The sequence below is a fragment of the Nycticebus coucang genome, chromosome 9, assembly GCF_027406575.1.
Source record: "Nycticebus coucang isolate mNycCou1 chromosome 9, mNycCou1.pri, whole genome shotgun sequence".
Classification (NCBI taxonomy): Eukaryota; Metazoa; Chordata; class Mammalia; order Primates; family Lorisidae; genus Nycticebus; species Nycticebus coucang.
In genome coordinates, this window is record NC_069788.1 from 115,156,929 (window position 1) to 115,229,017 (window position 72,089).

At 39.0% G+C, this 72,089-nt stretch overlaps 2 protein-coding genes across 2 annotated transcripts; both read left to right on the forward strand.

The window, feature by feature from the left end:
• The first annotated feature begins 16,990 nt into the window (after positions 1 to 16,990).
• Positions 16,991 to 36,980, forward strand: MED6 (mediator complex subunit 6). The gene is made up of 8 exons (XM_053601295.1): positions 16,991 to 17,102; positions 21,482 to 21,641; positions 22,522 to 22,613; positions 24,582 to 24,664; positions 24,909 to 25,017; positions 26,991 to 27,106; positions 35,827 to 35,854; positions 36,582 to 36,980. The coding sequence occupies exons 1-8, from the start codon at positions 17,081 to 17,083 to the stop codon at positions 36,710 to 36,712; spliced, it is 741 nt and encodes a 246-aa protein (XP_053457270.1). The 5' UTR covers positions 16,991 to 17,080; the 3' UTR covers positions 36,713 to 36,980.
• An 18,541-nt stretch (positions 36,981 to 55,521) lies between these two features.
• On the forward strand, positions 55,522 to 58,539 carry ADAM20 (ADAM metallopeptidase domain 20). Its single transcript, XM_053603653.1, has 2 exons — positions 55,522 to 57,725; positions 58,462 to 58,539. Exons 1-2 carry the CDS (start codon positions 55,668 to 55,670, stop codon positions 58,537 to 58,539), a joined length of 2,136 nt encoding a protein of 711 aa, XP_053459628.1. The 5' UTR covers positions 55,522 to 55,667.
• The last annotated feature ends 13,550 nt before the right edge of the window (positions 58,540 to 72,089 follow it).

Below are 72,089 nucleotides of genomic sequence, written 5' to 3' on the forward strand. Positions count from 1 at the left end.
TGTATGCTCAAGGCACAATATACTTGCTTCTCTTGGAACAAAATCCCTCTCACTCTTGTGACTCTGCAACAGCTACATTAATCCACCCCCAGCAACAGCAAAGTGCTCATTCCCTTTCCTCTACCAGGAAAGTCATACGCAACTTTCAGTATCTACTTCAAATTTCAGTTGTGTTAATATGCTAAAGGCAGAATGGTGAAATGGGAAAGAGCAAGGGTTCTGGACACTTGGGCTCCCCTGTTGACTATGTTTGTTAACTTTAATTTTTCTTTTAATGAAAAAGTGTCTTTGCCAGGCTCAATGGCTCATGCCAGTAATCCTAACTCTCTGGGAGGCCAAGGCAAGTGAATTGCTTGAGTTCAGGTGTTTGAGACCAGCCTGAGCAGAAGCCAGAACCTGTTTCTACTAAAAATAGAAAAATTAGCTGGGTGTTGTGGCAGGCGGCTATAGTCCCAGCTACTCAAGAGACTGAGGCTGGAGGATCGATTACTTGAACCCAGGAATTTGAGGTTGCTGTGAGCTAGGCTGATACCATGGCACTCTAGCCTGGGAAACAGAGTGAGACCCTGTCTCAAAAAAAAAAAAAAAAAAAAGAAAGAGTCTTTGTCTCTGTCACTAAGGATGGAGTACAGTAGTGTGATCACAGCTAACTATAACCTTGAAATCTTGGGCTTAAGCAATCCTCCTGCTTCAGCACACCAAAGTGTTGGGATTATAAGCATAAGCTCCTGTCCCTGGCCATGTTTGTAACCTTGAGTTGAGGTCTAACTTCCCTGAGCTTCTGTTTCCTCCTATGTAGGTTGGTGATTTAATTGTAATGCATCAGGTTGTTGGGAGGATTAAATGTGACAATCTTGCTAATGTGTTTAGGAATGAGCCTGGCATATTCTAACTACTTGATACAGTATGTAAATGTTAACTCTTACTGTATTTTTGCCAGCATTTCTCTCCAACTCAGTTGTACTTTAACTTTGTTATATTTTAGCTTAACTAGCTTTCATGCCTAGTTGCATATTAGCTTGGGTGAATTGAATGACCAAGTTAATGGCATTACCAACTATAGTTCTTTTAGTCCTTAACATTTACTACATCTGTTTCTTATAGAGCATGGGTGAACCAGTTATATTGAGCTGCCATGTGGCAGGGATATTTGTAAGTATAATTCTATCAAGAACTATTAAGCCAGGATCAATCTTTTGTATTCTGGGAATTCTTAGATTCCAGTAAGGTATTTTTAGTGCTTTGCTTTAATAATAAACAACATTAACATCACCAAATAATTTAAAGGCTCTACATTTGTAAAATCTCTCTATCTACGTTTGCTATTCCTGTATGGAGAAAAATACTTTTATTGAATTTATATATGAATACACAAGGCTAAACTTATTCATTCTAATTTCAAATTTGATATATTTCAATTTTATCTACATATCAAAGTCAAATTTATTTCCATTCTATTTTAAAATTTACAGATATCATTATCATTTCCAGTCTTTCATTTGAAGTCTGACACTCTTTTTTTTTTTTTTTTTTTATTGTTGGGGATTCATTGAGGGTACAATAAGTCAGTTACACTGATTGCAATTGTTAGGTAAAGTCCCTCTTGCAATCATGTCTTGCCCCCATAAAGTGTGACACACACTAAGGCCCCACCCTCCTCCCTCCATCCCTCTTTCTGCTTCCCCCCCCCATAAACTTAATTGTCATTAATTGTCCTCATATCAAGATTGAGTACATAGGATTCATGCTTCTCCATTCTTGTGATGCTTTACTAAGAATAATGTCTTCCACTTCCATCCAGGTTAATACGAAGGATGTAAAGTCTCCATTTTTTTTAATAGCTGAATAGTATTCCATGGTATACATATACCACAGCTTGTTAATCCATTCCTGGGTTGGTGGGCATTTAGGCTGTTTCCACATTTTGGCAATGGTAAATTGAGCTGCCATAAACAGTCTAGTACAAGTGTCCTTATGATAAAAGGATTTTTTTCCTTCTGGGTAGATGCCCAGTAATGGGATTGCAGGATCGAATGGGAGGTCTAGGTTGAGTGCTTTGAGGTTTCTCCATACTTCCTTCCAGAAAGGTTGTACTAGTTTGCAGTCCCACCAGCAGTGTAAAAGTGTTCCCTTCTCTCCACATCCACGCCAGCATCTACAGTTTTGAGATTTTGTGATGTGGGCCATTCTCACTGGGGTTAGATGATATCTGAGGGTTGTTTTGATTTGCATTTCTCTAATATATAGAGATGATGAACATTTTTTCATATGTTTGTTAGCCATTCGTCTGTCATCTTTAGAGAAAGTTCTATTCATGTCTCTTGCCCATTGATATAAGGGATTGTTGGCTTTTTTCATGTGGATTAATTTGAGTTCTCTATAGATCCTGGTTATCAAGCTTTTGTCTGATTGAAAATATGCAAATATCCTTTCCCATTGTGTAGGTTGTCTCTTTGCTTTGGTTATTGTGTCCTTAGCTGTACAGAAGCTTTTCAGTTTAATGAAGTCCCATTTGTTTATTTTTGATGTTGTTGCAATTGCCATGGCAGTCTTCTTCATGAAGTCTTCCCCCAGGCCAATATCTTCCAGTGTTTTTCCTATGCTTTCTTTGAGGATTTTTATTGTTTCATGCCTTAAATTTAAGTCCTTTATCCATCTTGAATCAATTTTTGTGAGTGGGGAAAGGTGTGGGTCCAGTTTCAGTCTTTTACATGTAGACATCCAGTTCTCCCAACACCATTTATTGAATAGGGAGTCTTTCCCCCAAGGTAAGTTCTTGTTTGGTTTATCAAAGATTAGGTGGTTGTAAGATGTTAGTTTCATTTCTTGGTGTTCAATTCGATTCCAAGTGTCTATGTCTCTGTTTTTGTGCCAGTACCATGCTGTCTTGAGCACTATGGCTTTGTAGTACAGACTAAAATCTGGTATGCTGACGCCCCCAGCTTTATTTTTGTTACTAAGAACTGCCTTAGCTATACGGGGTTTTTTCCGGTTCCATACAAAACGCAGAATCATTTTTTCCAAATCTTGAAAGTACGATGTAGGTACTTTGATAGGAATGGCATTGAATAGGTAGATAGCTTTGGGAAGTATAGACATTTTAACAATGTTGATTCTTCCCATCCATGAGCATGGTATGTTCTTCCATTTGTTAATATCCTCTGCTATTTCCTTTCTGAGGATTTCATAGTTTTCTTTATAGAGGTCCTTCACCTCCTTCGTTAGGTATATTCCTAGGTATTTCATTTTCTTTGAAACTATGGTGAAGGGAGTTGTGTCCTTAATTAGCTTCTCATCTTGACTGTTATTGGTGTATACAAAGGCTACTGACTTGTGGACATTGATTTTATATCCTGAAACATTACTGTATTTTTTGATGACTTCTAGGAGTCTTGTGGTTGAGTCTTTGGGGTTCTCTAAGTATAAGATCATGTCGTCAGCAAAGAGGGAGAGTTTGACCTCCTCTGCACCCATTTGGATTCCCTTTATTTCCTTGTCTTGCCTAATTGTATTGGCTAGAACTTCCAGCACTACGTTGAATAGTAAAGGTGACAGAGGACAACCTTGTCTGGTTCCAGTTCTAAGAGGAAAAGCTTTCAGTTTTACTCCATTCAGTAAAATATTGGCTGTGGGTTTGTCATAGATAGCTTCAATCAGTTTTAGAAATGTGCCACCTATGCCTATACTCTTCAGAGTTCTAATTAGAAAAGGATGCTGGATTTTATCAAATGCTTTTTCTGCATCTATTGAGAGGATCATGTGATCTTTATTTTTGCCTCTGTTAATATGGTGGATAACGTTTATAGACTTGCGTATGTTAAACCAGCCTTGCATCCCTGGGATGAAGCCTACTTGATCTTGATGAATGACTTTTTTGATGATAAGCTGTAATCTATTGGCTAGGATTTTGTTGAGAATTTTTGCGTCTATGTTCATGAGTGAGATTGGTCTGAAATTCTCCTTTTTGTTTGGGTCTTTTCCTGGTTTTGGTATCAGGGTGATGTTTGCTTCATAGAATGTGTTGGGGAAGATTCCTTCTTCCTCAGTTTTTTGGAATAATTTCTGCAGTACAGGAATAAGCTCTTCCTTGAAGGTTTGATAGAATTCTGGAGTGAAGCCATCTGGACCAGGGCATTTTTTAGTTGGAAGCTTTTTTATTGTTTCTTTGATCTCAGTGCTTGAAATTGGTCTGTTCAGGAGGTCTATTTCTTCCTGGCTAAGTCTAGGGAGAGGGTGTGATTCCAGATATTGATCCATTTCCTTCACATTGTCAAATTTCTGGGCATAGAGTTTCTGGTAGTATTCAGAGATGATCTCTTGTATCTCTGTGGGATCAGTTGTTATTTCCCCTTTATCGTTTCTGATTGAGGTTATTAGAGATTTTACTTTTCTATTTCTAGCTAGTCTGGCTAATGGTTTATCTATTTTATTTATTTTTTCAAAAAACCAACTCCTTGTTTCATTAATTTTCTGAATGATTCTTTTGTTTTCAATTTCATTGATCTCTGATTTGATTTTGGATATTTCTTTTCTTCTACTGAGTTTAGGCTTAGATTGTTCTTCTTTTTCCAATTCCATAAGATCTCTTGTGAGATTGTTGATGTGCTCTCTTTCTGTTTTTCGAATGTAGGCATCTAAAGCGATGAATTTTCCTCTCAAAACTGCTTTTGCAGTATCCCACAGGTTTTGGTAGCTTGTGTCTTCATTGTTGTTATGCTCAAGGAAGTTAATGATTTCCTGTTTTATTTCTTCCTTCACCCATCTGTTATTCAACAGAAGATTGTTTAATTTCCATGCCTTTGGGTGGGCTTGAGCATTTTTGTTAGAGTTGAGTTCCACCTTTAGTGCCTTATGGTCTGAAAAGATACAAGGTAAAATTTCAATTCTTCTGATTCTGTTGATATTTGTTTTGTGTCCCAGGATATGATCAATTTTGGAGAATGTTCCATGGGGTGATGAGAAGAATGTATATTCTTTATCTTTGGGGTGGAGTGTTCTATATGCATCTATCAAGCATAGTTGTTCTAGGGTCTCATTTAAATCTCTTACATCTTTGTTTAATTTCTGTTTAGAGGATCTGTCCAGCTCTGTAAGAGGTGTGTTAAAGTCCCCTGTTATGATGGTATTATCAGATATCATATTGCTCAGACTGAGTAAGGTCTGCATCAGGAATCTGGGAGCATTTAAATTGGGTGCATAAATATTTAGAATTGAAATGTCTTCTTGTTGTAGTTTTCCCTTGACCAATATAAAGTGACCATCTTTGTCTTTTTTGACTTTAGTTGCTTTAAATCCACATGTATCTGAAAATAAGATTGCAACTCCTCTTTTCTTCTGAATTCCGTTTGCCTGAAAAATTGTCTTCCAACCCTTGACTCAGAGCTTTAATTTGTCTTTTGAGGCCAGGTGTGTTTCTTGCAGACAGCAAATGGATGGCTTGTGTTTTTTAATCCAGTCAGCCAATCTATGTCTCTTCAGTGGGGAATTCAAGCCATTAACATTTATTGAGATAATTGATAAGTGTGGTAGTATTCTATTCGTCTTATTTGGTGAGAGTCCATTGCTTAATTTTATCTTTTGCATCAGTGTGGAGGTTAGGTTTTGTCCTTTGATTTCTGAGTTCTTACTTTGCTGCTGATCCATTGTGGTGGTCAGTGTGCAGAACAGGTTGAAGTATTTCCTGTAGAGCTGGTCTTGTTGTGGCGAATTTCCTCAATGTTTGTATATCCGTAAATGATTTGATTTCTCCGTCAATTCTGAAGCTTAGCTTAGCAGGGTACAGAATTCTGGGCTGAAAATTGTTCTGTTTAAGTAGATTAAAGGTAGATGACCATTGTCTTCTTGCTTGGAAAGTTTCATTAGAGAAGTCTGCGGTAACTCTGATGGATTTGCCCCTGTAGGTCAACTGGCGCTTACTCCTGGCAGCTTGCAGAATCTTTTCTTTTGTCTTGACTTTGGACAGGTTCATCACAATGTGTCTTGGAGAAGCTCGGTTAGAGTTGAGGCGACCTGGGGTTCGATATCCCTCTGAAAGCAGTGTGTCAGACTCTTTGGTGATGTTTGGGAAATTTTCTTTTATAATATTCTCTAGTATGGCTTCCATTCCTCTGGGGCATTCTTCTTCCCCTTCTGGAATTCCTATAACTCGTATGTTGGAACGCTTCATAAAGTCCCATAATTCTGACAGTGAACGTTCTGCTTTCTCTCTCTTCTTTTCTGCCTCTTTTACTGTCTGAGTTATCTCAAGAACTTTGTCTTCTACCTCTGAAATTCTTTCTTCTGCATGGTCTAACCTGTTGCTGATACTTTCCATTGTATCTTTAAGTTCCCTAATTGACTGTTTCAGTTCCTTCAGGTCTGGTATATCCTTTTTATATTCTTCATATCGTTCATCTCTTATTTGATTCTGTTTTTGGATTTCCTTTTGGTTATTTTCCACTTTATTAGCAATTTCCTTCATTGTTTCCATCATTTCTTTCATTGTTTTCAACATGTGTATTCTAAATTCCCTTTCTGTCATTCCTAACATTTCTATACTGGTGGAATCATCTGCAGTAGCTACCTCATGGTCCCTTGGTGGGGTTGTTCTAGACTGGTTCTTCATGTTGCCTGGAGTTTTCTGCTGATTCTTCCTCATGAGTGATTTCTTTTATCTGTTTCCTTGCCCTAATTTTCCTTTCACTTCCTCTTGCTCTTTAAGTTCTTATGCCTGTGGACTAAGGGTTATAGGACCAGAAGGGTGAGAAGGTTGAAGAGCAAAAAAAGGGGATGAAAGAAAGGAGGACCAAGTGATAAGAAAAAAAGAAAGATAGAGAAAGGAGAGGGGGTGGGTATAAGGAATATTGACAAAAAGAAGAGAGGCACAGAAAGAGGGAGACAGGGCAATATAGGTGTACAGTAGGGTACTTTGACACAACCTTAAAAAAACCCCAGCTTCTGGGGGTGCCCAGTTGCGTGGTTCCCTTGAGGTCAGCAGCTCTTTGCTAACCTGATCAGATACAGTACCCCACCTCCACCAAGTAGAGAGGAAAGACAAAAATGCTATAAATCAAACCAAAAGAAGCAAACAGAAAACTTTATGGGGATAAAATTGGGTGAAAAACCAAATTATATCGGTGGAAACACTAACAAAAATGAAGTTGAAGTTATTAAAAAAGGCAGCAATGGGAAATTATAATTAAACTAGGAAAATTGAGAAAGAAAAAGGGATCTGTGTGGAAAAGATTGAAATTAAAAAAACAAAAGAACATCAGCAACGTCAAAATAAACAAACAAAAAAAACAACCAAACCAAAAAAAAAAAAAGAAGAAAAAAATACACAACCAAAAACAAAGCAGTTTGTATATGTTTTTGAATATTGTCTGGGCAACACGTGGTCTTCTGGGGTATGAGATGTTAGTCACAGTTCTGATACGACTGGAGGCTGCTGATTTCTCAAACCCCAGCAGGTAGACACCCTAAATCTCTCTTCAGCCTACTTAAAAGGCACTTTGAACTTGTAAACTTGCTGAGCAGAAGCTTTCCCAGCTTTCTCGCTGGAATCGCTGCTGAAGTGGCTATGCACTTACTCAGTGTGCCAAAACCGATCTCACTCTGCCCCTGAGGGTTAGGGCTGCAAGGCGGCTCAGACCCCACCCTTAGGCTACTTGGTTGCTGGGTTACCAGCTCCCACCCATTTCTAGCTCTGCGACCCTGAGGGCAGAGCTTGCCGGGGCAGATCACTGACAATGGATCCGTGTGACCCACCGCCAAACACTATCAGCTCCGTCTGGCTCAGCGGCTCAGACTGGGGCCCTAGACAACGGCCAAAGTTCTCCGCACTCCCGCTCAGGCCTTCCCCAAGGCAGTTCAACTCAGTGCCAAGTCCAAGGACATCAAAACAGTTCACAGGTAAGGCCTTTCTGGTTTGCAGTCTCGCTGCTACTGAACTTACAGTTGTGGGGGGTTTAGACGGATTGAACACACGCGACCACTTGCCGGCTTTCCACTGTTTTAGTCCTCCTCTTGGGGTCCAGAAGTCTCTCGCTGACTCCCTGTATTTTCATAGGAGTGATGATAGGCAGTTCCCACCAGCCAGAGATGCCTGGAGTCCTATCTCCCCAGACTCACGGTGCCCAGATGCAAGGAAGCTGTTACTCGGCTGCCATCTTGCTCCGCCTCTCCTGACAAACTCTTACATGTAAATACAGTTTTTTGGTAAGAAGGGTGATGGATTTGCCACAAAAATTATGAATTACTTGTTTCATCTTTGTATATATGTGTACAAGTATGTCCTATTCATCTAAAAGTATAAGTTTAAGCATGGTAAGAATAGAAGGCTTTCTATCCTTAATCATCAGAGAAATGAAAATCAAAACTACTTTCAGATATCTTCTAACTCCAGTAAGATTAGCCCATGTCACAAAATCCCAAAACCAGAGATGTTGGCATGGATGTGGAGAAAAGGGAACACTTCTACACTGCTGGTGGGAATGCAAACTAATACGTTCCTTTTGGAAAGATGTTTGGAGAACACTTAGAGATCTAAAAATAGACCTGCCATTCGATCCTACAATTTCTGTACTCGGTATATATCCAGAAGACCAAAAATCACATTATAACAAAGATATTTGTACTAGAATATTTATTGCAGCCCAATTCATAATTGCTAAGTCATGGAAGAAGCCAAGTGCCCATCGACACATGAATGGATTAATAAATTGTGGTATATGTACACCATGGAATATTATGCAGCCTTAAAAAAGATGGAGATTTTTATCTCTTTCATGTTTAAATGGATGGAGCTGGAACATATTCTTCTTAGCAAAGTATCTCAAGAATGGAAGAAAAAGTATCCAATGTACTCAGCCCTCTACTATGAAACCAAGTTTCATATGAAAGCTATAACCCAATTATAGCCCAAGAATATGGGGACAGGGAAGAGGGAAGGGAGGGGAGGAGGGAGAATAAGTGGAGGGAGTGTAATTAGTGAGACCATACCTATGGTGCATCTTATAAGGGTACATGTGAAATTTACTAAATGTAGAATATAAATATCTTAACACAATAACTAAGAAAATACCGTGAAGGCTATGTTAACCAGTTAGATGAAAATATTTCAAATTGTATGTAAAACCAGCACATTATACCTCATGATTGCATTAATGTACACAGCCATGTTTTAATAATAAAAAAAGAATAGAAGCCTTTCCCCATTATTCCATACCTCCATAAGAGCTTTGCAGCTGATTAATCTCCCATAAACCTATAAATACTTATTGCATCATTTTTGTACTTTGTATTACAACATTGGTTTACATGGCCATTCTGTACCTACCCACAACAGATAGCTAAATGACTAAATAAATGAAGACTAAGAAGAGAAATTGTTTTTTGGACTGATCTGTACATGAATCAGATATTCTCAGGTCTGTAAATGGCATTTTTTAAAAAGCCCTGAATGCTAGCACATATACAATATAATTTTACATTGGTATACTATGTATCAAAAATTATATGCATTGATATTCTACATTTGCATATAATGGTAATAATTTATGGCATGGATTAGTGACATAAGAAAAGATTTATTATGAAGTATTATGAAATCCATCAGTCTCAAACCTTTTGTCTGTTATGAAAGTTTATTTGGCTACTATTGAACTTTTTTTTTTTATCTTCTTTTAATCCTGATCTGTGAAATAACACTGGATCTTACCCTTGACCACCCACCAAAAAGTAAAGAATTAGCTCACATTATACATTAGATTCACATAAAGCCATAAGCATAAGGGTCACTTTCATCTGGCAAGAAATAGAACATAAACCTAGAAATTAAAATTTTCCTATATAAATGTAAACTTCAGGAAAATTTAACAGGAGATAATTATTGGAAAATATGAAGAATATATTACTAAACAGCCAAACCTAGGATCAAGGTTACCAGGCAACCAATCCCAGGAGAAAGTAACATTAAGTGGATTGGGACATAAAGTCATCTAATCATCCAAATGCCTGGGCAATTAGGTGTCTGAGAAAAAATGAAATTGAACATGTTATTATTTTGCGGAAGCGTAAGAAAATTTCCTAACAAGTCAACAGAGAGAAGATGAAGACAAGCAAATTATTTGCTGACAGACATTATTTATATTTTCTGCCTTCTCCCTACCCACTGATTTTCCTCCAAGTAAAATCACATTGATCACTAATGATCAGCATCTACAGTGCAATAAACCTATTTTTATAAGTTCTTTTACACGAGTAGAATTTTCCAGGTAAGTGTGTGTGTGTGCGCACGCGCATGTGTGCTCATGCTTAAGATGGAAATGCTTAAGAAGGATTGAGCACATGTTCATATAAGACAAAGAAAATCTAAACATATATCAAAGAATAGATATTTTATAGAACATGTTCTCTTAGAATAGCGGTTCTCAACCTGTGGGTCGCGACCCCTTTATAACAGTGAAAATACATCATGGCATTAAGGAAGGCTGAGAACCACTGTCTTAGAACAATGCAATTAAATTAGAAGTTAAGAACAAAAAGATATGTTTAAAAATTTCATACATTTGAAAATTTAAAAAAATAAGTAACTCGTGGGTCAAAGAAAAAGTGAATCACAACTTAACAATTACTTAGAACTAAAGGATAATTAAGACATTATATATTACATATTAAAATCTAGGGTAATCAATGAAAGTGTTTGTCAAAGAAAATTTATGGCTGTAAGTGCTTATTTGAGAAATGAATAGAGACTGATGACTAATGAGCTAATGTTCACTCAATAAATTAGAAAAGGGATAACAGAATAAAGCCAATGAAAGTAGAAAGAAGAAAAGAATAAAAATAAGAGCAAAAATAAGTGAAATAGAAAAAAATACAATAGGTCACATTAATCATGATGAAGATCTATACTTTTAAAAATACGACCCCATTAGATAATCCTTTGGTGGCATTAATCATGAAAAAAGAGAATAAACAAATGATATAACTAAAGATGGACATATATGCAGATATAGTGCAGATTAAAAAGACAATTTAAGAATACTATGAACAATTTTGTTACAAGGAATTACTACTTTCTTCTCTATATTCTTCTTCAGGAAACTATTTAATCCTCTCTCCACAGGTCCCTAAGAGTAAAGAGACTCTTTTACTCTCTTGGAAGTACCAGCAGACTTCCAAGATATTGCCACAGCTATGCCCTGCTCAGGGTTTTGTGGCATTGTTACTTCAGACACAGTGGTTTGGCTTCGAGCCCCTACTTGCTGTATGAATAGGGAGTCAAGGATCTTCCTTGAGATATTCCCTTTGCTCCACTCCAGAATTAGCCAAGCATCTCAGGGATATACTCACCTCCAAGAGCTTGAGGTTGTTAGATAGCTTCTCATTTAGTTTGTTTTTGCTACTGCTTTTTGATGTCTTATGAAATCTTATTTAAAGTTTAGTGCCCTGCCATCTCATGGGCCCTGGACAATTGTCCTGAAATGAGAAGAAAACCCACAGAGGTTCTTTGAAGGAAAATGATTCTGTTTCTTCTGAGCTAAGCTTATCTGAGTGCTAATGTTTAGCATTAGGACTAAAGGTCCTAGTGGTCAGATTTTCTTTTTGGTTTATGATTGTAGTGCTTCCTAACAGCAGCTTTCCAAAGTACTGCCTCAGGTTAGGTTTTGGCATTTACCTTGCAGAGGCAATTAAAACACAATACATTTGGTACCATATCTGTCCCTGGACCACTGGTGCCACTCTAAGAGTTTCCAGAGTAACTTTTCAGGGATGTTTCCTCAGTAATTCTAATGCAATTTCCTGTCTTGCTCCTCACTAAATGTGAAGGAAAAATATCCCACACAAATTTAATATTTGCTAGAACACTTTTTTAAAAATTTTATTTCAGCAAGGTAGCATAAATAAAGTTTGTTTTGCACTGGAGAGACTTTAGGACAGTGGTTCTCAACTTGTGGGTCGTGACCCACAGGAACTGTATTAAAGGGTTGTGGCATTAGGAAGGTTGAGAACCACTGCTTTAGGAGTTTTCTTGTGATATAACTTCATATAAATCCATTTCCTTTTAACAATCTCCTGGATTCTAGAAGTTTATTATTGATGTGAAGATCTTTATATTATCCATTCATTTATACATGTATTTGTTCATTCAAGAAATATTTATTAATTTCAAAGACATCCTGCCAGAGACTAAGTAAATAATACCAAAAAATACAGATACAACCATATCCTCCTGGAGTTTACAGTCTAGAGAATTTTTTTTTTTTTTTTTTTAGAAAAGAGTCAGAATTCAGGTCCTGAAATTACAGGGTTATTCCTATAAGGAAGAACATATATTTCTATAGGTACAGAGTGGGATGACATGGCATGTGTAAAGTTAGAATACTGGAAAGAATGTTTGAGAAAACAAAGTAGTAATGAAGATCGTGGTGTCAAGTACTTAAAAGGAGCTTGGGTGAAGAAAAACTATTATTCTAGATCAGTGGTCCTTAACCTTCCTAATGCCACAATGTATTTTCATTGTTAAAAGGGGTCACGACTCACAGGTTGAGAACCGCTGTTCTAGATGATGATCCTATGGAGGAAGATGATTACCACACATTACCAATTATTCATGAGAATCACTTTAACCAATCAGATCATTCCCACCTCCGTTTTGAAGAGAATATTTTTCTTTTTCACTTGAACTCTCACACTTACATATTAAATTATGTAAGTCCCCAAATTACAGATCTTCAAAAGGTCACTGTATGTAGGAGAGGCAGGTACAAATTACATAAGAAAATATACCAGAATTACCGATTTTATGGAAGTGACACTATATTGCAAATTTTGTGTCTGGATGTATGTGTGTGTCATTTAACACAATAAAAACGTATTTGTTGCTTTTGGTTCAAGGTAGGTCAACAAGGTGGTTCAGCCCTGGTAGTTAGTCATCCAGAGACCCTGCTGAAAGAATGATTGGCTTTGGCAGTGAAATAACAGAAAAATCATTAACTCGTAATTTTCGGTAAAGGCTAAAAATCAATCTTTCTCTCTCTTTCTCTGCTAGCTAGCTGGTAGCCTCCCTACGGGGAGCTCTGTTTTCAAAACATCTAAAAGAAACCCAGTAGATAAAAAGGAAATGTAAATCTTTCTTTTTACATTCACCAGCTCACTACTTATGAAAACCTCTGTTTAATAGGCTTGGAGTTCCTGGACGAACAATATGGGGTGGGCCTTTTAGACCCTATCTCAAGTCATATCTCAGGGCAGAACCAACTACCGGACCAGAAAACACCTGTGATAAGTCTGTCTCCAATGGCAAGACAGCTGCTTATTCTCCAGACATTAAGAAGATAGAAGGAGCAGATAGAACAATTTCGCAGTACCCTGTGAACTGGGGTGCAATCACTTCTTTCTTTTTGCCCATCTTTAAATTCAGCAGCCACTTAGCCTTGCTGCTGGAATTTTTCCTTTCTTTCTTCAGGATGCCATTCTCTCTCTTTCCTCACTCTCTTTCACTATCCTCTCTCCTTCTAAGAAAATAAAATAAGTTTTATACTTTTATGTCCTAATTTTGGTCTGGAGAAATCGTTTCTCAACCCACCGAGCACCTACTGAGCTTCCACCCTAACACTTGCCCCCACCTATTGTCAGATGATGTCTTTGGCATTTAGCTGGTGGTGCAGAGAGAGAAAGCTGAGAAGGCACTGGTGCTTTTAACCACCTTGGCCTGGAGGTGACACTGTTGCTCCCATTCTCAGCCCTTTGAAAAGAACTGGCTATATAGCTCCATCTAGATGCAAGGACGGGTGGAAAATGTAGCTTTCTCCTCATTAAAAAAAAAAAGGATATAATATCTCCTGCCTCATAAAGTTGTTTTGAGAGAACAACTAGTTAATTCATCAAAGAGCTTGGCACAGTGCCTGATCCATAGTAAGGATATGACACAGCAAGTACTTTTGACATCTATAAAAAAATTTCCACTCAGAACTGATATCCTCATGGCATTCTTTTCCTTAAAATCTTTCAATAGCTTTGTATTTTCTTTTAATAAAAATTAAATTATTTACTGCTAGTCTCTTTTCTCGCAATTGCTCCTTCACTCCCACAATCCAGTCTGTAACTGTCCTGATGGTTCTCAGAACCATCTTTGTCCCACTGCAGGGCCTGTGGTTCCCTCCACTGCTATGATTGTGCCCCAGCACTTCACATGGGTGGTTGGGTGATTATTCTCATCCTCCAGGTCTTACCTGAGATATCACTTCCTCAGAGGGGCCTGTCTTGACCATCCTTTCAAAAGTGGCTTCCTCCATCGCACTTATTATTATTTTTATTATCACAATCTGTAATGCCCTTCTTTGTTTACTTGTTTATTGTCTTTCTTTTCCATCAGAACTCTTGGCTCCTGAGGGCCAGAGGCTTTGTCTGTTTGTCGCTCTTATTATTTTTGCAAGGAGAGCTGAGCAAAGCATGCAGTAGAGGTTAAATACTTGATGACTGATGAAAAGATGAATAAATTGAAGATAAAGTGGAGATCTTCTTTGTTGGACCTTTCACCTTTCCTAGCAACATATTCACACTTCTCTATTATTATTTCCATATCCCACTCTAGGTAGTGTTCTAGCTCTAGCTTTCCCTCTCAGCCACAGTCTGCACCCAATGCCACCTCCCTTCTTCACTCTTGCACATTTCTTTCTCTGGATTCTGCTCCTCTCTACCATCCCACAGAAACTATTACTGTTAGGGGCACCTTACCAAATCCAATGCCTACTTCTTAGTCTTTATTTTACCTCTCTTATCTGCTTGACATCACTAAGTACTCCTCTCTTCCTGAAACTCTTCTGCTTTAGCTTCATCTCCTTATAGACATCAGTGGTTCTCAAATGGGGACAGTTTTGTTGGGGGGAGAGGTGCCACTGGCATCTAGTGGGTAGAAGCCAGGGATGCTGTTAAACACCCTACAATGCACAGGACAGCTCCTCTACGCCTTTAGCAAAGAATGAGTTGTCCCAAAATGTAAAACCTAAGAAACCCTGGTCTACAGGATGTCCTATAAGACACTTCATGAACAACATGGCCATATTTAAAACTACATCATCATCTTCATTTTCTTGTTACTTGTTATCTTTAATCTGATTAAGGGCACTAGTCTTATAAATCAGTATCTTGGGAATCATTTTAAATTCCTCTCTCTCCCTCACCAGGCCCATCTGTTAGTCACTAATTCCTTTTTGATTTTATCACCTAAACATCTTTAATTCTTTCTTTCTCTTCAGCTACCCCTGCCTTTGTATTAGTGTAGACATCATTTAGTTTGCAATAATCTCCTAAAAGGATTTGCTGCTTTGAGTTTTACAGACATCTCTGTCTCAGGCTCTTCAGATAATCTTTCTAAACTGGAAGCCCAATCACATTTCTCCCATTGTCCACAAGACAAAAGATGAGCTCCAAGGTCTGGTTTACCATGCATACTATGTGTTTTTTAAACTGTAGATCCGTGTTCAGTCATTATTCTTTCTAATCTCCTTCTCTCCTAATAAAAACGTAAGCAAACAAAACCCCAGCAAAACAAGACAAAAAGCTTGATACTTCACACTTCCATTTATTGGACATGATGTTTGCCCTTTTTGGAAAGTCCTCCCTAGTAGACCCCTAACCAGGTCCTTCTGAAAATTTCTCCTGGAAAATTATGACTTTCAAAATTCTGTGCATGCACACACTTCTTTGGGACTTTTACATACTATACAGGCATAAAATCCTCAAATTGAAATGTCTGAGTAATAAATATTTTTTACACTTAGATTTAAAAATGTTGAATTTTCCATCGACAAGGTGGAAAAAAGATCCCAGTTTAATTCATGATCCTCCCCCCTTGCACCTGGGTTATAATTAAATTCTCTTGAGAATCTTTCACGGGATCATTCCCCGTCTGGAATCCTGCTACCCTGTTTTCCGAAGAATAAGACAGTGTCCTATATTAAGGTGTGCTCCCAAAGATGCTCTAGGTCTTATCTTTCCTGTGAGTAGGTCTTATTTTCGGAGGATGTCTTATTTTCGGGGAAACAGGGTATCTACTCCAGACCAGCTGAAATGCAGACATTAGGCCATCACTCTGTGATCCCGAAGTATTCCCTTTCTCTCTCTCTCTTTTTTTTTTTTTAGAGACATAGTCTCACTTTGTCACCCTCGGTAGAGTGCCGTGGCCTCACACAGCTCACAGCAACCTCCAATTCCTGGGCTTAGGCGATTCTCTTGCCTCAGCCGCCCGAGTAGCAGGGACTACAGGCACCCGCCACAATGCCCGGCTATTTTTTGGTTGCAGTTTGGCCGGGGCCAGATTTGAACCCGCCACCCTCGGTATATGGGGCGGGCGCCCTACTCACTGAGCCACAGGCACCACCCGTATTCCTTCTCTTAATCTTAACAATATTTTACTTCAGAAGCATTTTCTATGTTGTGAAATTTTTGTCTCAGAGTCATTTAATACTTTAATTTAGATTTTTAATGATTTTAGTCACAGAAAAGCCAATGTCTCAAATCTTTTAAGTCCTATCCCATCCCCATTCTTGAGGCAGGTGAAAAAAAGAGTGGCGAGAAACCCCTGAATGTAACAACTCATTGGATACATCTGAGGAGGTTTTAAAACTAAAGCTATTCCCACCCACAATTCTACAGCATCAGACTTTTTTTTTTTGGCGACCACAAAAGATCAAGATCGAATTTTTGAAACCCTCAATAGCTGGCTTGGGGCAGGACCCCACTAAATTTACCCGTTTGGCCTTCCCATCCTCCGCCTCCTTTGGCACAGCCCTCTCCCGTCCTCTTCCTGCTCAGCCCCACCAGCCTTTCCGCCTGCCGCGCCCCGCCCCGCCCCGCGCGCCGCTCCCCGCCCCACTCCGCCCCGCCTCGCCGCGCCCCGCCCCGCCCCGCTCCGCCCCGCTCTCCGCGCCTCACCCCACCCCACGCCGCTCTCCCCGCCCATCTTCCCTCGGCTCCGCCCCCCTCTTTCCTTCTTTGCGTCCCTCTTCACTTCAGCTCAACTTGCAGCTTCCGAGGTCTCAGTCGTTACGTTTACTTTGCGCCGGAAGGAGAGCCTGCGAACGCTTTTGGAGTTATGGCGGCGGTGGATATTCGAGGTACGTTGTGTTGCTATACTTTGATGATTGTGAACCAGTCTGGGGGTTTGTAGCCTGCGGGTTCAAGTTCAGGTTTTTTTGTGCGGCCCCTCAAGCTCTTCCGACTGGTTTCTGTAGACGACCTGGGGCTCTAATCTAGCGAAAAGTTGCCGAGTTTTTCCCAGTTTTGAGGGTGTCTCTTAGAAGCGTTGGAGGTTGGAAGCAGCTCTGGGCCCTGAACCCTTAGACCTGGAATGTTTTTCTATACACCTTTCTGCGGCAATATTGGGGCTTTTCTATCGAGGAGAAGGAACGGTCTTTGGGCAGAAAGGCGAAAAGGGTAATGAGACGACGTGATTCGACACATCTCTTGGGACTTGGCATGGAGCCTACCTGGTCCTTGAGATCGCGCCCTTCGGGTCCCTGCGCAAAAATCCCTAAGGCTTTCTATTGTAAGTTTTACGTTTGGGTCCATAATACAACCCATCGAGACCCTAACAATTACTAAGGGAAGGCGAGGGTCGTTACTTTTTCATGGCTAGACTGTAGAGGTGGCCAAATATAATATTTATTGAGTTCGTCAGGGAATAAATATATGGAGTTGCTACTCGTTAATTGCTCCTTGATCTTCGATAGCATGTAGGGTAGTTTTTGTTTGTATATGCAGTACTTGATTTTTAAGTGGAAGTGTGTGAGATGACTTTTTCTGTATTAACCCAATTGGAGTCTAGCTGTACTTGGCTTGTGTCAACATGTTGCCTTGCTACTGAATTAAAAGAGATGCACACTTAGTGTCTTTTTAGACTACTATTTTCAAATATTTAGCTGTGTTAATGTTTTACTGTTTATTTAGATTTGCTTAGGATCATAGCAAAGGCTCTAAGATGAGAGTGTGTCCATTGTGTTAAGGAACAGCAAGGAGGACAGTACGCTGGAGAGAGGATGTAGGAAGGAGATGAGGTCAGAGAGGCAGTGTAAGCCATGGGAAGGTCTTTGGCTTTTCCTTTGAGTAAAATGAAGAGCTGTTGGAGGGTTTTGACAAGAGGAATGATAAAATCTGACTTCAGTTTTTTAGGACCACATTGGCCGCTGAGAATATTGTGGGAGGGAAAGGAAAACTATGAAGGGAAACCAGATAGGAGGCCATTTTTATAATGCATGAAGAGATTTGGAGGTACCTTGGAGTAAGTTAGTAACAGCAGAGATGGTGAGAAGTGATTAGAATATACTTGACTTGGTTGTGTGGTCTCTTTATGGGGCTGTAGTCACAGGTAATCTTCAAGTAGGACAGATAATTATGTTCAATTTCACAGCCATAGACCATACTCTTAATTGCAGTTAACCGTTTTCTAGGGGAACATTCTTGAATACTGAAATCTGTGTAAATGGATTGGTAAAAATTAATGACTAACACAATATGCCATACTGGTCCTAATAAACATTTGCTAGTTATTATGAATCAGGTCCCGTGCTGGTTTTGATGAGTGAAGATACAGCTCCAGTTTTTTAAAAACTCTTGATTTAAGGACCACATTTGTATTTTTGAGTATGACATGATGATAAAATTATATAAAAATTACTATGAGGACATAGAGAAAGAAGCCACACCACCTTCGTAATGAAAATTTATTAGGTTATTACAGTATGCTAAGCATTTTACATAAATCTAATGTGTAAATACTATCATGATCCCCATTTTATAGAGGAGGAAACTAAGGCATGAGGAGATTAACTTGTCCGAAGTTCCATAATTCTAGCTGCTTTTCCTTGTGGCGTCCGTCCTCCTGTGTGACAGATAATTGGTGGTTAGTGAAGTGGGAAACTAACGGAGCTAGATCATGAAATGCTGTATTAAGGAATTTGGACCTTAATCTTCTAGACAGCAAGTGTGCACTGCCATTTTTTAAGTAAAAAGTGACATAATTAGATTTGCATTTTGCAAGTGCAGCATTATTAAAACTGAGTAGGATTGGGAGAATATGTGGAGGCAGAGAACCCCATTATGAGGCTGTTGCTCAGGTGGCACTTGGAATGGAGAAGAGAACATGTATTTGATGAGACTACATCCTCTCTAGGACAGCACTCTTTGTTCTGCAGGTGGTCTCAAAATTTGTAGTGTTATCTTGACTTCTTTCACAACAAGTTTTTAATATCTTTCTTTAGTGGGTATTTTGAGTTAGCACAGTGTAGAGAAATGTCAGTAGAGCTGGGCTGTCTGGATTCAGATCTCAACTCCACCATTTAATGATCTTGGACAAGTTACTTAAGCTTTCCCATGCATTAGATTCTTCATCTGTACGATAGTGATAATAGTAATTATAGTACCAATCTCTTTGAAATGGTCTGTGGCAGTGGTTCTCAACCTTCTTAATGCCATGAACCTTTAATACAGTCCAAAGGGGTTGCAACCCACAGGTTGAGAACCTGCTGGTCTATGGCAAAGTGGTTAGAACAATGCCAGATACAAAGTTAGTGTTCAGAAGTGGCAAATAGTATTATCTCCATTTTCATTGGTTTCACGTGTCATACATATCTCACTTTGACTAGGTTTACTAGGTGAGGAAATGTGATAGATACAACTGCTGATGGAGAAATTTGTAATTATGGAAATAGGTTGGTGAGGAAAATTATAGGGAGAATTTAATAAGTAGTCACTTGGAACAGATGACATTCATGATTCCTTCTAAGAGTCTGATTCCATTTTTATACTCAATATATCCAAACCAAATTCATTGTAATTACTTCCCTAAATGAGTTACTGATTCCTAGTTCTCTGAGATAGTATCTGATCATTCAGGATTTTTTTTTCCTAGAAATATCTCTTATGTCCTTTTCTTTCTGTGCATTGCTATTGCTTTCCACTGGATCCTCATCACTTTATGCGCATGTCTATTAACTCTCCATAGTTGTTGATAGGCAGGATCTTTAATTATATATTTATTTCTGTAACATTGTCTATCAGGAAATAACCTGTAATACTGTAACACTGTTATCAATAACTGATTGTGACACTAGACATAATTTTCTTGGGAAAAACAAACCAAAATTGTCCTTCTAGTAATATTTATATACAAAGCATCTCTAAGGAAATTTAAAAAGGAAATGTATAAGTAGTTTTGCTATAAATAAAATTACATTAATAATTGGCTTGTAGTATGGAAAGCCAAAAGTGATGATTGCCCTTCGTTATTTTTCATTACAAAGACTGTCTTTTTCTGAAAATGTTGTTTCCTCATCTCTTATATATTTGGTTGTTGGATGATCTAGTTATGATGAACCATATAAATAGTCTGTATTAATTGTTCATTAACTTTTCTCCTTTATTTTATAACATAAAAGTACATTTTACCTTTAAATAATTAATTTTTTTCATTTGATTCATTTCACTTAGAACTGCTTGTCACCTTCAGTTAGATTTGACTTTGAGAATGCCAGAAAAATTAATCACAGAATAGGAGAGATTGAAGTTTTTCAACCAGTATCATGTAGACATTTTGATGTTCATGACTTACACCCAAGTGGTATTTAGTATAGTCAGTGGTATGAAACATGATCACAGCCAGTAACTAGTAAAAGCACATTTATTCAAGGTATCTAGTTCTATTTGCCATGCTGTTTTTAAATTTAAGATTTAGTTCTACTCTAAAATATGAAATAATGTGGCTATATTAAAGATAATTTTATTTCCCTTTTGCTCCTTAATGTTTGCATCATTGTCATCTTATCTACTAATACAATAATAGCTTCCTAATTCATTTCTCTATCCCTAATTGAGAGATGTCAAATTGGTGGCTATGCATGTTTGTTTGGGGAGGGGAGCATACATGTTTGAAATATTTGAATTCATTGCCCACATGTAAAAACTCAGACTTGCCAATTTTTAAAAAGACCTTTCTAGATTTCACATCTTGTCACTTCTTAACCTATCAAATTATTCTCTAAACATGTAACATACTTTATATTTTTATGTCTCTGTATATGCATTTTCTCTGGCTGAGATTACTTTGTCTTTTTCTCAGTGGTGAGCCTCTATTCCTTTTTTTTTTATTTAAAAGAAAAAAGAATCAGTGCCATAGTATTCTATTTATTCTTTAACATACAGTGCTAAAATCCACTTCCTCACACCATGAAAAATCATTTCTGTTCCCCCAGGTAAAGTATTCTGTCCTCTCCTTTGTTGTACCTTTATTGTTCATACCTTTATTGTACCTTTTTTCTTATATTGTGTTATCATTGCTTTCTTGCATAGTTATATTTTTTGTTATACCATGAGAATATATGTAGGTTATTATCCATGACATCCTTTTATTCATAGTACCTGTGCAATTAGGGATGTAATAAATGTTTGTGGATTGGATTCTCTTTTTCTAATCCTTTATCATTTTGTTTCTTTCCTATAGATAATCTGCTGGGAATCTCTTGGGTTGACAGCTCTTGGATCCCCATTTTGAACAGTGGTAGTGTCCTGGATTACTTTTCAGAAAGAAGTAATCCTTTTTATGACAGGACATGTAATAATGAAGTGGTCAAAATGCAGAGGCTAACATTAGAACACTTGAAGTAAGTTATTATAAGAAGGTATCGTTATTGCCAACTAGAGATTTTACAATGAATCATTTTTCAAGCTATGGATTATGAAGGGCAGAGTAGAACTTGTGGAAGAAAAATTGGAGTTCAGTTTGGGTTTGTCCAAATTTGAAAATGAGGGAATTGTTAGTAGTCACTTGTAACTTAGAAGACTTTTGTGTAACCACATAATGTGTTTGAAATATAAATGAGGTTACATGTTGATCTCATGAATGATGTCAGCAATGCACTGCCTCCTCTATATCTACTTTATATTACAAAAGTATCTGAAATAACTTGATATAATTTTTCATTGTCAGCTAAATTTCAAGGGGGGTCTTGAAATTAAATATCTGTTGTGTTTTAAATGGCTTTTGTTACGGAGCAAATACAATTTTTCAGACAACTTATTTTTGCTTTTAAAGGTATCTTTCAGGTCAGATTTTCATTCAGATTTGTTGGGGGTAAGGATAAGATTTTCTGATGTTTCCTACTTTGGTAGAATACATAGTTGGTTCTTCACTTTAATTTTTATTTTTTCTATGTGGATTTATAAATCTTTTCAGTCAGGAAGCATCAGGGTGTTTTTTCTTTTTGACACAGACAGTCTCAGTGTACTTTGCTGGCTGAAAATACTTGAGTTCGCAAGGAATTTTTGTAGAGAAACTTAATTTGTTTTTAAAACAAAATCTTTCTGTATACCACCTATCTGGGAAAATAGGTGTTTTTATTCAGTGGCCAGATTTTAACACCAAACATAGGCCGTTTTAATGCATTTACATTGTTGTTACACTTGTATATAGTAATTTGAATGTCCAACAACATTATTTGTAGGGCATTTACAGATCTCTGGATGTCTGCATTCTGTTTTCAGTCAGATGGTTGGAGTCGAATACATCCTTTTACATGCTCAAGAGCCCATTCTTTTTATCATACGGAAGCAACAGCGGCAGTCCCCTGCACAAGGTACAATGTGTAAACTTTAGGTATTTTTTTTTCTCAAAATGTCATGATTGATTGACTTCCTGACCTCTCTGTGTGTGTATAATATATATAAAAGAGAGTGCCAAGGAGAAAAACTGTGAAAGGAAAAAAACTGTATGAAGTTTGTAATATTTGAGTCATGTTTGACTTCTGCAGTTACAAGATTATACCTCAGATGTGACTTGTATTCATCTTGTTATCAGTATATATTGAGTATTACAATTTTAATACAGTGCTTTCCATTCTTAAAATGTGTATACTTTTTTTGGCACTCTCTGTATATAGGTCTCAGCATATGGTTATACTTAAGGCTAGGATTTGTTATGGCAGCACAGTAAGGGTAAGCAGCCAGATTAGTAATGGAAGAAGATGTATCACATGGGGTCTGTAGGAAACCATATGCAAGTTTCCTGTGCTTTCCCTCTTGTGAGGGGCCATGCTGAGTGTACCCTCCTCCATCCAGTAGTGAAATGCAGCCATCCTCGTACAATATGTTTATGTTTGTTCAGGGGAGTACAGTTAAGACTTGCATCCAGGATTTTTTTATTGAGGACTGATTGTGCAGGCTTCCTCTGCCCACCTAAATTCCATACTTCAGAAGGAAATCACATATCCATGTAATCATATACTTTGTACAAATTGTCTGGGGCAGCTGGTATAATAGGCATAACTATCACCTTTTCAAAGCCATGTTTCTCTAAATGTGTGCTTAGACAACAGGACTCTTCCAGCATGTCCACGGACAACTCTTCAAGCTCTAGCAATCAGAGCAACTCACTCATCTCAAACCCACATCTTTCTGTAAGCACAGTTTGGCTTCCAACTAAACTTCAAGCGTCCCAAGCAATTTTTCTTCTCATCTTAGTTCACTGAGTTAATTCTACAAAGTACATGGTCCTGTCAAATTCATAGAGGATCAATTAAAGTTCCTCACTGATGCATTCAACCAAAAGCTTACCTGAGTTACACTACCAAACCAAAAAACATGCTTTATAAATACCACTGAAGAGTATAAAAGAATCTAGATTTGGTATCGAATCAAAGAGCTAGACAACTATTCTAGAGATGGCCAGAACTTGGAAGACACTTTAGAAACAAGCCAGGACCTTAGACAAAGTCACACTGAAGAGTCAAGGTAGAGAAGCCAGATAGTGTCATCCGAGCTCCATCTCAGGTAGATATTCTCATCAGCACATTTAGGAACAACCTTTACCTTCTACTAGCTTCAGAGAGTGACTTGGCAAAGAAGTTGTGATTCCAGAATCCAAACTTAGTTTCAAAATTGAAGATCTGGAGTCTGCCCAGAGAAAAAGAAAACTTCAGAACAGAGGCAAGACCAGGGATAGGATTTCCGTGGTAAGAGGATTCAAAGTATAGAAGCAACACAAGGTGGTACCAGCCTCACTAGCAGCTGTCTTTATTCCTTAGGTCCCAGACTGGGGCACATAGGTAAGTTTGGTACATGTGGTAACTTTACGCTGGGTCCCAAGTCTGGTTTGCCTTAAGGTTTACTTCCCAAAGTACGGTTGACTGACATTAACAATAGCATCTTTTGTGAACTTGTTAGAAATGTAGTATCCCTACTGAACAAAAATCTAATTTTAACAGGATCCTTAGGTGGTTCAGGTACATATTCAAGTTTGAGGAGAACTGCTACAGGGCAAGAACTACTTTTTCTGTGAAGGGCCAGTGAGTAAATACTTTGGGCAGCTTTGTGGGCCTCTTAGTTTCTATTATTGCTGAAGCAACCGTAGGTAATATGTAAATAATTTAGTGTGGCTGTTTTCTAGTACAACTTTATTTATAAAAATAGGAATCGCCAGACCCTGCCTTAAGGTCTAATATGGGAAAATGTCAATTTTTATGTGGGTAATTATTCTTTTTATGAAAATTTGTGGAGTAGCTCGTGTCCATAGCTGTATTCACAAACATTTTTCCCCATTGTTTTAGTTATCCCACTAGCTGATTATTATATCATTGCTGGAGTGATCTATCAGGCACCAGACTTGGGATCTGTTATAAATTCCAGAGTGGTAAGTGTCTTCACATTCTTTAAACACTAAAGAGAACTTTTAATTGAGCTGTTGCTCCCAAGAATTAACCAGGAACACTTCTGCCCTGTGAAAGTTACTATGAAGTGTTGACTATTAGAATGTCTTAAGCATTAGTTACTATGTGCTAAATAAGAAATTACTGTTTGTGCATATATAATATTTTGTGAATACTTTGGAAATTGTGACTCATTGACAAATTGAGAATTCATTTTCTTTTCACAAGCTCACTGCAGTGCATGGCATTCAGTCAGCTTTTGATGAAGCTATGTCATACTGTCGATACCATCCTTCCAAAGGGTATTGGTGGCACTTCAAAGACCATGAAGAGCAAGGTAGGCAGAGCATGTAGACCCTCCTAAAACACTTTTTAATCCTCTGAAAATGAAACTGTTTTCTTGAGGAAAATGACTATTGATATCTTATACATCATCCCAGCTGTTTCTAGTTTTTGTTTCACCATTTCCTGTTTCTAGGTTATGTTTCACCTTTTCATAGATGACTTTGTTGTAGCTGTGATTGATGTAACTACCCTGTTTCCCCGAAAATAAGACAGTGTCTTATTTTAAGGTGTGTTACCAAAGATGCGCTAGGTCTTATTTTCAGGGGATGTCTTATCTTTCCTGTAAGTAGGTCTTATTTTCGGAGGATGTCTTATTTTCGGGGAAACAGGGTAGATGTGGTCATAATAGCTTTCACAGAGGGACAGTTATAAGTTTAATCTGTTAGTTAACAGATAATCTTTGTTAGGGTGATTCAAGGTTTTAAACTATTTAGAACATAAAGAGGAGAAAATGATGAGGAAGGAGCAAAGATGATATTTCCTACTTACCTAACTATTGAATCATCTTGGAATCTGGACCCTTTTCTTCCTCCAGTCTTCAACATAGAGGAGATAAAGGATTACTTAGAGCCCTATCTCTAAGTGACAAGTCTATTTTCTGAACCTTCCATGTTATCACCTAGTATAGCATTAGATTTCTGGAGTTCCCATGGCTGCTAATCTACTACCCTGTTTCCCCGAAAATAAGACAGTTTCTTATATTAAGGTTTGCTCCCAAAGATGCACTAGGTCTTATTTTCAGGGGATGTCTTATCTTTCCAGTAAGTAGGTCTTATTTTCAGAGGATGTTATTTTCGGGGAAACAGGGTACTATCTTCATATTTTACCAATAAAACTACCTCCAGAAATGGATCGGTAACAGTATACCTACATTTTTTGTCTGAGAAATGAGCAACTCAGAATAAATTACTGGTGGAGAGATAGCCTTCTTATAGAATTCAGACCTGTGAAAAGTTCTTATAGTTATATTCATCCTTAATAGTAGGTGCATGCATTAACATTTGATGTAGCAAAGTTTTCCTTAGTTGAATAAAATTGCCCTAACAGCTGTTTTCCCCTATCCTAATGAAATGTTTGGAGTACCCTTTATGTAGAACCTTTCATTTAGAGACAGTTGCCCCGAATACCTTCCTCCCAAGAGCAAAATCTCACATATGATTAACTTTAGAATTTCTCTTTCAGGTTCTTTTCTTTCTTTTCTTTCTTTCTTTCCAGAATCTCAAGCTGTTGCTTGAGTACAGTGCCGTGGCATCACAGCTCACAGCAACCTCAAACTCTTGGGCATAAGCATTTCTCTTGCCTCAGCCTCCCAAGTAGCTTACAGGTGCCCGCCATGATGCCCGGCCATTTTTTGGTTGTAGTTTTCATTGTTGTTTGGCAGGCCCAGGCTGGATTCAAACCTGCCAGCTCTGGTGTATGCAGCTGGTGCCCTAGCTGCTGAGGTACAGGCGCCGAGCCAGGTTCTTTTCTTTCTTGTTTTCATGATCTTCTGTTTTGTTGTGTTTTTCAGTGAACTACTGTCTTAATAATTAAGCATGATAATTTGAATTTGTGAAAGCTGTATTTTTCCCTTTGCTCCTAGCAAGTTTCGTGGGAAAGACTATTTAATACATTTAAAGTATAGAAAAGATATTTTCACACTAAAAAGTTGGATTGTGATTTAGGTAATTGTGAAAAACTTGAACCTTAAAACTCTTATATCCATCCATGCTTACATACCAAAACTGAAGAATCTTTAAAAGACATATATATCAGCTTTTTAAATGTTAAAATGTGTAAGTGTTAAATGTTAAAATTTAAAGAGGGAGAGTATGCTGTATATATGCTATTTAGTTTAGTTGGGGAATTAGCTTTGGTACAGCAGCCAGATAATGAAATTTGGTTATGTTCATGGTGGGTAAAGATTTGTAAAATATAAGACATCAAATTAGGCAATGCTTTGATTTGGACTTCATATTTTAATAGATAAAGTTAAACCTAAAGCCAAAAGGAAAGAAGAACCAAGCTCTATTTTTCAGAGACAACGTGTGGATGCTTTACTTGTAGACCTCAGACAAAAATTTCCACCCAGATTTGTGCAGGTAATGAGAAGTGTGTGGTTAATTTTGATTTGATACCTTCTCCTGGCATATATATTCATTTTTAATTGAGAATGATTTTAGTTGTGACGTAAAAGTATTGGTTTTCCTCATTAGTTAAAAAATGATCTCTGAATCAGAGAAGTTTTGAAAGACTTGATGGAGGAAATGGAATGAACACTGTTCTTTGTTCCTTATTGAATCTTCACAAACTTTGAGGGCTGCATGTAGTAGACAATCATTCAAAAGGTGGCTAAAAGTATCACAGGTGGTAACAAAACTAGAATATGAAACTCATGCTCCTTTTACTGTGCATGCTCCCTTCTGGCATGATATAGTAGGTATAAAGATAGGAAAGTTAAAACATAACGGAAGAATAGAACATTTGACGTGATGTTTGGCATAAGTAACAGAGGAGGCAGGAGTAATAATAGAGTTATATCATATTGGTGTTAAGGGTGAGGGATTTCCAACAGCAGTAGCAAATCCATCTGCTGTTGAGGTTTAATGAATATGCTGTTCTTATGGTTAGTCTTAGTTCTTACAGACCTTTACAGGGCTGTGTATATATAAGATCATATTTACTGTTTTTCTTAGGAGGTCTGCAAGGATTTTCAAGGGCAGTTTTAAATTAAATGAGATTTGTCACACCTTGAGATGACTTTAGAACAGGCTACTACTTCCCTCTTCCCTAACTCTACTCTAGTGAGAAATATTTACTATTGGAATGGTGATGTGGTAGTGAACGGAGCAGAGGTCATAAGCAGGAACTCAAGACTAGAAAGCCCATTTAGAGAAATCTCATGAATTGCACTTGAAGATGGAACAGTCTGTTGTTTACTCAACAGTATGTTGAGTGAATGAATGAATAAATATATAAATAAATGAATTAGAGCTGTGTGTAGAATGATGGGTAACCACTGCAGAATGTAAGAGGTTAGGTGTTGTTGACCATTCACTGAGTACATAGTTTATACTAGATGTGCCAGGGGAGGAATACCTAGACTTGCACCGTTCAGTACAGTAGCCCCTGGGCACATGTGACTGTTGAGTATTTAACACAGGTAGTCTAGATTGAGTTGTGATGTAAATGCAGAATACATAGTGTATTTCAAAGACTTGTACAAGAAAGATTGTATGTAAAATACTTCTTTAATAATTAAAAAATATTGATTATATGTTGATAGAATATTTTAGATATATTTAACTAAATATATCTAAATACATTTGTCTATTCTTTTTAAAAGTGTCACTAGAAATACATAAATTTCAAATATAGCTTGCATTTGTGGCTCACATTTCTTTTGAACAATGCTGATTTAGAAAGTAGTAGTAGAACATTCAAAACTGGAAATGTGAAAGAGTTAGTAAACGTGTGTTCAGAAGCCAGAAAATATTCTGAGGGTTTGTGAAAGGGGAAGCATAATTGAAGATGAGACTTAAAGATAGATTAAGGTCAGATTGAGAAGGATTTTGTATGCTGTGCAAATGAGTTTGAATTTAATTCTGTAGGCCAGTGTTTCTTCACTATTTTAAACTTATAACCGATTACCACTCCCATAAACATAATAGGCTTCAGATGCTTTCAAAGTTATTTGAAGTTTTAAAGCAATAGCTATCATCACTAAAAATAAACCAAAGTATATTCTCACTGAAATACCCTCCACATCATCTTCAAGTGACTAAGTAAGAATTACTGCTGTGGCAGTAAGGATCCATTAGAGCAGCGGTTCTCAACCTGTGGGTTGCAACCCCTTTAGACTGAATTAAAGGTTCGCGGCATTAGGAAGCTTGAGAACCACTGCATTAAGAGGTTTAAAAGCAGTTACAGAGGAGTAATGCACTTACTTTGGTGTTTTAGAAAGATAACTAATAACAGAATAGGAGGATGCTTAGGAAAACATGAATTTGGAGCCAGGGAACTAAGATTGTGGAAAGCCTGAAAAAATTCTGTGGCAATAAGATAGAAAGGAGACTTATCCAGGAAATATTTCAGAGTTTGCAGTACCTAAATTTGGTGGTTGGATTTGGAGAGATTGGCATTAAGGGTGATTCTGGTATTTTAGGCTAAGAATAGACTTAGGTATTGATTGTTAACCGGAATTCAGAATGCAGGAAAAGAAACAGATTTTGGTTGAACTGAGCTGTTAAGAAAAGCTGTTCTGTTTTCATAAACAAACCTTCAGAACATTTATTAGCTTACTGCTGTATCTGGGTTCTAAGGTACCTTAGTAGATGCCCACTCCTTTTTTTTTCTTGTAGCCCATGTGTAATCCTATCCTGGTGAGCTAGCCTGGACATTGTAGAAAGCTCAAAGGCTCTCTTTTTTTTCTGAGACAGAGTCTCACTTTATCACCCTCCATAGAGTGCCTTTGTCACAGCTTAAACAACAACCTCAGACTCTTGGGCTTAAGTGATTCTCTTGCCTTAGTCTCCTGAATAGCTAGATCTACAGGCACCCGCCACAACACCCGGCTATTTTTAGAGACGAGGTCTTGCTCTGGCTCAGGCTGGTCTTGAACCCACTAGCTCAGGCAATCCACCCACCTCGGCCTCCCAGAGTGCTAGGATTACAGGCATGAGCCAGTACTCCTGGCCCTCAAAGTCTCTCTTGACTTTTAAAACAAAAACATTTACCTTATGGAAATTTATGCTATATAGCTTTTGCTATAATAACATATTTAGAAGTAGAGAGAATAATTAAAATTGAAACCTCTGTGTATTCATTACCCTGCTTCAACAATTAATACGGCCCCTTTTTTGTTTTATCTCCGCTTTTGCTTCTTCCTGATTATTTTTAAGTGGATTGCAGACTTACTATCATTTCAGTGAGTTTTTTATCTCTCCTTTTAAAGGTTTAGCTATAGTCATGCTTAACTTGTCGTGTTCCGGGACCCCTTGTTTCTTTTTAGTCACAGTTACACTTAAGTTGTCATATTCCTGAATTTCAAATTTTTTCTTTTAAGAGTCAAAAGCCTGGCTTGGTGCCTGTAGCACAGTGGTTATGGCGCCAGCCACATACACTGGGCTGGCGGGTTCAAAACTGGCCCGGACTAGCTAAACAGCAATGACAACTGCAACAAAAAATAGCCTGGCACTGTGGCGGGCGCCTGTAGTCCCAGGTCCTTGGGAGGCTGAGGCAAGAGAATCGCTTAAGACCAAGAGTTTGAGGTTGCTGTGAGCTGTGACACCACAGTACTCTCCTGAGGGCGACAACGCAAGACTCTGTCTCAAAAAAAAAAAAGAAGAAAAGAAGTCAAAAGCCCATTCCTAGAGTATTCCAGCTCTGTGTAACAGAACTAGGAAAAAGTTAGCTTTCTCTTAAACTATCAATATTTGTTTTTGCTTTTGCTGTCAAAAAAACTTTCCTCCTCAGACGTAGGGAAAAAGAGTCTACTTGAAGTGTCTCAGAACTCCATTTAGCTCATATTAACTCCTGTTAGGTTTCTGTCTTCCAGAAGCTTTTATAGCTCAGTATTTACTCCTACTTATCGTGTGTGTGTTTTATTGTTGGGGATTTATTGAGTTATCCATTGTATTTAATAGGTGAGCTTGTGGTACGTAGGGATGTTGCCCCTTTATGGGAATGCTCAGGAGAATATTAGAGAAGTCTTGTCTGCTTCTCTGAATCTCTTTTTTCCATATTTTAATTCTTGTTACTGCTGGAAGTTACGCTAATACACATACTAATGTGGTGGGAGTTGAGGCCCTCAGAATCTTTATAGTGACTCTTTTTATAGTGAATATCTTTTCAATGCAGTTTTAGAAGCTGTTATTAGGTTATTAAGTATGAAATATCTAATTTCTTTAAGTACTGTTTGACAGTTGATAATCTCTACATTTCATTTCGATACTTCTTTTATTATTTATTTTTTGAGACAGAGCCTCAAGCTGTCGCCCTGGGTAGGGTGCTGTGGCATCACAGCTCATAGCATCCTCCAACTCCTGTGCTCAAGCGATTCTCCTGCCTCCACCTCCCAAGTATCTGGGACTATAGGCGCCTGCCACAATGCCCAGCTTTTTTTTGGTTGCAGCCATCATTGTTGTTTGGCGGGGCTAAGCTGTATTCGAACCTGCCAGCTCAGGTGTATGTGGCTGGCACCTTAGTCACTTGAGCCACAGGCACCAAGCCACTTCTTTTGTTTTTTTATTATGAAATACATCCTCCTCCTTTCAAATACATGTTTTGCCTTGTGATTATCTTCATTTTTTTTTTTTTTAATTTTTTTGAGACAATCTCTTACCTGTTGCCTTGGGTAGTAGAGTGCTGTGGCATCATAGCTTACAGCAACCTCAAACTCTTGGGCTCAAATGATCCTCCTGCCTCAGCCTCCCAAGTAGCTGGGACTACTGGCATTCGCCATTTCACCCAGCTAACTAATTTTTCCTGTTTTTTAGTAGAGATAGTTTTTCAATTGTTAGTAGAGATGAGATCTTGCTCTTGTTCAGGCTGGTCTTAAACTCCTGAGCTTAGGGCATCCACCTGTCTTGGCCCCCAGAGTGCTATGATTACAGGTGAGAGCCACCACACTTGGCTTTCAAATTTTTTTAGAGCAATTTTTGTGAAACCATGGATAAGTCAAAAAAGTAGTTTTATTTTTGAATATGAGTTCTGTTGTGTAATGAGTAGCACAGACTACTTGAAATATCAATGAAATGTTTGGGAAGAATGGTGGCTGATGGACACACAGTAAGTTGATGGTTTGAGAAGTTCTGTTCTGGTGATTTTAATCTTGAAAGTGAGACCAAGGTGGATAATGATGAGCTGATAGTTGTAGTGCTTAACTACATCTTAACTTCCATGTGAATTAGCAGCAAGGTTTGATGTTCCTATTACAACAATATTGCACCATTTGAAACAAATCAGGAAAGTAAAGAGGGTGGATAGATGGATTCTGCCTGAATTAAATGAGCATCAGAAGAGAAATTGTCTTGAAACTTAGCTTTCTTTGATGTCACAACATAAAGACAAATTATTTCTACACCATATTATTATGTGTGATAAAAAATGGTTTCTTTTTGACAATTGCAAGTGTTTGGCACAAGGGTTAGATAAATATGAATTGTTGAAACATGGTCCAAAACTGAATGTTCATCAGAAAAAGCTAATAGTGTCTGTTTAGTGGGCCAGCTCTGGTATTGTCCATTACAGTTTCATGAAATCGGTCAGTCAGAGAGCAGATGTCTACTGCAGCCAGTTGGATGAAATGAGCATGCTTGTGATAAAGCAGCCAAGATTGGTAAATAGAGATAGGCCAGTTCTCTTGCAAGACAGCAGTTGACCCCATGTGGCACAAATAACACTGCTCAAACTATGAAAGCTGAACTTGGAAAACTCTGTCTTCTCCCATAGTCACCAGACCTTGCATCAGTCAACTGACTACCACTTCTTCCAGTGATTCTTTGAATCACTTCTTTTTTTTTTTTTTAGAGACAGTGTCACGTTGTTACCCTTGATAGGTGCCATGGTGTCACAGCTAACAGCAACTTCCAGCTCTTGGGCTTAACCAGGGGTTCTCAACCTGTGGGTCGCGACCCCTTTTTTAACAATGAAAATACATTGCAGCATTGGGATGTCTAAGAACCACTGGCTTAGGCGATTGTCTTGCCTCAGCCTCCTAAGTAGCTGGGACTACAGGCACCCGCCACAACGCCCGGCTATTTTTTTGTTGCTGTTTGGTCAGGGTCAGGTTTGAACATGCTACCCTTGGTATGTGGACTCACTGAGCCACAAGTGCTGCCCTGAATCACTTCTTGTAAGGAAAAATGTTTGTCAGCAAGTTGTGGAAAATGTCTTTTGTGATTTCGTCTCCTTTCACTCTTCAGGCTTCTTTGATGCTGGCATACAAAGCTGCTGTTGAGATGGCAAAATGGTATCCTTAGTTCAGGCACATATTTTGATTTAATGGCACTGCTTCTTTTTTTTGTTGTTGTTTGTTTTTTAGCACTGCTTCTTGTTTGAGATATAAAAAACTAAACTTTTGATTCAAAATTTTGGACATTTTATAGTCAGTGACCCTATCAATACCATAGGACTATGGTGCCATTCCCCAGGCCACAGACCTGTACTGGAAAATGGCTTATTAGGAACTGGGCTGCACAGCAGGAGGTGAGTGGTGGTTAGGCCAGTGAGCAAGCAAAGCTTCATCTGTATTTACAGCCACTCCCCATTGCTGGCATCACTGCCTCAGCTCTGCTTTTTATGAGATTAGTGGCATTAGATTCTCATAGGAGCACAAACCCGACTGTAAACTGCACATGCAAGGGGTCTAGGTTGCACGTTCCTTATGAGAATCTAATCCCTGCTGATTAGAGGTAGAGCTGAGGTGGTGGTGCTAACACTGGGGAATGGCTGAAAATACAGGTTATTATTAGCAAAGAGTTTTGGCTGTACAGAGACCATATAAATCAAAGGTTTTATCAAAACCCAGTCAGTAAGTGGCCAGTGACAATTTAGGTGCATCTAGTTGCAGGTTTTAGAGCAGCGATGACACTTCAGATGTCATTGTCTCCTATCACCCCCAGATGCGACTGTTCAGTTGCAGGAAATCAAGCTCAGGGCAGCTGATTTCTTCATCATGGTGAATTGTAGAATTACTTCATTATCCTTATAATGTTATAATAATAGAATTAATAGAATAATAGAATTAAAGTGCACAATAAATGTAATGTGCTTGAATCATCCTGAAAACCCAGATCTGTGGAAAAATTTTCTATGAAACTGGTCCCTGGTGCCGAAAAGGCTGTGGACCGCTGCCATAGATTACTTCAGCTAGGTTTATCTAAGCCAAGCCCACCTGATTAAATTTGGTCAGAACAGCAACCCCATTTTGTATTCCAGAACACATGCTATTAATTTATCTAACAGTATTTATTAGAAAAGATCAGACAGTATGTGTATGTTGGGTAGATAATGACACTATTCTAATGTCATAATATAATTCATTGTTCAATATAGTTCAAATGATTAAGTGCTAGCAGTATAAAAATCTCTCTTTTCAAATTATTTACTGCCTTTGATGATACTCATATATTTCCTTTCTTGTTTTAAAGGAAAATTCTTTTTTCCTTCAGAATGATTTTGAGCATGTTTTAAGTTCTGATATGTTCACAAGATAATGTGATAGTTGGCTTCGTTGGGGGGGGGGGGTCTCCTGACCGCCCCATGTTTGGAGATTTGCTGGAAGGACTCACAGGACTTGGCGTGTGGTTGTATTCATTGCTGAGAGTTATTACTATTACATAAGTAAGGATGTATATCCAGAGAGTAAGGGGAAAAGACAGTGGGGCCTGGATTAATTCCCCTTATACTTTCTCCTTCCCATGAGGGGTTGCAGAGCGTGCACTCTGCTGTCAGTGGAAAGGCATCAACATATGTATGATATTTCTGCCCAGGGAAATCCATTAAAGACTCAGTACCCAAGGCTTTATTTTGGGGGGCTTGAGGGCTTGAGTGGGTTTCCTTGTGTTGTTATCCTCTATTTAACATGTTCTAAAATTCCACAATCCCTGAAGGAAAACAAGTATTCTGCATAAACCACATTGGATAGTTCCAGCCTCAGTGAGCCACCACTATCTACTAGGAAATAGTAGGAATCCTCCCAAAATCCAAGTGTCCAGGCACTAGCCAAGAGTCAGCCTTCCAAGCATGCCTTTCTAAGGATAGCATTCTCAGGCCTTCCATGTTAGCGCTTTATACACAGGGGATAGTAAAGAGCTTGATTTTGGTCTCATTAAGTGTGAAGGCTCCCAGGACTTACAGTTGGAGTAGTCTAGTAAGGAGTTGGCCGCATGAATCTGGAACATGTAATATCACAAAATTTTGTAGTCTTTAATCATGGGAATAGTGTAGAAAACGTAGGGAGGGCATGTAAATGCAGAAAGGAATTCAGGAAATAGATGGAAGCATTAATCTTAGAAATAAAGAGATTATTTTTTTCTTGCGAGATGGTAGGAAGTAATGTTACTTTAAATATGTGTGTGTGTGTACACATTTGTGTGTGTATGTATATAAAGGTATACATTTGAAGGTAGATGAGAAGGAAGTTGGTGGTGTTGGCATCCTGTTGTGTTTAGTTTAGTTTTTGTTTTTAAGCAGGAGGCACAGTGTCCTCAAATGAGAGGGATAGACTGTGAGCCTTGAGGACAAGGATGAAGGTGGGGTTTTAGAGCATTTAACTTGTGTTCCCGTTCCTTAGTTCCCATGTCTACCAACTTTAAAAGTCAGACTTTAGTAGAACAAATGATAATCAAGTCTATGATATAAAAAGTTACGATTATTTATAATAAAGTTTTTAATTAATTTTCTAAAAAAGAAAAAAATGTCAGACTTTAGTCTCCCTTCTCATAATTCATATCCCCTCAGCAAATAAGCCTCTGGAGTTCGAAAAGCTTCAGTATTTCCTGCCATTGAATTCTACTTCTTTTTGTAAAGTATTGTAGCCTGAGTGTGGAGGCAGAAGGCTTTGTTAGATGTTCAGGGGTTTTTATGGTTGACTGTTTTGTTCTAGTTTTGGATTTGTCTTTTATGGAATATGAAAAAGAAGAAAATGATAAACTTATGTTTTAGGTATACAAATAATAGTTTTTCTTCATGAAGTCATTTATAATGTAATCTGGATGGTTTCATTTTATTAACAGTTGTGAAATCTAGAAGAAGAAAACTTTGCTAACCTGACCTGTTTTCTCCTTTTTCTTCTTTCTCACCCTTTAAAAAATTATAGCAAAAGTCTGGAGAAAAGCCTGTCCCAGGTATGATTCATCTGATATTCCTGTAAAACTCGAAATAAGACCAGTCTATAACTCAGAAACAACATTAACATGTGAGATGAGCTATGGTCATTTTGTCCTAGATTCCCTCATTGTAGTTTCTCACTCTTAACCTCTGAGATCTGCTGAATTGTCAACAGGTGGTGCCTTTGTGGTAGTGATCTTGATATTTAAAAGATGAATAGGAGTAGAGAGAGTGGGTATTGAGATGTGAAGAAGCTGATTTTTGGTTTAGATCTTGATGTGAAAAGAGATAGATTTTTTTTTTGTTGTTGTTGTTGCAGTTTTTGGCCGGGGTTGGGTTTGAACTCGCCACCTCTGGCATATGGGGCCCGTGCCCTACTCTGTTGAGCCACAGGTGCCACCCCCAAGAGGTAGATCTTGATGTGAAAAGAGGTCATCTGTTACATCAATGAAAACAATTATTGAACTCTCTGTATAACTGGGTTAGAATAATTCTATATTTTGGTTGTACATAATGTCTTATTTAAATGCCATGTATAGTATCAGTGTCTGTCTGGTATCAGTGATTTCCTTAAGTTCTTAGGTTGTTAGATTTATAATTGGGTTCTTGTATATATTTGCCTGGGGAAATAGCTAAATTTAGAACTTGAGAGTAGCAGTTAAAAATGAATTTGAAAGAGCAAACCATTCGTGTTAATCATTGTTCCCTTATCTTCCACCAAAAAAATCTGCTTTCAATGTCCAGTGGATCAGACAAAGAAGGACACAGAACCTATACCAGAAACAATAAAATCTGAGGAGAAGGAGACCACAAAGAATGTCCAACAGACAGTGAGCGTTAAAGGTCCCCCTGAGAAACGGATGAGACTTCAGTGAGTATTGGACAGAAGAGAAGCCTGCAGGATTCCTCACTCCAGCTATTATACCTCAGTACTGGGGTGCACTCGTGAGTTTTGAAGTGCTTTGTCACAACTCTCTCCTTTGTGTGAAATATGGTTGTTCTTTAAGAAATGGTATTATTCCCATCATGCTTTTTATGTGAATATTTCTTAGGTATCTTTTGTAACCCATTCTCTATTGGACTTGAGCAGCCTATCCACTCACATGTATATGTTTAAAAACAAAATAAAGGTATTTGTACATATTGCTTTATCTTTTTCCCTTTTTGCTTTCTCTGAAATTTTTCATATGCACTCTGAAGACAGAATATTAATAATAAAGTAGTAACTGAGCATATTTCCTTTTATTAGTTACATACTCCTCAGTATTAAAATAGTAGTGACTGACTTTTTTTTTTTTTATTGTTGGGGATTCATTGAGGGTACAATAAGCCAGGATACATTGATTGCAATTGTTAGGCAAAGTCCCTCTTGCAATCATGTCTTGCCCCCATAAAGTGTGACACACACCAAGGCCCCACCCCCCTCCCTCCGTCCCTCTTTCTCCTTTTCCTCCCCCCCATAACCTTAATTGTCATTAATTGTCCTCATATCAAAATTGAGTACATAGGAGTCATGATTCTCCATTCTTGTGATGCTTTACTAAGAATAATGTCTTCCACTTCCATCCAGGTTAATACGAAGGATGTAAAGTCTCCATTTTTTTTAATAGCTGAATAGTATTCCATGGTGTACATATACCACAGCTTGTTAATCCATTCCTGGGATGGTGGGCATTTAGGCTGTTCCCACATTTTGGCGATTGTAAATTGAGCTGCAATAAACAGTCTAGTACAAGTGTCCTTATGATAAAAGGATTTTTTTCCTTCTGGGTAGATGCCCAGTAGTGGGATTGCAGGATCAAATGGTAGGTCTAGTGCTTGAGTGCTTTGAGGTTTCTCCATACTTCCTTCCAGAAAGGTTGTACTAGTCTGCAGTCCCACCAGCAGTGTAAAGGTGTTCCCTTCTCCACATCCACGCCAGCATCTGCAGTTTTGAGATTTTGTGATGTGGGCCATTCTCACTGGGGTTAGATGATATCTCAGGGTTGTTTTGATTTGCATTTCTCTAATATATAGAGATGATGAACATTTTTTCATGTGTTTGTTAGCCGTTCGTCTGTCGTCTTTAGAGAAAGTTCTATTCATGTCTCTTGCCCATTGATATATGGGATTGTTGGCTTTTTTCATGTGGATTAATTTGAGTTCTCTATAGATCCTAGTTATCAAGCTTTTGTCTGATTGAAAATATGCAAATATCCTTTCCCATTGTGTAGGTTGTCTCTTTGCTTTGGTTATTGTCTCCTTAGCTGTACAGAAGCTTTTCAGTTTAATGAAGTCCCACTTGTTTATTTTTGTTGTTGCAATTGCCATGGCAGTCTTCTTCATGAAGTCTTTCCCCAGGCCAATATCTTCCAGTGTTTTTCCTATGCTTTCTTTGAGGATTTTTATTGTTTCATGCCTTAAATTTAAGTCCTTTATCCATTTTGAATCAATTTTTGTGAGTGTGGAAAGGTGGGTCCAGTTTCAGTCTTTTACATGTAGACATCCAGTTCTCCCAACACCATTTATTGAATAGGGAGTCTTTCCCCCAAGGTATGTTCTTGTTTGGTTTATCAAAGATGAGGTGGTTGTAAGATGTTAGTTTCATTTCTTGGTTTTCAATTCGATTCCAAGTGTCTATGTCTCTGTTTTTGTGCCAGTACCATGCTGTCTTGAGCACTATGCCTTTGTAGTACAGACTAAAATCTGGTATGCTGATGCCCCCAGCTTTATTTTTATTACTAAGAACTGCCTTAGCTATATGGGTTTTTTTCCGCTTCCATACAAAAGGCAGAATTATTTTCTCCAAATCTTGAAAGTACGATGTTGGTATTTTGATAGGAATGGCATTGAATAGGTAGATTGCTTTGGGAAGTATAGACATTTTAACAATGTGTATTCTTCCCATCCATGAGCATGGTGTGTTCTTCTATTTGTTAAAATCCTCTGCTATTTCCTTTCTGAGGATTTCATAATTTTCTTTATAGAGGTCCTTCACCTCCTTCGTTAGGTATATTCCTAGGTATTTCATTTTCTTCGAAACTATGGTGAAGGGAGTTTTGTCCTTAATTAGCTTCTCATCTTGACTGTTATTGGTGTATACAAAGGCTACTGACTTGTGGACATTGATTTTATATCCTGAAACATTACTGTATTTTTTGATGACTTCTAGGAGTCTTGTGGTTGAGTCTTTGGGGTTCTCTAAGTATAAGATCATGTCATCAGCAAAGAGGCAGAGTTTGACCTCCTCTGCTCCCATTTGGATTCCCTTTATTTCCTTGTCTTGCCTAATTGTATTGGCTAGCGCTTCCAGCACTATGTTGAATAGTAAAGGTGACAGAGGACAACCTTGTCTGGTTCCAGTTCTAAGGGGAAAAGCTTTCAGTTTTACTCCGTTCAGTAAAATATTAGCTGTGAGTTTGTCATAGATAGCTCCAATCAGTTTTAGAAATGTGCCACCTATGCGTATACTCTTCAGTGTTCTAATTAGAAAAGGATGCTGGATTTTATCAAATGCTTTTTCTGCATCTATTGAGAGGATCATGTGTTCTTTATTTTTGCCTCTGTTAATATGGTGGATAACGGTTATGGACTTGCGTATGTTAAACCAGCCTTGCATCCCTGGGATGAAACCTACTTGATCATGATGAATGACTTTTTGATGATAAGCTGTAATCTATTGGCTAGGATTTTGTTGAGAATTTTTGCGTCTATGTTCATGAGTGAGATTGGTCTGAAATTCTCCTTTTTGTTTGGGTCTTTTCCTGGTTTTGGTATCAGGGTGATGTTTGCTTCATAGAATGTGTTGGGGAAGATTCCTTCTTCCTCAGTTTTTTGGAATAATTTCTGCAGTACAGGAATAAGCTCTTCCTTGAAGGTTTGATAGAATTCTGGAGTGAAGCCATCTGGACCAGGGCATTTTTTGGTTGGAAGCTTTTTTATTGTTTCTTTGATCTCAGTGCTTGAAATTTGTCTGTTCAGGAGCTCCATTTCTTCCTGGCTAAGTCTAGGGAGAGGGTGTGATTCCAAATATTGATCCATTTCCTTCACATTGTCAAATTTCTGGGCATAGAGTTTCTGGTAGTATTCAGACATGATCTCTTGTATCTCTGTGGGATCAGTTGTTATTTCCCCTTTATCATTTCTGATTGAGATTACTAGAGATTTTACTTTTCTATTTCTTGTTTGTCTGGCCAAAGGTTTATCTATTTTATTTATTTTTTCAAAGAACCAACTCCTTGTTTTATTAATTTTCTGAATGATTCTTTTGTTTTCAATTTCACTGATCTCTGATTAGATTTTGGAGATTTCTTTTTTTCTACTGAGTTTAGGCTTCGATTGTTCTTCTTTTTCCAGTTCCATAAGATGGCTTGTGAGATTGTTGATGTGCTGTCTTTCTGTTTTTCGAATGTAGGCATCTAAAGCGATGAATTTTCCTCTCAAAACTGCTTTTTCAGGATCCCACAGGTTTTGGTAGCTTGTGTCTTCATTGTTGTTATGCTCAAGGAAGTTAATGATTTCCTGTTTTATTTCTTCCTGCACCCATCTGTTATTCAACAGAAGATTGTTTAATTTCCATGCCTTTGTGTGGGGTCGAGCGTTTTTGTTAGAGTTGAGTTCCACCTTTAGTGCCTTATGGTCTGAGAAGATAACAAGGTAAAATTTCAATTCTTTTGATTCTGTTGATATTTGTTTTGTGTCCCAGGATATGATCAATTTTGGAGAATGTTCCATGGGGTGATGAGAAGAATGTATATTCTTTTTTTTTTTTTTGGTAGAAACAGTGTCTCACTTTATGGCCTGGTAGAGTGCCGTGGCCTCTCACAGCTCACAGCAACCTCCAACTCCAGGGCTTAAGTGATTCTCTTGCCTCAGCCTCCCGAGTAGCTGGGACTACAGGCGCCCACCACAACGCCCGGCTATTTTTTGGTTGCAGTTTGGCCGGGGCCAGGTTTGAACCCGCCACGCTCGGTATATGGGGCCGGGCGCCCTACCAACTGAGCCACAGGCGTCGCCCAAGAATGTATATTCTTTATCTTTGGGATGGAGTGTTCTATATGCGTCTATAAATCACAGTTGTTCTAGGGTCTCATTTAAATCTCTTATATCTTTGTTTAATTTCTGTTTAGAGGATCTGTCCAGCTCTGTAAGAGGAGTGTTAAGGTCCCCTGTTATTATCGTATTATCAGCTATCATATTGCTCAGACTGAGTAAGGTCTGTTTCAAGAATCTGGGAGCATTTAAATTGGGTGCATAAATATTTAGAATTGAAATGTCTTCTTGTTGTATTTTTCCCTTGACCAATATAAAGTGACCATCTTTGTCTTTTTTGACTTTAGTTGCTTTAAATCCACATGTATCTGAAAATGAGATTGCAACTCCTCTTTTCTTCTGAATTTCATTTGTCTGAAAAATTGTCTTCCAACCCTTGACTCGGAGCTTTAATTTGTCTTTTGAAGCCAAGTGTGTTTCTTGCAGACAGCAGATGGATGGCTTGTGTTTTTTAATCCAGTCAACCAATCTGTGTCTCTTCAGTGGGGAATTCAAGCCATTAACATTTATTGAGATAATTGATAAGTGTGGTAGAATTCTATTCGTCTTATTTTGTGAGAGTCCATTGCTTAGTTTTATCTTTTGCATCAGTGTGGAGGTTAGGTTCTGTCCTTTAATTTCTGAGTTCTTACTTTGCTGCTGATCCATTGTGGTGGTCAGTGTGCAGAACAGGTTGAAGTATTTCCTGTAGAACTGGTCTTGTTGTGGTGAATTTCCTCAATGTTTGTATATCCGTAAATGATTTGATTTCTCTGTCAATTTTGAAGCTTAGCTTAGCAGGGTACAGAATTCTGGGCTGGAAATTGTTCTGTTTAAGTAGATTAAAGGTAGATGACCATTGTCTTCTTGCTTGGAAAGTTTCATTAGAGAAGTCTGCAGTCACTGATCGATTTGCTAGGTCAACTGGCGCTTACTCCTGGCAGCTTGCAGAATCTTTTCTTTTGTCTTGACTTTGGACAGGTTCATCACAATGTGTCTTGGAGAAGCTCGGTTAGAGTTGAGGCGACCTGTGGTCCAATAGCCCTCTGAAAGCAGTGTTGTCAGAATCTTTGGTGATATTTGGGAAATTTTCTTTTATGATATTCTCTAGTATGGCTTCTATTCCTCTTGGGCATTCTTCTTCCCCTTCTGGGATTCCTAAACTCGTATGTTGGAACGCTTCATAAAGTCCCATAATTCTGACAGTGAACGTTCTGCTTTCTCTCTCTTCTTTCCTGCCTCTTTTACTATCTGAGTTATCTCAAGAACTTTGTCTTCTACCTCTGAAATTCTTTCTTCTGCATGGTCTAACCTGTTGCTGATACTTTCCATTGCATCTTTAAGTTCCCTAATTGACTGCTTCAGTTCCTTCAGCTCTGCTATATCCTTTTTATATTCTTCATATCGTTCATCTCTTATTTGATTCTGTTTTTGAATTTCCTTTTGGTTATTGTCCACTTTATTAGCAGTTTCCTTCATTGTTTCCATTATTTCCTTCATTGTTTTCATCTGTATTCTAAATTCCCTTTCTGTCATTCGTAACATTTCTTTATAGGTGGAATCCTCTGCAGTAGCTACCTAATGGGCCCTTGGCGGGGTTGTTCTGGACTGGTTCTTCATGTTGCCTGGAGTTTTCTGCTGATTCTTCTTCATGAGTGATTTCTTTTATGTGTTTCCTTTCCCTAATTTTCCTTTCACTTCCTCTTGCTCTTTAAGTTCTCGTGCCTGTGGACTAAGGGTTCGATGAGTCCTTTTGGTACAGGACCAGAAGTATGAGAAGGTTGAAGAGCAAGAAAGGGATGAAAGAAAGGAGGACCGAGTGAAAAGAGAAAAAAAAAAATAGAGAAAGGAGAGGGGGTGGGTAAAAGGTATATTGAAAAAAAGAAGAGAGGCACAGAAAGAGGGAGACAGAGCAATATAGGTGTACAGTAGGGCACTTTGACATAACCTTAAAAGAAAACCCACCTTCTGGGGGTGCCCAGTTGGGTGGTTCCCTTGAGATCAGCAGCTCTTTGCTAACCTGATCAGACACAGTACCCCACCTCCACCAAGTAGAGAGGAAAGACAAAAATGCTATAAATCAAACCAAAACAAGCAAACAGAAAACTTTATGGGATAAAATTGGGTGAAAAACCAAATAATATTGGTAGAAACACCAGTAAAAATGAAGTTCTAGTTATTGAAAAAGCAGCAATCGGAAATTATAATTCAACTAGAAAAATTTAGAAAGAAAAAAGATCTGTACGGAAAAGGTTGAAATTTAAAAACAACAACATCAAAATAAACAAAAAAAAACAAACCAAAAAAAAAAAAAACACAACCAAAAACAAAGCAGTATGTATATGTTGTTGAATATTGTCTGGGCAACACGTGGTCTTCTGGGGTATAAGTTGTTAATCACAGTTCTGATACGACTGGAGGCTGCTGATTTCTCAAACCCCAGCAGGTAGACACCCTAAATCTCTCTTCAGCCCACTTATAAGGCACTTTGAACTTGTAAACTTGCTGAGCAGAAGGTTTCCCAGGAAAGTGCTTGTCACTGGAATCACTGCTAAAGTGGCTATCCACTTACCCAGTGTGCCAAAACCGGTTTCACTCTGCCCCTGAGGGTTAGGGCTACTCAGTTGCTAGGTTACCGGCTCCCACCCAATTCTAGCTCTGCGACCCTGAGGGTAGAGCTTGCAGAGCAGATCACTCACAGTGGCTCCCTATGGCCCACAGCCAAACACTATTAGCTCCGTCTGGCTCAGCGGCTCAGACTGGGGCCCTAGACAACAGCCAAAGTTCTCCACACTCCCACTCAGGCTCTCCACAAGGCAGTTCAACTGAGTGCCAAGTCCAAAGACACCAAAACAGTTCACAGGTAAGGCCTTTCTGGTTTGCAGTCTCGCTGCTACTGAACTTACTATTGCGGGAGGGTTTAGACCGATTGAATACACGCGACCACTTGCCATTTTTCCACTGTTTTAGTCCTCCTCTTGGGGTCCAGAAGTCTCTTGCTGACTCCCTGTATCCTCACAGGGGTGATGATAGGCAGATCCCACCAGCCAGAGATGCCTGGAGTCCTATCTCCCCAGACTCACTGTGCCCAGATGCAAGGAAGCTGTTACCCAGCTGCCATCTTGCTCTCCTCCCCCGCAAGTTGGGGCTGACATTTTTTTAGAAGAAGGAAAAACTTCACTTCCCAATACCATCATCCTACAAATGCTATAACAGTGTTGTGGATGTTCTTTTAGTCTTTTTTTGTTTGTAGATACTGTTAAAACTATAGTTCATTATTAGTGTGTTAATTTTATCATATTTTCTCTGTTGTAAACTTTTTCCATGTTTACTTAGTTTTTGTAGACCATCTCTTTTAGTGACTGAATAATTCCTGTATCTGTTTTCTTTGAATTCTTCCTGTATTTTTATTTTTTTATTCTGATATAATTTTAGGTGTTCAGAGAAGCTGTAGGATAGTACAAAGAATTCCTACATAGACCTTTTATCCTAATGTCCCCGTATATCAGTGTTTCTATGTGTTTTACTCTTTGTTCTCTTTCTCCCAGTCTCTAACTTTTGCCATCCATTGGGCGCTTGTGTGTGTTCACTCTCTCTCAGAAGGTTTATAGTATACACACTGTCCCCTTTTAGTTTTGTTCTGAGAGTCAGCTGCAGTCATGGTTCTATCTCCCTAAGTACTTAATTGTGCATTTCCTAAAATCAGGCATTCTCTTACATGGCCACAGAACAATTATCAAAATGAAACCAGGGTGATACTATTTGTTATCTAGTCTGTAGATCTTATTCATATCTGAGCAGTAATGCCAATAATGTCTTTTATAGCAAAAGATAATCCTGAATTACGGGTTGGCTTTAGTTGTCCTGTCTCTTCAGTCTCCCTTTTTTTTTGAGACAGTCTTAAGCTGTCACCCTGGGTTGAGTGCTATGGCGTCATAGCTCACAGCAACCTCAAACTCTTGGGCTTAGCCACACGCCTGGCTTTTTTTTTTTTTAATGCAGTTGTTGTTTCAGCTGGGCCGGGCCGGGTTCGAACCTGCCAGCCTTGGTGTATGTGGCCGGCACCCTACCCACTGAGCTATGGATGCTGCCCTCTTCATTCTCTTTTAATCTGGAACAGTTCTTTAATATTCTTTATTTTTTATGATGTTGGTATTTGAAGAGCTCAGGCTGTTTGTTTTGTTGAATATCTCTCAATTTGGGTTTATTTATTATCAAACTTCACCTCATAGATTTTTCTTAGGAATGTCATAAAAAAGATGCTTATGGAGACACTTGTTGTCAATTTGCTTCACTTCTCGTGCTGTTCATATTGATCACTTAATTAAGGGAGTATCTCTGAGGTTACTCCACTGTAAAGTTATTTTTTCTTTTGTAAGTCATGAATATCTTCTGAGGAGCTATTTCGAGGCTCTGTGAGGAGCCTTTATTCCTCACACTTTGACTCATTGGTCTCCATTGATAATACTTGACTGAATCATGTATTACTGTGATGGTTGCCAAATGGTGATTTTCTGTAATTTTTATTTGGCTTTTTCCTGTAAAGAGATTTCAATTCTCCCCTACTTATTTATTTGTATCATTATGGACTCCTGGATTCTTACTTTTTTCAGTGGTTTATATTTCTTTACTATTATTTTTTATATTAATGCTGAAGTTGTCCTGGATTGGGTCAATGGTAGTCTATTCAAGCTGACTCCTATGTTCTTTTTTGTGACTTCATCATTCGTTGTTTTCTTTGTGCTTTAGTATAATAAGGCATTACAGGTTCATCTCAACCCTGGAATCAGCCACTTCTTTAAGGATCTCTGTTCCTTTTAGGGAATCCTTTTTCCTATTTTATTTCATTGGCTTCTTTTGCTCAATATTGTGCTTATGGGTTCATCAGTTACACGTTATTGTCGTTATTTTAATTTCTGTGCAGTATTCTATTGTGTAAGTATACTATATATTACAACTTTTGAATCCATTCTAATGGTGATGGACATTTGGATTATTTGTAGTTTGGAGCTATTATTAAAAATTGATTTTATGAATATTATATTTTTATTTTATATTTTTTTACTTCTAATATGAAATTTTATGAATATTCTAACTTTGTGAATATTGTAGTACTTTTTGGTGTATATTATAGGCTGAATTTTATATTCCCTGTCATCTAAAAGATACATAGCAGTCCCAAAACTCAGTACCTCAGAATGTGACCTTATTTGGAAATAGGGTCATTGCAGATGGTACTAAGATGATGCCATGCCAAATTAGAGTGGGCCCCTTATCTAATATGACTGGTATCTTTATAAAAAGAAAGCCATGTGAAGAGATGAAAGGTGAATGCCATATGAAGATGGAAGATTGGTGTGGTGCACCTATATCAAGGAATACCGGAGATTGCCAGCAAATCATCAGATTCTGGAAGGCATAAGGAAAGATGAAGAGGGATTCTCCTACCAGTTTCAGAGGAAACATGGCCCTGCTGACACCACGATTTTGGGCTTCCTATCTCAACATTTTGAGATAATAAATGTGTTATTTTAAGTCCCCTAGATTGTCGCACTTTCTTATGGGAGTCCCAGGAAACAAATACAGTGTATGTATGATCATTCTACTGTTTTATTCAGATTGTTCGGTCATAAACATGTCTTTATTCACCTTTGGTTGATGATGTCTAAGTATTTACTAAAGTGCTTGTACCAGTTTATGCTTTAGACAGCAGGATATGATTTCTAGTTATTCCATACCTTTGTTGACCCTTAGTATTATCAAGGACAAATTTAGTCATGCTTGTGGATGTTTAGTGGTATCTTGTTGAGGCTGCAGTTTACAGTCCTTGGTGACTGATGCTGTTTAGCATCTTTTCATGTGATTATTGGCTCTTTGGATATCCATTTTTGTGAAGCATGTTCATCTATTTTGCACATTTTTTTCTGTTGGTTCATCTTTCTCTTCTAGAGTCATGAGAGTTCTTAGTATGCATTGTGCATAAGTCCTTTGTCAATTGCATGTACTATGTTTAACTGTATGTTGGGAGCCTAACATGGCTCTACATGAACCCTTCCCCTCTCCTCCTTTTTGTTTCCTCCTGAAACAAAGAACACAGAGGACCTAGTTAGCCCGACTTGGGAATAAATTAGCAGCAAAGGACCCTAACCCACCAAAACCCTCTGGGCAAGCTTTGGAATTTGCCTACCCCTATGGCTCCATATAAAAGGTGTCTCTAACTGACCTGGGGTGCAGAAATGCCATATTTGCCTTGCCCAGGCAAGTTGCTGTCCATTTCAGTAAACCTGGCCTGAACTTCCACTGCTGCCAGTGTGGTGCTGAAGACCAGGACATGTGGTTGGCTGTTGGCCTAACTCACTGCTGGCCTCCCTAGCTACCCCAGTTTCCTCAGAACCTAGTCCCCGGTAGCACCTACACCTCCCTCTATTGACCTACCTGTCAGAATTCTAGAGAATTTTGCCCCAACTGCCATTTAAAGGTGAGTAAGGGCCCTACACATCTTCAAACAGAACCTTCCTTGGCTTGCTCTGAGCCTTTAAGTCCTCATGTCCCCTTTGCTGGTTCTGCTTTATTCACACTGAACTAGTGTTTTTGTTTGTTTGTTTCTTTTTTTTAGTCCCCGTGCTGTGCTCTCTTCTGGAATCATGGAGACCTCAAATTATTTTGTTTTTTACTTCAGGCCCAGCACTGTACCCTAGTTGAGACTTCTAAGGTCCTGGGAACCTCAAATTTTCTTGAAAAAATAGGGATGCCTGACTTTTCTCAGTCTTTCTTTATTTTTTGCTCATTGTACCCCAGATGAGGTACAGGGAACCTATTTTCTACCCAAGTAGGGGAAGGACATCTGAGACATGGAGGCTGGCCCTTCCCCCCCACCAACAGACACACACCAGGGATGTTTTCTTCTACCCCAATACAAATTGGAAAATGGGACCTTTAATTTTAGTGTCTTAAAAGACTTAAATAATTTCCTCCAAAAAACAAAACAAAAAAGGCAGATGGACCCAAATCCCCTATATTCAGGCCTTTCTCTCCCTCTGTTTTTTTGCCCTCCCTAGGCAAGTTGTTACCTGAATATCTATCCCTTTGTCTTGCCTGGTCTTCCTATCTTCTCTCCTTAGGGATTCCTCAAGCTTCTACCCCTCCTCCACCAATCTGTGTTGAAGGGGTCCACAGTCTGTTCAGATCTATGGAGTAGGGGTGCTTGGCTCCCAGTTGGAGTATGCAAGAGCAATCCTCTCCCTGTTCCCTCCCAGCTAGCCAGGGCAATGCAGAGGCAGCTGCAACAAAGCCAAGCCCACTGGTGGCCTGAGGGCCCAGATGGCATCAGTTGTAGCAACCCAAGAATGGGACCCGCTAGGTCCCTTCTGTGCCCACTTTCTGGTGCAATATTGCACAGACTCCAAGCAGCTTCCTGATTAGTCTGGAGGTCTGCAGTGGTAGGGAGGGGCCTCTCACAGCTTAGATAGTGGCACCTACAGAGGGAGCATGGAGCCCTAGGGTTCTGCCCTCTTGTCCTTCCCCATTTGTCCCCCCAGGTACCTTCAGGTCTTGCCTAGTAGATCACCACATCACCTTCCCCTTCATTCTGAATGTCCCCTATCACTTCTCTGAGGATTCACAATTCTCTTTTCAAGAAGGCCCATCAGTAGGTTGGCATCTACCTTCAACTTTCACTTCTCTGAGTGCAGTATGCATGGGCTGCTTCTAGTCTGCCATCTTGCCTGTTCCACTGACATATATTCCTTCCGTGCCTGGTCTTTGAAAGTTTTTATCATGAAGTCATGTTGAATTTTACCAAATACTTTTTCTGCATCTATTGGGAATGATTTCATTCTGTTAATAAGATATATCACATTTATTGATTTGTATATGTTGAATCTTCATTCTCTAGATAAATCCCAAGTGATCATAGTGTATTATCTTTTTGATGTGCTGTTGGGTTCAGTTTGCTAGTGCTTTTTTTTTTCATTGTGTGTGTGAATTTTTATGTCTATGTTCATCAATGTTATTGGCCTGCCTATTTATCTATCTTTTTTTTTTTGCATCTTTGTCTGGTTTTGGTATCAGGGTAGTGCTAGTCTTATGGAATACTAATTGTTTAAGTTTTTGGAATAATTTTAGGAGAATTTATGTTAGTTCTTTTTAAAAAAATTAGTACAATTCAGAAATGAAGCCCTCCATTCCTGGATTTTCTTTTTGAAAGAATTTTTCTGAATAAATCTCATTACTTACGATTAGTCTGTTCTGGTTTTCTATTCCTTCCTGATTCAATCTCAGGAGATTGTATGCCTATATGAATTTATCTATTTCTTGTAGGTTTTCTAGTTAGTGATTGTTTTTTCAGGTAGTCTGATGATCTTATATATTTCAGTGTTATTAGCTATAATGTCTCCTCATGTCTAATGACTGGGATCTTTCTCTTTTCTTGGTTCATCTAGCAAGTGGTTTATTGATTTTGCTAACTTAAAAAAAAACAATTTTTTTCTGAGGTTTGAACTTCAGAGAAATTAAAAAATAATTTTTCAGTTCATTGACCATTTCTGTTGTCTTTTTAGCCTCAATTTCATTTGTTCTGCTTGGTTCTTTATTTTTCTTTTCTTTTTTTTTTTTTTTGTTTTGAGACAGAGTCTCACTATGTCGCCCTTGGTAGAGTGCCGTGGTATCTTAGCTTATAGCAACCTCATACTCTCGGGCTTAAGTGATTCTCTTGCCTCAGCCTCCCAAGTAGCTGGGACTACAGGCACCTGCCACAACGCCCGGCTAGTTTTTGGTTGCAGTTGTCATTGTTGTTTAGCAGGTCCAGGCTGGGCATGATCCAGCTAGCCTGGGTGAATGTGGCCTGCGCCCTACTCACTGACGTATGGGTGCCGCCCTATTTCTTGGGTTTGGTTTGTTTTTGTTTTTCTACTTCCTGGAGGTGCATTGTTAGATAGTTTATTTAAATCTTTTTTAAGTCACCATGGGGAAAATGGGAAATTGTAGCTATTGTACCTATATTTACAAAATATTCTGGACACGTTGGCCACCTGCATTTTCTTAACATTAGGCATTTATTGCTGTAAACTTCCCTCTTAGCTTTTGGGTCTATTTTGTAAGTTTTGGTATTATTTTGTTTTGTTTTGAGACAGAGTGTCACTCTGTTACCCTTGGTAGAGTGCCATAGTGTCATTCCTTACATCAACAAACTCCTGGGCTTGAGCAGTCAGTCCTCTTGCCTCAGCTTCCCAAGTAGCTGGGGCTACAGGTGTGTGCCACAATGCCAAGTTAGTTTTTCTAATTTTAGTAGAGATGGGGTCTTGCTCTTGCACGGGCTGGTCTTGAACTCCTTTGCTCAAGCAATCCACTCATTTCAGCCTCCCAGAGTGCTAGGATTATAGGCATGAGCCGCTGCACCAGGCTGATTCGTTGTGTTTTGATTTTCTTCTGTTTCAAAAATTTTTTTATTTCCTTATTAATTTCTTCCGTGATCTGATGGTTATTCAGGAGCATAGTATTTCATTTACATGTGTTTTTACAGTTTCCAGTGATCCTTTTGTTGTCAATTTCCGATTTTATTTCAAGTGGTCTGACAAGATACTTCATATGAATTTTTAAAATTTTAAAAAATTTGTTGAGAACTGTTTTGCATCCTAACGTGTTCTATTCCAATGAATGTTTCATGTTTTGATGAGAATATGCATATTCGAAAGCTATCAAATAAAATGTTCTCTAAATGAATTAAGTTCAACTGGTCTAATGTGCAGTTTAAATCCAAACGTCTTTTCTTTTTGTTACTTTTCCGTGTAGATGATTTGTATAATGTTTAATGTTTAAAGTGGGGTGTTACAATTCCCAACTACCATTATATTGGAGTCTATCTCTCCCTTAAGATCTGATAGTTTTGTTTATATATTTAGGTGCTCTGGTGTCCAGGCCAAACATATATGTTTAGAATTGTTGTATTTTATTGATGAATTGATTCATTTATCAGTATGTTATATACAATATCATTATAGTAAACTACTTTAAATTGCATACAAACTTTATGTCCGCCCTGTACTTTGCCGTTTTTACTGTCTTTAACCTATATCTATTTTATCTTAGTATACCTACTCCTGCTTTATTTTGGTTTCTTTTTGCATAGGATATTTTTATATACCTTTATTTTTAGTCTGTGAGTGTCTTTACAGACAAGATGAGTCTCTCGTCTTAGGCAGCATGTTGTTGGTTCATTTAAAAAAAATCTTATGCAGGTAGCCTGTAGTTTTTTAAGTGCAACCTTTAATCTGATTACATTCAAAGTTATTATTAATATGTGAGGGCTTATTCTTGTTATCATATTACTTGATTTCTGTTTGTTTTTAATATCTTCTCCTTTCTCTGTTATTGTTTATCATTGTAGTTAGGAGGTAGCAGTTTTTCTTCTTTGTTTGGGGGACTTTGTTCTACCAATTAAAAAAAATTCTGTGCTTTCATGATAGTAGTTATTGCTCTTTCATTTCTGGACAGTTCTGAGAATTTAGGTCATAAGCTTAATTGCATAAATTATCCAATGTCATTAAATGTAGCTCTCCCACCCCTCAGTTCTTGAGGTACTCGTAGTCATCATCACATGGTCACTTTGTCCCTTTACGTACTTGTGGCAATAGGGCACTTCATCACAATCAACACTGAGTAGTAATTTAGATAATTGTGATGCCACTGTATGTCCATCCCCAATTGGATGGGAGCTTAGCAGCGTGTTTAAGGCCGTGGACATGTCCCAGTCAGTCCCAGATTCTCATTGTCTTTCTCTCTTGATGTCACTGCTGGTACCAAGTCCTGTATCTGTCAAGATCCCGTCCAGGAAGGAGAAACCCACCAAGGAAAACTAAGATGGGAAAACTCTGAAAAGGTATTAAAGGTCTGAGAGGATGTAAAGGGGAAACACTGAGGTACACAGAGGTTGGTTTCCTGGAAGGAGATACATTCTTAAGAGAGGGGAAGCAAAGGGAAGAGGTTGGGGATTGGTGGGGGGAATCACCAAAACCTAGATCTTTTATAATGGGCCTTACAGGTCTGGCCCTGGACTGTAAGGGCATTGCTTACATCAGTGTTTTTAAACCATTTTTTTATCTCACAGCACACTTGAACTTGTAGTTAAATTTCCACAGCACACTTAAATTATATTGATAAAAAAGTTTTAAAAAGGGTGGTGCCTGTGGCTCAAGGAGTAGGGCGCTGGTCCCATATGCCAGAGGTGGCAGGTTCAAACCCAGCCCTGGCCAAAAGAAAAAAAAAAAAAAAAAGTTTAAAAAATATATACTTCAAAAAATATATATATATGTACTTCCTGTGCTTTTCAAAAATAATTTAATTATCTTTAAAATGTTTCATGGCACACCAGTTGAAAATCACTGGCTTCGATGGTGCTGGTAACTTAGGAAAGGAGTATTGTGGAACTCACAGCTGGACCTCTTAGGGAGTGATGCTGAGGTAGTGCTAGTACCTTAGGGACTTGGAAAGAGGTCCTCCAAAAGCTATGATTCATGTCTCAGAAGAATATTGCTCATTAGGGGCTGGCATCAAGCCTCTTTGTGGTATGGCCTGATAGAGCTGGTAGTGCATCATCTCAAAGAGAAACACTGTCAGGCTGACGTTGGTTGCCCAGAGGACTAGAAGATGGCCTTGTGTGTCTAATTCTCTGATTTGTGAGGAGGGAGCATTGTCCTGCTGAGTTTCATACTTTCTTTCCATGGGAAATAAATGGAGCTGGCTCTGGGAATGTACTATCAACCAAATGTCACTCCTAAAGCAAGGAACCACTGCTGGAGGTGTGAAGAGAGTAATAACACACCCTTGTGCCCTCCTTTTGCCTTTTAGTGTCCCTTTAGTACCTGGCTTGGTAAACTCTCTAGGAGGCTTACTTATATAGAAATATACAGAATGCTATATCCAGCTTCATAGACAAAATTGAAATTTTAGGTTTAAAGTTCAGTAAATAGTTGAGATAGTGTAAGAACTGTTAGCATTCAGCCCAATTCATAATTGCCAAGTTGTAGAAAGAAGATCAAGTGCCCATCGATCCACTAATGGATTAACAAATTGTGGTATATGGGCGGCGCGGTGGCTCAGTGAGTAGGGCGCCGGCCCCATATGCCAAGGGTGGCGGGTTCAAATCCAGCCCCGGCCAAACTGCAACAAAAAAATAGCCGGGCGTTGTGGCGGGCGCCTGTAGTCCCAGCTGCTCGGGAGGCTGAGGCAAGAGAATCGCATAAGCCCAAGAGTTAGAGGTTGCTGTGAGCCGTGTGATGCCACGGCACTCTACCCGAGGGTGGTACAGTGAGACTCTGTCTCTACAAAAAAAAAAAAAAAAAAACAAAAAACAAATTGTGGTATATGTGTACCATGGAATATTATGCAGCCATAAAAAGATGGAGACTTTACCTCTTTAATGTTTACATGGATGGAGCTGGAACATACTCTTCTTAGTAAAGTATCTCAAGAACAGATGAAAAAGTATCCAGTGTACTCAGTACTATTATGAAACCAATATATCATCACCCACACTTTCATATGAATGATAAAACACAACTATGGCCCAGAATGAAGGAGGGAAGAGGAAGGGGAGGGGAGGCAGGAGGCCAGGTGGAGGGACCGTAATTGGTGGGACCTAACCTGTGGTGCATATTGCAAGAGTACATGTCAAATCTATTAAGAGTAGAGTATAAATGTCTTAACACAACAATTAAGTGAGGTGAAGGCTATGTTAACCAGTTTGATGTAAGCACTCCAAATTGTATATAAAATCAGCACATTGTACCCCATAAATGCATTAATGTAAACAGTTATGATTTAATAAAAAATAAAAGAACTGTTAGCATTATGCTTTTGTTGGATTCTTGGTGATAGTTAACAACAACAGATAGGGATTCATGTAATGCCCTTTGATATTTTCCTCTCTGTTTTGTTTCATTTACTTAGGGCGCACTAAATTGATATCATGATTCACTGTGGTTTGTGACACCAATTTGACAAATGCTGATGTAGGTCTAGACTGAGGGAGTAGAAAGATGATATGATAGGGTTTTGAGGAAATTTTGAATTGCTACTGGAAATAGAAGAAAAAGTTAATGACTGATGCAGAGAGGGATTCTCAATGGTTGAAGCCCCAGAAATGTTAGAAGGCCGCCTTTGGAACACACCAGTTCATGAAATGTATGGAGTACAGTGTGCCTTCAGGACTTGGCTTTGTAGTAATGCAATGGTGATGAAGACTGGCCTGTCACAAAGATTTTTTTGGAATACGCTTTTGTATTATAGCCTCATCATATTTCTGACCATGCTTAATATAGGTTATTACCCTCTCCAAAGACTTTTTCTTTCATAATCTTGTCCCAATTTATACATTACTATCTTATCCCCAAATCTATGACAAATACCAAGGATATTATGAAGAAAGACATGAGAGGAAACCTGGCAACTGGGATTTCACCTCTATCAGATATCCATTCCCTGAGAGGTTTCAGCTAGTGATCTTGGTTTCCTTTGTTGGCACCTGGTTGCCACCCATTATTCTGGAATCTCACACAGGTGGGTACCGATTCTCTTGACATCATAATGCCAAGGATATTGCTCATGCTCTATACTGTGGTTCCCATTTGTGCCCCCATTTAGAATATTTAACGCACCACTGTGGGTTAATGATGTGTGTCCAAATTTGTTTTAACTTTTGATTTCAAATATTTAGCAGATTCTTAATGACACTTTTAAGTGAATGACCAAAATTAGCTTTTACCTGAGCCAAAATATGTTTTCAATTTAGGTTTTAAAGCTCACCTAAATTGTGGACATCCAAACATTTTAATGAACTGACTCTGACCCTAAGCTTAAGATCCTCAGCTCAGCTTTCTTTGGAAATTGAAATTGATAGATTGAAGTAACTCACCAGCCAATTGAAAGCTATTTGTAGATTCAAATATATATTGACCTGACCAAGATGAGCCAGTAATGGTTGAAAACATGGTGCAGATGGGCTGCGAGGAGAGATGGCTGCTGCCGCCATGCTATGATTGGGGACAGGTGGGCTGTGTGCCCTACCCCCAAACAACTGCCCCACTACCTGTTATCCCATCAGTATGTCTTCCTCCCTTTGAATGTCTGTAAATAAAAAGAACCTTGATTGGAGGAGGGGTCTCAGTAATAATAAGCCTCTCAAGTACAGCTTTTTTGACCACTACTTTAGAGCTGGATAGGGTTTACCTAAGGTATCTATGGATAAGAGAGGAAATGGAACACACTGTGTGAATAAAAGGACAAAAAATAGAATTTGGATGGGTTGTGCACAGGCTCCCTGAAGGTGCAGGATATCAGTAGGTTTTTGGGTAGAGGAGAAACTTGGGTCATATGCCCTGGCTTTTTAAAATGGAATTTTTATTTTATTTTTTTTACAATTTTACCTGTTTAAAGAATAGTATATAATGAATCCTTATTTGTATCTACGATCAAGTTTTGGTAATAATCCGCCTGGATCCCATCTTCTTCATCCATTGGTACCTTCCTTCCCCTTATATATTAAGAGAATCCCATGCATTTTATTACTTCAAATTGGTCCTGATGCAAGCATCAGTTTGCCCACTTTCTTCTACCCTTCCTACCCTGTTCATTCCATCCTAGCTTTTATTTTCACTTTTTATTTGCAGCATGGCAGCTCTGATGCACCAACTCTGCCAGGACACAGATCTGTAAAGGTCAGCCCTATACCCTGAGCAGCTCAGAAGGAGGAGACAGCCTAGCCGTTCCTCACCACACTTTGTCCTCTGTGCTCTGGACAGATGGCTCCTTGGTGACAGCTCCCTAATGGCAGTGGGTGAGACCCTGCTGCACCTCAGGGTTGTTCTGCTTCTGCTCTGGCTGGAGGTGTTCTTGTCCACTTCTGGCCACTCTCAGGCCAGGCCCTCCCAGCATTTCACCTCCCCAGAAGTGGTAGCCCCCTTGAAGGTGATCAGCAGGGGCAGAGGTACAAAGGCTCCCGGATGGCTGTCCTATAGCCTGCGGTTTGGGGGTCAGAGACACATTGTCCACATGAGGATCAAGAAGCTGTTGGTTTCCACACACCTCCCTGTGTTTACCTACACGGAGCAGCGTGCCCCCCTCCAGGATCAGCCCTTCATGCCTGATGACTGCTATTATGAAGGTTATGTGGAGGGGTTTCCTGCGTCCCTGGTTGCCCTCAGTACCTGTTTTGGGGGCTTTCGAGGAATGCTGCAGATAAATGACCTTGCTTATGAAATTGAACCAATTAGGGTTTCTGCCACATTTGAACACTTGGTGTATAAGATAGACCGTGAAGACACACGGTACCCACCTGTGAGATGTGGCTTAACAGACGAGGAAGTAGCACGTCAGTTGCAATTGTCATATAATTTCACTCTGAAGCATTCTTATTTTGGTTGGTGGACACACCAGCGATTTCTTGAGTTTGCAGCGGTTGTAGATCATACTAGATACCTTTTCACTCAAAGTAATGTGTCAGTAGTTCAGCGCCAAGTATTTAATATTGTCAATATTGTGGATTCCATCTATCGTCCACTTGACATTGACATAGTTTTGACTGGGATTGAGATATGGACTGAAAAAGATCCATTTTCTACCCATGGGGACTTAGATAATGTTTTGGAGTTGTTTACTTTGTGGAAGTATCTTAACTTTGATGCCCGAGTGCATCATGATTCTGTACATCTATTTGTAAAAGAAATGTATAATGTAAAGCTTGGTGTTGCCTATATTAATGGAATATGCCAGACTCCATTTAATTGTGGAGTTGATGTTTTTGAAGACAACAGCTTGGTCCTTTTTTCAATTACTCTGTCCCACGAACTTGGTCATAATTTGGGTATGGTACACGACACTGTATGGTGTGTCTGTGAGATACAGTTTTGCGTAATGTATGCCTACAGAAGAGAAACAACTAAATTCAGCAACTGCAGTTATTTACATTATTATAATAGTAGTTTCAGTGGTGGAAAATGTATTCAAGCTCCTCCGGATGCAGGGGATATCTTCAGGGGGAAGTTCTGTGGAAACCTAGTGGTTGAAGAAGGAGAGGAGTGTGACTGTGGAACCCTGCGTCAGTGTATGAATGATCCCTGTTGTCGGTTGGACTGCACTCTGAGTCCTGGAGCTGCCTGTGCTTTTGGAATCTGTTGCAAAGACTGCAAATTCATGCCATCAGGGACTTTATGTAGACAACAGGTCGGTGAATGTGACCTTCCAGAGTGGTGCAATGGTATATCCCACCAATGCCCAGATGATGTGTATGTGCAGGATGGGTTTCCCTGTAGTGCTGATACCTACTGCTATAAAAAGACATGTAGTAACCATGATAAGCAGTGTAAAGAGATTTTTGGCCAAGATGCGCTGAGTGCATCTCAGAGTTGCTACAAAGAAATCAACACCCAAGGAAATCGTTTTGGTCACTGTGGGATTGTAGGTACAATGTACAAACAATGTTTGACTGCTGATATCATGTGCGGGAGAATTCAGTGTGCAAATGTAGTAGAAATTCCAAAATTGATAGACCATTCTACAGTGTATCAATTTCAGTTCAATGACACTGCTTGCTGGGGCACTGATTATCATTTAGGGATGACTATCCCTGATATTGGTCAAGTGAAAGATGGCACTGTGTGTGGTCCAGAAAAGATCTGTATGGACAGAAAGTGTGCCAGAATGGTTCGTCTGTCACAAACCTGTTTTCCTACAACCTGTAACATGAGGGGGATCTGCAATAATAAACAACACTGTCACTGCAACCGTGGATGGGCACCTCCCTTCTGTATAGACAAAGGATTTGGAGGTAGTGATGATAGTGGCCCACCCCCCAAGAACAGAGGAAGAGTAGATGTGGATGGCAATGTGGGTTCCATCATATTATTTTGGCTTCTTCCTTTTATTGTTTTAATTTTAGTTTTGTTTTTTATACTTCATAAGGAAACAAAGAAGAAAGTTAAGGAAGAAAAGGATAGAAAGAAAGAAGAGACAAAAGAGGAGAGAAAGGAAGAGGAGACAAAGAAAGAAGAGAGAAAGAAAGAGACAAAGGAAGAGGAGAGAAAGGAAGAGACGAAGGAAGAGGAGAGAAAGGAAGAGACGAAGGAAGAGGAGAGAAAGGAAGAGATGAAGGGAGAGATGAAGGAAGAGGAAGGCCAAGGCTCACACTTCATTTAAAAATCTCTAAGTTTTCTTTTAATAATAGAAATACGAGGGATGTCTGGCTGTTTAAACAAAAATTCAAAGATCCTTAATGTCAAGTCTGAAAACATTAGATATCACAGCAGAGGATTCTTACATGTGCGCACTTACTCTTCAGCATTTGAAGCAAAATTAAAGGTTCATTTTTCCCAGAAGTCTTTACGTTTCCTGAGCAAAGGCACAGAAAAGCTTTTGTCTCTCAGTTCTACGCCTCTTTTTTTTTTTTTCTTAAACTGTAGTGTAATGTGTTGAGGATGTGCCTCTACAAACCCCTTGCCCCATCACCCCATTTCTGTTTTGGCAGAAAAGGGGGCAGTAGTATTAGCTTGGAGTAGAATGGTGGGGGCCATTCACTCTGGTTGCCATATTTGGTTTTGGATTCCAGTTTTGTTATCACTATTAGAGCAGCCTTCATTTTTCCTTAGAAGCAGCAGTCAGCCACTGCTGTCCTCCGGGGTCTGAGTTGCAACTCTGGGATTAGCAGGGTCATGTTCCTCTGAGTTACTGAAGCAGCAGTAGCAGCTGTGCCCTCTTTAGATGTCTGAGCCTCACTTTATAGGAGACTTCATTTAATCATCTTCACTCTAATAAACTCAACCTTTTTCCTTCTTTCCTTTGGATCTAGGGATGTTAAGTGCTTTCTGTGCTTAACTATTTTTGTTAAGGTAAGTTGAATTCTCTAGAAGCAGACACTGAGTTAGAATTTAGAATGCAAGATGTTCATCCATAATGAACATCTGGAAGGAAATTTTATGTGAGATGAAGCCAGTTTGTAGACAGAGAAATTGAAGTTTGTTGCAGGCCTTAATAATAAGCCTTAGTCAAGAGGAATGAGCATTGAGGAGCAAATGTTTGTTAGGTGTTTTTTCTCAGTGGGCTGCAATGGCAAGGTACTCATGCATGTCTTATTCTGTTTTCTGCTACTATAACAGAATACCATAGTGTGGATAATACATAAAGAATAAAGCTTATTTTTTACAGTTGTGGAGGCCAGAAAGGCCAAGATGGAGAGGCCGTATCTGTTCAGGGCATTCTTGCTGTGTCATAACTTGTTGGAGGACATTACATGGCAATGAAGTGCATGCTAGACTGAGAGGATGGAGGGGCTGAAACTTCCTGTTACCAGGATCCCAGACCCACAAGAATGAACACACTTTGATGACAATGGCATTAATCCCATCATTTGACCAGAGCCCTGAAGGGTTAATCACCTCTTAAAGATGCCACTTCTCAGGTGGGGCCTTGGTGTGTGCCACACCTTTTGGGGGCAAGACACGATTGCAAGAGGGACTTTGCCTAACAAATGCAATCAGTGTAACCTGGTCTATTGTACCCTTAATGAATCCCCAACCAAAAAAAAAAAGATGCCACTTCTCAATACTGGCAATTAAATTTCAACATGCATCTCAGAGGGAATATTTAAACCATAGCAACACTCCTTGTGTTATGAAAGTTGTATAGCATTGCTGGTTCTCAATGTCTCCCTTTACTCTTTGTTTCATGTGATTGTTTCCTTGAAGTTATCAGTAAAGTTTGAGAAAGGTAAGACCTCTGATTCCTGACGAATCCTTTCTGTTATCTCAAGAATACATAGGCCACTACCATAGTTTTGAGACAGACTATGTTATGATTCATTATTTCACTTCCAAGGAACATAATTGACAGCATTCTTTTTTTCCTTTTCTTTTTTTTTTTTTCTTTTGAGACAGTCTCATTTTATTGTCTTCAGTAGAGTGCCATGGCATCATATCATGACTCACAGCAACTCAAACTCTCAGGTGATTCTCTAGCCTCAGCCTCCCAAGTAGCTGGTATTATAGGCGCCTGCCACAACATATGGCTTTTTTTAGAGACGGCATTTCTCTTTGGCTCAGGCTGGTCTTGAACCTGTGAGCTTAGGCAATCCACTTGCCACAGCCTCCCAGAGTGCTAGGATTACAGACGTAAGCCACTGCGCCCGGCCCGCCCGCCCTCCCTCCCTCCCTTCCTTCCCTCCTTCCTTCTTTCTCCCTCCCTCCTCCCTCCTTCTCTTCTCTTTTCTTTTCTTTCTTCTTTTTTTGAGACAGAGTCTCATTTTGTTACCCTTGGTAGAGTGCTGTGTTGTCATAGCTCACAGCAACCTCAAACTCATGGGCTCAAGTGATTCTCTTGCCTCAGCTTCCCAAGTAGCTGGGACTACAGGCACCTGCCACAAGGCCTAGCTATTTTTAGAGATGGGGTCTCATTCTTGCTTAGTCTGATCTCAAACTCATAAGCTCAAATGATCCACCTGCCTTGGCCTCCCAAAATGCTAGGATTACCGGCATGAGCCATCGTACCTTTTTGATTCTTCCATGCAAGTTTCAACTTGGTGGGCTTATTGGTATTGCTGGAAGGGCTTCATTTGTTTTCATCTATGCAGATTTTATGTTTCTTGATTTTTATATATCTCAAAAGTTTCATAATGCACTTACTTGTAAAAATTAACTATAGAAATCTTTTGTGAGAGCTGATTATAGTTTAATTCCCTTTCCTAGATGTAGAACTTAAATAGTAAATGTTTTAAAATTTATTTTTATGTAAATTTCAGTAAATTGTGTCTTTCAAAAAATTTGTCCATTTCGTGTATAAGCATATACATATAATTTCAAATTTATTGGTATAAAGTTCAGAATTTCTTTGCATTTTCTTTCTTTCTTTTCTTTTTTTTTTTTGGAGACAGAGTCTCACTATGTCACCCTCAGTAGAGTGTGTGGTGTCACTGCTCACAGCAACCTCAAACTCTTGGGCTTAAGTGATTTTCTTTCCTCAGCCTCCCAAGTAACTGGGACTACAGGCACCTACTACAATGCCCGGCTATTTTTTTTGTTGCAGTTGTCATTGTTGTTTAGCTGGCCCAGGCTGGGTTTGAACCCGCCAGCTCGGTATATGTGGCTGGCACTGTAACCACTGTGGTATGGGTGCCGAGCCTGCATTTTCTTTTTTATGTTTATAGGAACTACAGTGAAGTTTCCGCATTTTCCCCTGATACTGTCTGTTTGTGTTTTCTCAATTTTGTTTTTGATCAGTTTTGCTAGGGTTTATTCAAGCAGCCAATTTTACACTTTATAAATTTTCTTTTCATGTTTGCTCTTTATTCACTTAATTTTTTTCTTCTACTAAGGTTTAAAGTTATAATTAGTTACTAATGTTTATCTAATGTCTTTTTAATATTATTATTACAAAGCATTAAGGTAGTAAAAATATTTTCTTTACATGGATACCTTTTATGATGCTTGAGTCAGGGCTATTAGAGTGTCTATCACCTGAATAATATTCATTGTACTTGTTTGGTAGGTTTTTACTCCTCATCTTTTACCCCTTTCCCTCTTCTTGATTTTCAATGACTTTTACTTCTCTGTGTGCCATATGCACCTGTCAGTTAGTCCCAACATCTCAGAGAGTATATGTCATGTTTGTTCATGATAGTGGTACATATGTATGGGGTGTATATGATAATTGATACATTCATATGATATGTAATGATCAAGTCAGGGTAGTGAAATATCTATCGCCTCAAAAATCAGAGCCATTAATCAATCTCTGTTCATCCTCTCCCACTACCCTACCCTTCCCTGCCACTGGTAACCACCATTATATTTACCAGTTCCATGAGATCAACTTTTTATTTTTAGCTCCCATATATGTGAATGAGAGCATTCAATATTTGCCTTTCTGTGCCTGGCTTATTTAACTGAACATAAGGACTTCAGGTTCCATCCATGTTGCTACAAATGATAGAATTTCATTCTTTTTAAAAATTTGGTAGATTTGGAGGTACAAGTCATGATTGGTAATATGGATAAATTGTATAGTAGTAAAGTCTGAGCTTTTAGTGTACCTGTCACCTGAATAGTGTACATTGTATCACAGAGGTAGTCTTTCATCCCTCATCCTCCTGTGTATGCTTTCCCTCCTTCTGAGTCTTCTGTATCTGTTATACCATTCTGTGTGTTCCTGTATAACCATAGCTTAGCTCCTACTTTAAAGTGAGAAGGTGCAGTATTTAGATTTCTGTTCCTTAGTTCACTTAGGATAATGGCCTCTAGCTCCGGCCAAGTTATTGCAAAGGACATTATTTTGTTCTTTTCTTTGGCTGAGTAGTCCTCCATGACATATACATTACCACATTTTCTTTAACCACACATTGGTTGATGGACACTTAGGTTGATTCCATATCTTTGCAACTGTGAATTATGTTGTGATAAGCATGAGTGTTATGTATGTCTTTTTTTTTTATTAAATCATAACTGTATACATTGATATGATCATGGGGCATCGTAGACTCGCTTCGTAAACCATTTGACACATTTTTATCACAGTGGTTAACATAGCCTTTCCGGCGTTATCTCAGTTACTGTGCCAAAACATTTACATTCTACATTTACCAAGTTTCGCAAATACCCCTGTAATATGCACCACAGGTGTGATCCCACCGATTCCCCTCCCTCTACCCACGCCCCCCTTTCCCACTTCCCCCTATTGTTAAGTTGTAGCTGGGTCATAGCTTTCATGTGAGAGTCCCAAATTAGTTTCATAGTAGGGCTGTGTACATTGGGTACTTTTTCTTCCATTCTTGGGATACTTTACTAAGAAGAATATGTTCCAGCTCCATCCATGTAAACATGAAAGAGGTAAAGTCTCCATCTTTCTTTAAGGCTGCATAGTATTCCATGGTATACATATACCACAATTTATTAATCCATTCGTGGATCGATGGGCACTTGGGCTTTTTCCATGACTTAGCTATTATGAATTGGGCTGCAATAAACATTCTGGTACAAATATCTTTGTTATGTTGTGATTTTTGGTCTTCTGGGTATATGCCCAGCAGAGGGATTACAGGATTGAATGGCAGATCTATTTTTAGATCTCTGAGTGTTCTCCATATCTCTTTCCAAAAGGAATGTATTAATTTGCATTCCCACCAGCAGTGCAGAAGTGTTCCCTTTTCTCCACATCCACACCAACATCTCTGGTCTTGAGATTTTGTGATATAGGCTAGTCTCATTGGAGTTAGATGATATCTCAAAGTAGTTTTGATTTGCATTTCTCTGATGATTAAAGATGATGAGCATTTTTTCATATGTCTGAAGGCCGTGCGCCTGTCTTCTTCAGAGAAGTTTCTCTTCAAATCCCTTGCCCAGCCTGCAATGGGATCCCTTGTTTTTTTCTTGCTGATGCGTTTGAGTTCTCTGTGGATTCTGGTTATTAAACCTTTGTCAGAGATATACCCTGCAAATATCTTCTCCCATTCTGAGGGCTGTCTGCTTGCTCTACTTACTGTGTTCTTAGCTGTGCAGAAGCTTTTTAGTTTGATCAAGTCCCAGTAGTGTATTTTTGAAGCTGCTTCAATTGCCCGGGGGGTTCTCCTCATGAAATACTCACCCAGACCAATTTCTTCAAGGATTTTCCCTGCATTCTCGTCTAGTATTTTTATAGTTTCATGTCTTAGGTTTAAATCTTTAATCCAATGAGAGTCTATCTTAGTTAATGGTGAAAGGTGTGGGTCCAATTTCAGTCTTCTGCAGGTTGCCAGCCAGTTCACCCAGCACCATTTGTTAAATAGGGAATCTTTTCCCCACTGAATGTTTTTAATTGGCTTGTCAAAGATCAAATAGCGGTAAGTAGCTGGATTCATCTCTTGGTTCTTTATTCTGTTCCAGATATCTACTTCTCTGTTTTTGTGCCAATACCATGCTGTTTTGATCACTATCGATTTGTAGTAAAGTCTGAGGTCTGGTAGTGTGATTCCTCCTGTTTTGTTTTTATTTCTGAGTAATGTCTTGGCTATTCGAGGTTTTTTCTGATTCCATATAAAACGAAGTAATGTTTTTTCAAGATCTTTAAAATATGACAGTGGAGCTTTAATAGGGAGTGTGTTGAAATTATATATTGCTTTGGGTAGTATGGACATTTTGATAATGTTGATTCTTCCCAGCCATGAGCATGGTATGTTTTTCCATTTGTTAACATTTTCAGCTATTTCTTTTCTTAGAGTTTCATAGTTCTCTTTATAGAGATCTTTCACGTCTTTTGTTAGGTAAATTCATCTTCTTTGGCACTACTGTGAATGGGATAGAGTCCTTAACTGCTTTTTCAATTTGACTGTTGTTGGTGTATATAAAGGCTACCGATTTATGAATGTTGATTTTGTAACCTGAGACGCTGCTGTATTCCTTGATCACTTCTAGGAGTTTTGTAGTAGAGTCCCTAGTGTTTTCCAGATACACAATCATATCATCTGCGAAGAGCGAGAGTTTGATCTCTTCTGACCCTATATGGATACCCTTGATCGCCTTTTCTTCCCTAATTGCGGTGGCTAAAACTTCCATTACAATGTTGAAAAGCAATGGAGACAATGGGCAGCCTTGTCTGGTTCCTGATCTGAGTGGAAATGATTCCAATTTAACTCCATTCAATAGGATATTGGCTGTGGGTTTGCTGTAGATAGCCTCTATCAGTTTAAGAAAAGTCCCTTCTAGACCAATTTTCTTGAGTGTTCTGATCATGAAGGGATGCTGGATATTATCAAAAGCCTTTTCTGCATCAATTGAGAGAATTGTATGGTCTTTGTTTTTTAATTTGTTTTTGTGCTGAATTACATTTATAGATTTACGTATATTGAACCAGCCTTGAGACCATGGGATAAAACCAACTTGGTCATGATGTATAATTTGTTTGATGTGTTGCTGGATTCTGTTTGTTAGGATCTTGTTGAATATTTTTGCATCTATATTCATTAGTGATATCGGTCTATAATTTTCTTTTCTTGTTGGGTCTTTTCCTGGTTTGGGGATCAGGGTGATGTTTGCTTCATAGAACATGTTGGGTAGTCTTCCTTCTTTTTCTACCTTTTGGAACAGGTTGAGTAATATAGGTACTAATTCCTCTTTAAAGGTTTAGTAGAATTCTGACGTGAAACCATCTGGTCCCAGGCTTTTCTTTTTAGGGAGGTTTTGTATAGTTGATGCTATTTCTGAACTTGATATGGGTCTGTTCAACATTTCCACTTGATTCTGGTTAAGTCTTGGAAGGTGGCGTGCTTCCAAGTATCGGTCTATTTCCTTCAGATTTTCATATTTCTGAGAATGAAGTTTCTTGTAATATTCATTAAGGATTTTTTGGAATTCTGATGAGTCTGTGGTTATTTCGTCTTTGTTGTTTCTGATTGATGATATTAGAGATTTTACTCTTTTTTTCCTGATTAGGTTGGCCAGAGGTTTATCTATTTTATTGACCTTTTCAAAAAAGCAGCTTTTTGATTTATTGATCTGTTGTATTATTCTTTTGTTTTCAATTTCATTTAATTCTGCTCTAATTTTGGTTATTTCTTTTCTTCTACTGGGTTTGGGGTTGGAATGTTCTTCCTTTTCCGGTTGCGTGAGATGTCCCATTAAGTTGTTAACTTCCTCTCTTTCCGTTCTCTTGAGGAAGGCTTGCAGTGCTATAAATTTCCCTCTTAGAACTGCGTCTGCAGTGTCCCAGAGGTTCTGATAGTTTGTGTCTTCATTGTCGTTTTGTTCCAAAAAATTGGCGATTTCTTTCTTAATCTCATCTCTGACCCAGCTATCATTCAGCATAAGGTTATTTAACTTCCATGTTTTTTGTATGGGTATGCAGATTCCTGTTGTTACTCAATTCAAGTTTTATTCCATGATGGTCCGAGAAGATGCATGGAATAATTTCTATTCCTTTAAATTTACTGAGGTTAGACTTGTGACCTAAGATGTGATCGATTTTGGAGTAAGTTCCGTGGGCTGATGAGAAGTATGTGTATTCAGGTTTGTTGGGATGAAATGTTCTGTAGATGTCTGCTAAATCTAAATATTGGATGGTTAGGTTTAAATCTAAGATTTCTTTGCTCAGCTTCTTTCTGGAGGATCGATCCAACACTGCCAAGGGAGTGTTGAAATCTCCGACTATTATGGAGCTGGAGGAAATCAAGTTACTCATGTCTGTTAGAGTTTCTCTTATAAATTGAGGTGCATTCTGGTTGGGTGCATAGATATTAATAATTGAGATCTCATCATATTGGAGTATTACCCTTAACAAATATGAAGTGACCATTCTTGTCCTTCCTTACTTTTGATTGTTTAAAGCCTACTGTATCTGCAAATAAAATTGCGACACCTGCTTTTTTCTGATTACCATTTGCCTGAAATATGGATGACCATCCTTTCACCCTGAGTCTGTATTTGTCTTTTAAGTTGAGATGTGACTCTTGTATGCAACAAATATCTGGCTTGAGTTTTTGTATCCAGTCAGCTAGCCTATGCCTCTTAGAGGACAGTTTAAGCCATTCACATTGATGGAGAGTATTGATAAGTCTGGTGGAATTTTGGGTATCGAGTTTTTCAAATGTCCAGTGGACATTTTTAATCCTTTCACCAGTGTGGAAGTTGGAGTTTGATCCGAAGTTTCTGAGTGAGTTTACTTTTGTGGTATAGGATTGGGTTGGTCATTGTGGACGATAGGTCTGAGAACATCCTGAAAAGCTGGTTTACTTATGGCAAATTTTTTCAACATATGAATGTCATTGAAGTATTTAATTTCTCCATCATAGATGAAACTCAGTTTAGCTGGATACAAAATCCTGGGTTGAAAGTTTTTTTGCTTTAGGAGATTAAAAGTTGATGACCAGCCTCTTCTTGCTTGAAAAGTTTCAGCAGAGAGATCTGCAGTTATTCTAATATTCTTACCTTTGTACATTATAGTTTTCTTTCACCGGGCTGCTTTGAGAATCTTCTCTTTCATGTTAACTTTAGTGAAGCTAATTATGATATGTCTGGGGGATGACTTATTGGGGTTGAATCGTGCTGGGGTTCTGAAGCTGTCTGCTATCTGAATTTCAGATTCTCTAGGCATGTCTGGAAAATTTTCTTTCATAATTTCGTGCCGAAGGGCCTCTGTGCCCTCGGGGGCCACTTCATCGTTCTCAGAAATTCCTATAATTCTTATGTTGCTTTTTTTCGAATTATCTGAGAGTTCTCTGAGTGAGTGATCCGTTTTTGCTCTCCATTTCTCTTCCTCTTTGAGAGATTGGGAGCGTTCGAAGACTTTATCTTCAATGTCAGAAATCCTTTCTTCTGCTTGCTCCATTCTGTTACTGAGGGATTCTACTGTATTTTTCATATCTTTGAGGCTGTAAGTTCTTGCTTCAGTGTGTCTAAGTCTTTGGTGGTTTTGTCTTTAAATTCATTAAATTCTTGAGACAATTTTTGAATTTCTCCTTGAATTCCTAATTCCATTTTATTAATCTTGTCTGCAATCCAAATTCTGAATTCGATTTCTGACATCTCAGCCAGTTGTTTATGAATGGGATCTTCAATCACATCTGCCGTATCTTTTCTTGGGGGAGTTGATCTATTCTGGTTATTCATGTTACCAGAGTTTTTCCGCTGATTCTGCCCCATGGTTATTTTACTCCCTTTGGTTTTTCCCCTGAGGTTTTATCGAGGGTCCGTACAGTGTTGTGGCCTGAGAAACTGGGGCCCTGTCTGGTGTGGTGGAGCAAAGTGGTTCTGTCTTGTTTTCAGCTGGTTTCTGTTCGATCCTATTGCAACTTCTACTCTGGCTTGAAGTCTCAGCTGTGTGGAAAAATCAGCAATTAAGTCACCCCGCCTGTCCACCTCTGGCCCCAGTTGGAAAAGGAGAATCAAACCTTCTTACAATCGCACACCCAGGGCACCGCCTGAAAAGTCCTCAGTCTATTAGCCCAGTTCAAAAGGTCCAAATCAACTGTCTCAATCGGCACTTGTCTCGGGTGGGAGAGTTCAAGAGGTCTCTGGGAACTGGATCACAGGGGCCTGGTGACTCCTCGGCTCACCCCAGTGCAGCGTGGAGTCAGGAGGAGCCACCCAGCAAACAGAGCAGTCAAGGAAGGTTGACGTCTCCTTCCCCACTTTGCCCCTCTGTTGGACACAGTCACTGGTATCTCTGCAGATGGCTAACCCAGTTGCCTGCAGTGAACAGACACTCCAGGGGTTTGCACCTGCCTGAATAGCAAGGAAGTCTGCCAGGCCCCCGTAGACTGCCGCTATCTGAGCAGGAGGAGATGGGGCCTGACATCTTTGAGTGTTTGATGCAGGTGATGGGAAGGAGGTGTTCACTCAGGCTTAGCCCCGTCCCTGATGGATGCTGCTAACAGAACAGAGCAGAACAGACAACTTTGTGGGGTTCTGTCTCTGTTCCTGTCGAAATCGCCTACAGAAGACGGGCTGTTTTGAGTTCAAACGTCTTTGCTGCTGGAGATTTGCGTCTGAACACCTCTCTGGGTCCGCCCCGCCCTGGAAGCTTCCCGGGTTTGTGAGCTGTGTCAGGAAATCCCCCGCTCACCGGTGGCCTCCTCTGGTTGCCCAGGGAGACAGGGGGTGTGGCCTCAGAATATCCAGAAGTGAGCGTTCTGCCTTTAAGAAAAAACAGCTGTTGATCTACCTCCAGGGAACTGCTGCTCTGGTGTGGGCACTCAGGCGACCCTTTTCTCCTCTGTCCCGCGCCCCAGAGTCAGCACTGAGCGGCCGCAGTTTGTGCTGGGTCCACACCCCTCAAGAGATCCCCCAAGAATCAGAACCCTTGGGGGATGGGCCCCCAGATCCCGATTGGGAGTGGGGGGGGAAGCTAGAGTTTCATTCAGTTTTATGCAACACTATGGCCCGGGGAGGGCTCCTGCACTGCACCGCAGGGAAGTGCCGCCAAGGCTTGATTTCCCCTCAGCAGAGTGCCCTCTCCTCGCTCACGTGTCCCAGAGTCAGCGCTGACCTGATGCAGCTCAGGCACTGTGCACTCCCCTCGAGAAATCACCCAAGGATCCGAACTCCTGGGGGATAGGCCCTCAGACCCCGAGTGAGAGTAGGGGCTCTCAGCTCTCAGCGGGGAAGCTAGAGTCTTATTCAGTCTTGTGCCCCGTTGCCCGGGGAGGGTTGCTGCACTGCACTGCAGGGAAGTGCCACAAGGCGTGACTCCCCCTCAGCCCGGTGCCCTCTCCTCACTCGCACGCCTCAGAGTCAATGCTGACCAGTCGCAACTCGGGGACTGTCCACTCCCCTTGAGAAATCACCCAAGGATCCGAACTCCTGGGGGACAGGCCTCCAGACCTCAATGGGCGGGAGGGGAGCGCCGGGAGGGTTGCCGGCGAAGGATTCCCAAAGTTTCACTCAGTTTTATGCCTGGCAGGAGAACGTCACGACACCCCAGTAGGGGAGATAGGTCCAGTTTTTAGAAGGTCTCTCCCATGGAGTGTAGTGGGAGGGCCTTTAATTTCTGCCCGCTTGTTTAATTGTGGTGCTCTTGAGCCTGTCTCATGGGGGAGGGGGACTCCCATCCGCTTGTTGGTGGATTTTGTGCCTTTTGTTTGCGTCCTTGTGATCACAACTTGCCTCAGCGGTGTTGATGTGCGTTCTTCAACCTTCTCTCTTGGTGAGGCTCAAGTCCACCAGGATACTTACTAAATTCCTGTCCCTTAACTCTCCTTCTGGACGGGAGCCTCTGTTGAAAGCTGGCTTCAGTCTGCCATCTTGTCTCCCTCCCCCATGTATGTCTTTTTATATAATTATTTATTTTCCTTTGGGTAGATACTCAGTAGTGGGATTGGTGGATCAAATAGTAGGTCTAGTTTGAGAAATCTTCATGCCATTTTCAATAGAGGTTGTACTAATTTACATTTCCACCCACGGTATATTAGTGTTCTCTTTTTACCACATCTATGCCAACAAATGTATTTTTTTTATTTTTTAACAATGGCCATCTGATAAGATAAGGTGGTATCTCACTGTGGTTTTAATTTACATTTTTCTGATGATTAGTGATGTCAAGCATTTTTTCGTATGTTTGTTGCACATTTGTTTATCTTCCTTTGAGAAATGTCTCCTCATGTCATTTGTCCACTTTTTAATGAGGTTGTTTGTTTGCTTCTTGCTGATTTATTTGAGTTCCTTCTAGATTGTGGATGTTAGTCCTTTGGTTGTATGTATAGTATACAAAAATTTTCTCCAAGTTTGCAGGTTGTCTATTTACTCTTTTATTTATTTATTTATTTTTATTAAGTCTTTTGTACATAGATCATAAATACATTTATGCCAATTTCAGTGTGTTGATTATTTGTACAAATTGGAGTGCTTACATCATACTAATCAGTATAGCTTTCACCTCATTTACCCAATTATAACATTAGGACATTTGTGTTCTACACATGATAGATCCAACTTGTACTTGCAATGTGCTCCATAGTTGTGGTTCCCCTACTATCCTCTACTATCTCTCTCACCCCTTCCCCATCCCTCTCCCTCTCCTTCCCTCCTTCATCTTAGGCTAAAATTGTGTTTCATTTTTCATCTGCAAATGTGAGTTATTATAAATTGGTTTCACAGTAGTACTGAGTACATTGGATACTCCCCTCCATTCCTGAGATACTTCACTAAGAAGAATATTTTCCAGCTCCATCTATGTAAACATAAAAGAGGTAAAGTCTCAATTTTTTTAAATGATGCATAGTATTCCATGATATACATATACCACAATTTATTAATCCATTTATGGGTTGATGGGCTTCTTCCATGACTTGGCTATTATGAATTGAGCTGCAATGAACAATCTGGTGCAAATATCTTTATTGCCAAATGATTTTTGGTCCTTCGGATATTTACCTAGAAGAGGAATTGCAGGATCAAACTGCAGGTCTACATTTAGATCCCTGAGTGTTCTCCAAACTTCCTTCCAGAAGGAACGTACTAGCTTGCATTCCCACCAGCAGTGCAGAAGTGTTCCCTTTTCTCCACATCATGCCAACATCTGTTGTTTTGGGATTTTGTGATGTGGGCTACTCTTACTGGAGTTAAATGGTATCTCAGAGAGGTTTTGGTTTGCATTTCTCTGATGATTAAAGATGATGAGCATTTCTTCATGTGTCTGTAGGCCATGCGCCTGTCTTCTTCAGAGAAGCTTCTGTTCATGTCTCTTGCCCATAATGAAATGGAATCACTTGTTTTTTGCTTAGTAATAAGTTTGAGTTCTCTGTGGATTCTGGTTATTAGACCTTTGTCAGTTGTATAACTTGCAAAAATCCTCTCCCATTCCGAGGGCTGTCTATTTGCTTTACTTAGTGTGTTCTTGGCAGTGCAGAAGCTTTTTAATTTGATCAGATCTCAGTAATGTATTTTTGATGTTGCTTCAATTGCCTGGAGTGTCTTCCTCAAGAAGTATTCTCCCAGGCCAATTTTTTCAAGCATTTCCCCTGCACTCTCTCTAAGAATATTTATAGTTTCATGTCTTAAATTTAAGTCCTTTAACCAGTGAGAGTCAATTTTTATTAGAGGAGAAAGGTGTGGGTCCAGTTTCAGTCTTCTACAAGTGGCCAGCCAATTCATCCAACACCATTTATTGAATAGGGAATCTTTCCCCCAATTTATAATAGGCTTATCAAAAGTCAAATGACAATAAGTGTCTGGGTTCACCTCTTGGTCTTCAATTCTGTTCCATACATCTACCTCTCTATTTTTGTGCCAGTACCATACTGTTTTGATCACTATCGATTTATAATATAGTCTGAAGTCTGGAAGTGTGATTCCTCCCGATTTGTTTTTATTTCTGAGTAATGTCTTGGCTATTTGAGGTTTTTTTCTGTTTCCATATAAAACAAAGTACTAATTTTTCCAGGTCTTTAAAATATGAGAGAGGTCCTTTAATAGGGATCGCATTAAATCTGTAAATTGCTTTAGGTAGTATAGCCATTTTAACAATGTTGATTCTTCCCAGCCACGAGCATGGTATATTTTTCCATTTGTTAACATCTTCAGCTATTTCTTTTCTCAGAGTTTCATAGTTCTCTTTATAGAGATCTTTCATGTCCTTAGTTAGATATGCTCCCAAATATTTCATCTTCTTTGGCACTGTTGTAAAAGGAATAGAATCCTTGATTGTTTTTTCCCCTTGACTATTGTTGGTGTATATAAAGGCTACAGATTTATGAGTGTTAATTTTGTATCCTGAGCCATTACTATATTCCTTGATCACTTC

Excerpts from the sequence above, each read along its gene's own strand:
- ADAM20 (XM_053603653.1), top strand. The coding sequence starts at position 55,668 with ATGGCAGTGGGTGAGACCCTGCTGCACCTCAGGGTTGTTCTGCTTCTG. Across the intron at positions 57,726-58,461 it reads GAGTAGATGTGGATGGCAAT|AGCAGCCTTCATTTTTCCTT; the intron begins GTGGGTTCCATC and ends TATCACTATTAG.
- MED6 (XM_053601295.1), top strand. The coding sequence starts at position 17,081 with ATGGCGGCGGTGGATATTCGAG. Across the intron at positions 21,642-22,521 it reads CTAACATTAGAACACTTGAA|TCAGATGGTTGGAGTCGAAT; the intron begins GTAAGTTATTAT and ends TTCTGTTTTCAG. Across the intron at positions 25,018-26,990 it reads CAAAGACCATGAAGAGCAAG|ATAAAGTTAAACCTAAAGCC; the intron begins GTAGGCAGAGCA and ends ATATTTTAATAG.